At 46.1% G+C, this 72,089-nt stretch overlaps 2 protein-coding genes and 1 pseudogene across 3 annotated transcripts; 2 read left to right on the forward strand and 1 right to left on the reverse strand.

Annotated features, from left to right (window-relative positions):
• The first annotated feature begins 5,452 nt into the window (after positions 1-5,452).
• On the forward strand, positions 5,453-6,115 carry LOC103649169 (protein MIZU-KUSSEI 1-like; annotated as a pseudogene).
• Positions 6,116-37,104: 30,989 nt separating this feature from the next.
• On the forward strand, positions 37,105-38,175 carry LOC100274144 (uncharacterized). Its single transcript, NM_001359714.1, has 2 exons — positions 37,105-37,438; positions 37,558-38,175. Exons 1-2 carry the CDS (start codon positions 37,298-37,300, stop codon positions 38,059-38,061), a joined length of 645 nt encoding a protein of 214 aa, NP_001346643.1. The 5' UTR covers positions 37,105-37,297; the 3' UTR covers positions 38,062-38,175.
• Positions 38,176-38,187: 12 nt separating this feature from the next.
• On the reverse strand, positions 38,188-42,729 carry LOC100272439 (carbonic anhydrase). Of its 2 annotated transcripts, NM_001359716.1 has the most exons (9): positions 41,365-41,670; positions 41,214-41,266; positions 40,265-40,426; positions 40,129-40,177; positions 39,924-40,037; positions 39,771-39,824; positions 39,570-39,652; positions 39,363-39,468; positions 38,230-38,978 (listed from the first exon to the last, which is right to left on the reverse strand). In NM_001359716.1, exons 1-9 carry the CDS (start codon positions 41,458-41,460, stop codon positions 38,781-38,783), a joined length of 915 nt encoding a protein of 304 aa, NP_001346645.1. In that variant the 5' UTR covers positions 41,461-41,670; the 3' UTR covers positions 38,230-38,780. The 2 variants fall into 2 exon arrangements, with proteins under 2 accessions (XP_008667450.1, NP_001346645.1); XM_008669228.4 differs by lacking the exons at positions 41,214-41,266; positions 41,365-41,670 and adding an exon at positions 42,225-42,729 and having other exon boundaries at positions 38,188-38,978.
• Between the last annotated feature and the right edge of the window lie 29,360 nt (positions 42,730-72,089).

Here is a 72,089-nt window from a genome sequence, read left to right on the forward strand (position 1 = left end):
GACCTCCACCTATGGGAGGACGCCAGCACCGTGCCAGCAGATGTCTTGGCCAAGCTCCAGCGGCTGCTACCACATATTCCTCGGCCTGGGAAGCCGCCATCTCCCGGGCCGACGAAGTCTCTTTCCGAGCCGACTCCGCTTCTGTCCGCGCTAACACCGCTGCCTCCGGCTCCGGCTCATCGCAGAGCAGCCGAGGGTTCCAAAAACTGAGCAAGAGAGGCCTAGAGCGGCAAGGCCGACCGAGCTGAGGGACTCCTACGCCTCCAGGATACGGATACCTCACTCGTCACCTTCCGCAAAATGCAACTCACGCTCGGTTAAGTGGTTCGGCTAGCCAACAGGCAAGTCCCAGCGCTCGGAATGAGGAAGACACACAGCTTCATTCTCGAATACCCAAATGTTCTGGCCTCGACAGCCACAAAGAAAAAACACATATACTTGGGGGTAACTATGCTACACAGACTTAGACGTCGGTAGAACCCTCGGCGGTTCTACCGACCTACGACAAATGTCTAAGTACTTGAAGCGGTTACATTTTGCTCTGGCAAAAACCCGGTATATCTCCTTACAAACGGGACTCTGGTTCCACTCCCGCAGATATGAACAACCTCCACACCAGAAGGCTTGCGGGATAACAAACTCCTAGCGCCTTGCCGGCGACCCCTGACAGCAGCGACAATGACCTCCGCCTCGGGCGGCCAGACAGCTGCAGCAATGGCTCCAGGGCAAATGCTGCTGTGAAGAGGCCCTCGCCCACGTCCCCACACGAGGGGCGAGGACAAGCCATTAAGGCCGAAGAGTCGGAGGGCGCCGACCGTGGGTTTGAACCCACTGACACCGTGCCGGCAAACAACGGCTGCCCCAAAGCGCACTGGCAGGTCCTCACTCCCGTCCTCGCCGAGGCCGCCCTAGAACACGAGCACCGCCCTTGCGGCGTACGACGTGTTGGGCAACCCTCCGGCGCGGCTGACGGTGCGAGGAAGACCTAGACGTGGCTGGCCCGTGCGCGACACGAGCCGCCCGGACGAAGGACGGAAAGCTGCACCCTGTCCAGGGAGCAGCAGTTCGCCTTCCCCCGCATGGCTGGAGGACGCCTCCACAGGGCTGGAGGATGCCTTTCTCCCCCAAACGTTGGGGGAAGAAAAGGGTTACCGGCCCACATGGAGGCAACCCCCCATTCGGTGCGCTCCTCCGCCTCAGCCCGGATGACGAAGATCCTTGAAGCTGAGGGTGGGGCGGAGGCCGCAGCCCGACTTGCTTCTCCACACCAAACTACCCATTGGTGAGAGAATGCAGCTGGGCTGTACGACGAAAATCCTTGAAGCCGAGCGATGGTTGAAAGGTGCCGATCTCCACGAGGCCGCGCTCCTTCAACGACAGCAAGAGCAAGGCGACGCTGGAGCACCCCATCCGGGGGCTCAAAAGGTGGAAGGGCGCAATGCATGAGGGGAGAACGAAGGCATGACCACTGCCCAGGGGATCGATCCCCCTTTTATAGGCAGACCTCCTCACTTGCACCCCTTAGCGTCACGGGCGAAATCCCCACTGACATCCTCCAGTTTCTCTCCCTACAGCACGGGGGCTGGGACCCACACGTCATACGAGCTGATCCGAAGCACGAAGAAGGCTAACCACCGCACGCGAGGCATGTAACCGTCCCGCGGTTACAAGCGCTCTCCCATCTTCGTAGAAACTGGTGGTCGAAAGGGTGGACTGCCACGTGACAGGCATCCAACTGCACCGCAACTGTGTGCCCCTTCGGCTCCGTCCACATCCGACGGACTAGCGCAAAGGAAGCAGGCCCGCATGTCATGTAACCGGCGCGCCGGTTACGACGTGCGAGAAGTTACACCGCCACTCGCGCCAATGCTGCGCCTCCTCAACTGTGGAACCAGTACCACGACTCAAGGTAGCCCTGCGTAGGACCCAACAGTGTCAGTTAAAGGTGACGGCCACGGGCCGGTCAGCCGCGGGGTAGGCACGACGGTTGGCATGGTCAAAAGCAGGCCGGCAGTAACTACAGCGGCAGACGAGCGGAGGCAGCGGTCAAGTCGCCTACAGGCTCGCGTCCCCTCTTGAAGCGACGGGAGAGCCCTCTCCCACAGCGTGAAGACGACACGCCCGTGCCCCATTCCTCGAACGGCTCACGCGCGCAACGGGCGCCACGCGAATCGCCTGTCCCATCGCATTAACCCCCCGACGGAGCAGGCGACACCTCTGGCAGGCGAGGCAAGCGTCGCTTCGCCTTCGCCATAATGACCGCGTCAAAAAAGGTGTGCCACCTTATTTAAATTCATATCCTTCCCCTCCTCCTCTCTCTCTCTTGCTACAGGGACCGAGAAAGGGGATGTTGTGGAAAGGATCCTTCTCGGCGAAGGAAGCGGGCCCCGAGCCCTCCTACTGATCAGGGGTTCGAAGGCTGGCCCCTCGGGAGGGTTTCGACAGCCGCCCCAGAGCACTCGTACCTCAAGCCCATTACTGATCAGGGGTTCGAAGGCTGGCCCCCTCGGAAGGGTTCGATAGCCGCCCCAGAGCGCTCGGGCTCCGTGCCCACTACTGATCAGGGGTTCATAGGCTGGCCCCTCGGAAGGGTTCGACAGTCGCCCCAGAGCATGCAGAGTGAGGGATGACTCTGGGTACGTTCGATACATAGCCAAGGCTCGGGCTACGCTCCCGAGGTACCCTAGGACATTTCCGAGACCGGCGAGAACGATTTGTAACGGAATCCCACCGGAGGGAGGCATTGAGCCCTCGGACCCTGTCGAAGGGGTCTGGGTCCGGCAAATCACCCGTAGGTACTTTTGGAGCACGCCTCTGGGCCACCAGCCGACCCCTAACGAACGGGGCACGGGCGTCCACTTGGATCACCCGTTAGCAGCTCGCTGGAAACACCATGTTCGATGCCCTCCGAGGGCAACATGGCGCTTTCCCCCTCCTCCTTGCGGAAAGGCGACGCAGGGGCGTATAATAAAAGTCGAGAAAGTCCTTGATCGTCCTCTTGCTCCGTGCAGAGGCTCGGGGGCTGCTCTCGCACCCGGCTATGGCCAAAACTGTTGACAGTGTCAACAAACCAGCTTGATAACTTGGAACCCGACCACGCACCCGGGCTACGGCCGGGCCGCATGAGGGAACGATCAGACCGACTGAAACACCACGAAAAGCATTCAGACCTCAGAGGAGTTAAACCACTCCTCCGAGGCCTCGGGGGCTACACCCAGCGGGTGCGCTCGCGCGCACCCACCAGAACAAGGCAAAACCGAGAAAGGCCGGTCCCCTCACCGAAAACGCGGCAAAAGCCTCCAAGTGAGTACCAACACTCCCTTCAAGGCTCGGGGCTACTGCCGGGTACCATAATTAGGGGTACCCCCAACGCTCCTAATCACGGCTGGTAAACACCCTCAGACCAACTGACGGGTGTGGTTCAGGTCAAGACTTCGTCTACCCAAGGGATGCGATCTCACCCGAGCCCAGCCTCAGGTGAGAACAGTAGTCCCAGACGAATTCACGCCTCGCCCGAGGGCCTCCTCAGGCAGCGGGCGCTCCCTCGGCTCTCCCGAGGCCCGGCTCGGGCAGGCTTCGTTGTGAAGCAACCTTAGCCAGACCGCCTCACCAACCGACCGCTTCGCAGGCATATTAAATGCAGGGGATGCCTGACGCCGTATCCTGACACACGCGCCTCAGTTGGGCAGGCCAAAGTGACCACAGTCACTTCGTCCCTCTTCTTTACTGTCTGATATGACAGGAAAACAGCGCCGCTCGCTCCGCTCCGACTACCGTGTCAGCCACCCCGGCGACGACTCACAACAAGTCACGATCAACCACCGAGTTCAGCCTCGGGCACAATAGGAAGCTCCGCCTCGCTCGACCTCATGCTCCGGCCTCGGGAGGATGTTTCCGCCTCGCCCGACCTCAGGCTCCGGCCTCGGGAGGAGGTCTCCGCCTCGCCCGACCCCCGGACTCGGCCTCGACCCCGATCTCGGGAGGAATCGCGTCCTCACCCGATCCCGGCCTCGGCCTCAAGAGAAGTCTCCGCCTCGACCGACCCTGGGCTCGGACCGACCGCGCTAACAGGGGATACATCATTTCCCTATTCCTAGCTTGCTCAAGCTACAAGGAACAAGACCAGCGTCCCATCTGGCTTACCCCGGCGATGGGTAATGATGGTGCCCCGCGTGCACCATGACGCCGATGGCTCTCAGCCCCTTACGACAGCAAGGAGACGTCAGCAGGATCCTCGCCGTGCTGCCAGCTGTGCTCCTACAGGACTCAAGCGCTCCTCCGACGGCCACGCCATCACATGTACAGGGCCCAAGCTCTCCCCCAACGGCCACATTGGCATGTACACAGGGCTTAGGCACTCCACTGCCAGACACATTAGCGCATAGCTACGCCCCCCGTTGTACGTCTGGACCCTCTCCTTGCCTCTATAAAAGGGAGGTCCAGGGCCACCCTGAGGGGGGTTCGCGCGGGGGAAGCGGCGGACGAACTCTGTGTCTCTCTCTCCCCCACGCGGCGCGCTTGTAACCCCTACTACGAGCGACACCCCTGGTGCAGGATAATACAAGGCTTGTCCCACCTCTTGTGTTCTATCCCGCGCCAACCCATCTGGGCAGGGGCACGCAGCGATTTCACTGATCGGTCCAAGGGACCCCCCAGGTCCGAGATGCCGACAAGATTCATAGATGAATATATTGAGGATGATAGAGTATTTTTGAGAGACAATGTTGATTTTGCAATAACCGGAATTAGAAATGTTGTACAAATCAGTGGTCAAAATCTTGTTTAGGTGGCATCCATTTTAAAATAAGAATTATATTTATGAACAAAGAGGGTGAAGTCCTTAGCAAAAGCAAATAATGCAAATATGGATCAAAGATCGAACATGAGACACAATTTTATGTGAGAAAACCCTTAAGGGAAAAAAACCACAAACGCCAATTGCAATCTTTACTATATGAGGAGAGTTTAAGAACATATGGAATACAATGAGTTGTCTCTCTTTCTATGCGACTTACATGATGTACGTATATAGGACGGATGGACAACATTCTGATACGAAAACAAATCTGACCCACATTAGAGTCTGGATCACATTCCAACAAACTCCACTATGAGATGAATTCTACCTTATAGTAAATGAAGAATCATCAATCAGCTCACTTCAATAATAAATAATCATTGACACCTAAAGTCACTAACACTTGAACTACTATACCAACTAAGCCTGAGCTAGCTTAAACTTAGCTCTAGGAACATACTTTATCAACACATCAGCAGATTATCATGAGTGCTTCTCTTGCATGCCTTAACATCACCTTCGGTAGTAATACCTCGAATAAAGTGATAGCTCATATCAATGTGCTTTGTTTTCACAAAACATACGATCTTTAGTTAAACAAATAACACTTTGATTTAAACTACAATACCAACTAAGCCTGAGCATAGCTTAAATATGTTCAAGCTCATGCCCATGATCTCGTCCGGATGCAAGATGGTGGTGCTGCTGGGCGAGGACAACCATTAGGCACTGCTGGCCGACCACGCGATGACGGTGTCGCTGTTCGGGCACCATCGGGGCCGCGTGATCCTGGCCATCCACGAGGACACGCGCGTGTCGCCGCTGTTCCTCATCGAGCTGCCCATGCCGACGAGTGTGCTGCACCGGGAGATCTCGTCCAGGGTCGTCAAGTTGGCGCTGGAGAGCGACACTCGCCGCAGCGCGCACCGCCGCCTCGTAGAGGAGTACATCTGGGCCGTCTACTGCAACGGTCGCAAGGCCAGCTACGCCATCCGGAGGAAGGAGGCCTCCAACGATGAGCGCCAGAGGAAGGAGGCCTCCTACGATGAGTGCCACGTGCTGCGCCTGCTGCGCACCGTGTCCATGGGCGTCAGCGTGCTCCCACCGCCCGCCCCCGAGAAGGACGACGGACCCGACAGCGAGATCACGTATGTGCGCGCGCGCGTTGAGCGTGTCGTCGGGTCCAAGGACTCGGAGGTCTTCTACATGATCAACCCAGAGGAAGGTGGAAACAGCGGCGACAACAATGGTGGAGGAGGAGGAGGCGCACCGGAGTTAAGCATTTTCTTTAGTAAGGATGAAATGGGTAAACCATAATACTCCATTATTACTGCTGTACACATACACATTTATATAATAGGCCGGTACTATATTGTTTTCACTTTGTGAATCTGAACATATACGCACACTGGTTTTGCAATTGCACAGATGTGTTCTATGGAACTGTCAATAGATCGAGGGTGTGTGTAAACACCCCAAAATCCTAATTTTGGGTTAAGTAAATAAAAAAACAAGACATAAATTAAAAGGTCATTTGATGAGGAGACCCTTTGAGAGATTTAAACTTTAAAGTGTTTTCTTTATAAATTAGAACTAGTTTCTGAAAGGGAAATATGCTTACACCTTTTCCTAACTAATTTTGGTGGTTGAATTGTCCAACACAAATAATTGGACTAACTAGTTTGCTCTAGATTATAAGTTTTACAGGTGCCAAAGGTTCACAATAGACCAATAAAATGACCAAGAAAGGGTTCAAACAAAGTGAGCTAAAGAAATTCCAAAGGCACCCTGGTCTGGCGCACCGGACTGTCCGGTGCACCACCGGACAGTGTCCGGTGCACCAGGGAACCCGACGCTGAACTCGCTACCTTCGGGAAAATGGAGGCCGCTCCGCTATAATTCACCGGACCGTCCGGTGTGCCAGCGGAGCAACGACTACTTCGCGCGCAACGCATTTAATGCGCGCCTGCGCGCGCAGAGGCCAGAGCACGCGCAGCAGGCGCACCGGACAGTCTACAGGACTTGTCCGGTGCACCACCGGACAGCCCAGAGGCCCCACAAGTCAGAGCTCCAACGGTCGAACCCCAACGGCTGGCTGACGTGGCTGGCGCACCGGACTGTCCGGTGCGCCATGCGACAGCAGACTTCCAACGGCCACATTTTGGTGGGGCTATAAATACCCCAACCACCCCACATTCAATTGCATCCAAGTTTTCAGACTTCTACGCCTTACAAGAGCTATAGCATTCAATTCTAGACACAACCAAAGAGATCAAATCCTCTCTCAAGTCCGGAATCACTCCAAATCAAATAGTGATTAGAGAGAGCGACATTTGTGTTCAATTGAGCTCTTGCGCTTGGATTGCTTCTTTTCTTTCTCATTCTTTCTTGAGAAACACTCAATTGTAACCGAGGCAAGAGACACCAATTGTGCGGTGGTCCTTGAGGGGACTTAGTGTCTCGTGTGATTGAGAAGAGAAGCTCACTCGGTCTAAGTGACCGCTTGAGAGAGGGAAAGGGTTGAAAGAGACCCGATCTTTGTGACCACCTCAACGAGGAGTAGGTTTGCAAGAACCAAACCTCGGTAAAACAAATCCTTGTGTCTCACTCTTTATTTGCTTGCGATTTGTTTTTCACCCTCTCTCTCGGACTCGCTTATATTTCTAACGCTAATCCGGCTTGTAGTTGTGATTAACTTTGTGAATTTCAGTTTCGCCCTATTCACCCTCCCTCTAGGCGACTTTCAATTGGTATCAGAGCCCGGTGCTTCATTAGAGCCTAACCGCTCGACGTGATGTCGGGAGATCACGCCAAGAAGAAGATAGTGACCAGCGACAAGCCCGCTACAAGCCACGAGAAGGCTCCATCAGGAGAGTCCTGCAACAAAGGGAAGGAGAAGAAATTTTCTTCCCACAAGTCGCATCGGAGTGGCGACAAGAAAAAGAAGATGAGGAAGGTGGTCTACTACGAGACCGATTCTTCATCGCCATCCACCTCCGGCTCTGACACGCCGTCCATAACTTCTAAGCGCCATGAGTGCAAGAAGTATAGTAAGATTCCCCTACGCTACCCTTGTATTTCAAAGCGTACTCCTTTACTCTCCGTTCCATTAGGCAAACCACCGGTTTTTGATGGTGAAGATTATAATATGTGGAGTGACAAAATGAGGCATCATCTAACCTCACTCCACACAAGCATTTGGAATGTTGTTGAGTTTGGTGTACAGGTACCATCCGTAGGGAATGAAGACTATGATTCGGATGAAGTGGCCCAAATTCACCACTTCAATTCCCAAGCCACTACTATACTCCTCGCCTCTCTAAGTCGATAGGAGTATAATAAGGTGCAAGGGTTGAAAAGCTCAAAGGAAATTTGGGACGTGCTCAAGACCGCGCACGAAGGAGACGAGGTGACCAAGATCACCAAGCGGGAGACGATCGAGGGGGAGCTCGGTCGCTTCATGCTTCACCAAAGAGAGGATCCGCAAGCCATGTACAACCGCTTGAAGACCTTGGTGAACCAAGTGCGCAACCTCAGGAGTACCAAATGGGATGACCATGAGATGGTCAAGGTTATTCTAAGATCCCTCGTTTTTCTTAACCCTACACAAGTTCAATTAATTCGAGGTGATCCTAGATACAAGCTAATGTCTCCCGAGGAAGTCATAGGGAAATTTGTGAGCTTTGAGCTAATGATTAAAGGCTCAAAGAAAATCATCGAGCAAGGCACCTCCTCCACGCCCGAGGCACAATCCGTCGCATTCAAGGCAACGGAGGAGAAAAAGGAAGAGTCTACATCAAGTAGGCTTCCCATCGACGCCTCAAAGCTCGACAATGAGGAGATGGCTTTAATCATCAAAAGCTTTCGACAAATCCTCAAGCAAAGGAGGGGGAAGGACTAAAAACCCCGCTCTAAGAAGGTTTGCTACAGATGTGGTAAGCCCGGTCACTTTATAGCAAAATGTCCTATTTCTAGTGATAGTGACAGAGGCGATGACAAGAAGGGGAGAAGAAAGGAGAAGAAGATATACCACAAGAAGAAGGGCGGCGATGCCCATGTTTGCCGGGAGTGGGACTCCGACGAGAGCTCCACCGACTCCTCCTCCGACGAGGACGCCACCAACATCGCCGTCAACAAGGGACTTCTCTTCCCCAACGTCGGCCACAAGTGCCTCATGGCAAAGGACGGCAAAAGAAAGAAGGTTAAATCTAAATCCTCCACTAAATATGCATCCTCTAGTGATGAAGACAATTCTAGTAATGAGGATGATAATTTGTTTACTCTTTTTGCCAACCTTAACATGGAACAAAAAGAAAAGTTAAATGAATTGATTAGCGCTATTCATGATAAGGATGAACTCTTGGATAGCCAAGAGGACTTCCTAATTAAGGAAAATAAGAAGCATGTTAAGGTTAAGAATGCTTATGCTCTAGAAATGGAAAAATGTGAAAAATTAACTAGTGAGCTAAGCACTTGTCATGATTTGATTGCCAACCTTAGAAATGAAAATGCTAGATTAATTGCTAAGGTTGATTCAAATGCTTGTGATGATTCATATGCCAATCTTAGAAATGATCATGCTATTTCTATTGCTAAGATTGAAAAATTAAATGCCTCTCTTGCTAGCCTTAGAATTGAAAATGAAAAATTGATTGCTAAGGCTAAAGACTTAGATGTTTGCAATGCTTCCATTTCCAATCTTAGAAGTGAAAATGACATTTTACATGCTAAGATTGTTGAACTAAAAACTTGCAAACCCTCTACATCCACTATTGAGCATGTTTCTATTTGCACTAGATGTAGAGATGTTGACATTGATGCTATTCATGATCACATGATTTTAATTAAACAACAAAATGATCATATAACAAAATTAGATGCTAAAATTGCCGAGCATGAACTAGAAAATGAAAAATGTAAATTTGCTCGTAGTATGCTTTATAGTGGGAGACGCCCTGACATCAAGGATGGCATTGGCTTCCAAAAGGGAGACAATGTCAAACTTAATGCCCCTCCTAAAAAATTATCTAACTTTGTTAAGGGCAAGGCTCCCATGCCTCAGGATAACGAGGGTTACATTTTGTACCCTGCCGGTTATCCCGAGCATAAAATTAGGAGAATTCATTCTAGGAAGTCTCACTCTGGCCCTAATCATGCTTTTATATATAAGGGTGAGACATCTAGCTCTAAGCAATCAACTCGTGCTAAACTGCCTAGAAAGTAAACTCCTAGTGCATCAAATGAACCTAGCATTTCATTTAAAACTTTTTGATGCATCTTATGTTTTGACTAACAAATCCGACAAAGTAGTTGCCAAGTATGTTGGGGACAAACACAAGGGATCAAAGACTTGTGTTTGGATACCCAAAGTTCTTGTATCTAATGTCAAAGGACCCAAAACTGTTTGGGTACCTAAAAACAAGAACTAAATTTGTTTTGTAGGTTTATGCATCCGGGGGCTCAAGTTGGATCATCGATAGCGGGTGCACAAACCACATGACTAGGGAGAAAAGAATGTTCTCCTCCTACGAGAAAAACCAAGATCTCCAACGAGCTATCACATTCGGGGATGGAAATCAAGGTTTGGTCAAAGGTTTGGGTAAAATAGCTATATCTCCTGACCATTCTATTTCCAATGTTTTTCTTGTAGACTCTTTAGATTACAATTTGCTTTCCGTTTCTCAACTATGCAAAATGGGCTACAACTGTCTATTTACTGATGTAGGTGTCACTGTCTTTAGAAGAAGTGATGATTCAGTAGCATTTAAGGGAGTGTTAGAGGGTCAGCTATACTTAGTTGATTTCAATAGAGCTGAACTCGACACTTGCTTAATTGCTAAGACTAACATGGGCTGGCTCTGGCATCGACGACTAGCACATGTTGGGATGAAGAATCTTCACAAACTTCTAAAGGGAGAACACATTTTAGGACTAACCAATGTTCATTTTGAGAAAGACAGGATTTGTAGCGCATGCCAAGCCGAGAAGCAAGTTGGCGCTCATCATCCACATAAGAACATCTTGACGACTGGCAGGCCACTCGAGCTCCTCCACATGGACCTATTCAGCCCGATAGCTTACATAAGCATCGACGGGAGTAAGTACTGTCTTGTTATTGTGGATGACTATTCTCGCTTCACTTGGGTATTCTTTTTACAGGAAAAATCTCAAACCCAAGAGACTTTAAAGGGATTCTTGAGACGGGCTCAAAATGAGTTCGGCTTGAGGATCAAGAAAATAAGAAGCGATAATGGGACGAAGTTCAAGAATTCACAAATTGAAGGCTTCCTTGAGGAGGAGGGCATCAAGCATGAGTTCTCTTCTCCCTACACGCCACAATAATCGGTGTAGTGGAGAGGAAGAATAGAACTCTATTAGACATGGCAAGAACTATGCTTGATGAGTACAAGACTTCGGATCAGTTTTGGGCCGAGGCCGTCAACACCGCCTGCTACGCCATCAACCGGTTGTATCTACACCGAATCCTCAAGAAGACATCATACGAACTCCTCACCGGTAAAAAGCCCAAAGTTTCATATTTTAGAGTCTTTGGTAGAAAATGTTTTATTCTTGTTAAAAGAGGTAGAAAATCAAAATTTGCTCCTAAGGTTGTAGAAGGCTTTTTACTAGGATATGATTCAAACACAAGGGCATATAGAGTCTTTAACAAGTCCACTGGACTAGTTGAAGTTTCTTGTGACATTGTGTTTGATGAGACTAACGGCTCTCAAGTAGAGCAAGTTGATCTTGATGAATTAGATGATGAAGAGGCTCCGTGCGTCGTGCTAAGGAACATGTCCATTGGGGATGTGTGTCCTAAGGAATCCGAAGAGCCCATTCAAGCACAAGATCAACCATCCTCCTCCATGCAAGCATCTCCACCAACCCAAGATGAGGATGAGGCGCAAGATGATGAAGAAGAAGATCAAGAAGATGAGCCACCTCAAGACGACGACAATGATGAAGGGGGAGATGCAATTGATCAAGACAAGGAGGATGAGAAAGTTGCAAGACCGCCACACCCAAGAGTCCACCAAGCAATTCAACGAGATCACCCCGTCAACACCATCCTTGGCGACATTCATAAGGGGGTAACCACTAGATCTCATGTTGCACATTTTTGTGAGCATTACTCTTTTGTTTCCTCTATTGAGCTACACAGGGTAGAGGAAGCACTTCAAGATTCGGATTGGGTGATGGCGATGCAAGAGGAGCTCAACAACTTCACGAGGATTGAGGTATGGCATTTAGTTCCATGTCCTAACCAAAATGTTGTAGGAACCAAGTGGGACTTCCGCAACAAACAAGACGAGCATGGTGTGGTGACAAGGAACAAAGCCCGACTTGTGGCCAAGGGATACTCACAAGTCGAAGGTTTGGATTTCGGTGAAACCTATGCACCCGTAGCTAGGCTTGAATCAATTCGCATTTTACTTGCCTATGCTACTTACCATGGCTTTAAGCTTTACCAAATGGACGTGAAAAGTGCCTTCCTCAATGGACCAATCAAGGAAGAGGTCTATATTGAGCAACCTCCCGTCTTTGAAGACAGTGAGTATCCTAATCATGTTTATAGACTCTCTAAGGCGCTTTATGGGCTCAAGCAAGCCCAAAGAACATGGTATGAATGCCTAAGAGATTTTCTTATTGCTAATGGATTCAAAGTCGGAAAAGCCGATCCTACACTCTTTACTAAAACACTTGAAAATGATTTGTTTGTATGCCAAATTTATGTTGATGATATCATATTTGGGTCTACTAACGAATCTACATGTGAAGAGTTTAGTAGGATCATGACTCAGAAATTCGAGATGTCAATGATGGGGGAGTTGAAGTATTTTCTAGGATTCCAAGTCAAGCAACTCCAAGAGGGCACCTTCATTAGCCAAACGAAGTACATTCAAGACATTCTAACCAAGTTTAGGATGAAGGATGCCAAGCCCATCAAGACACCCATGGGAACAAATGGGCATCTCGACCTCGACACGGGAGGTAAATCCGTAGATCAAAAGGTATTACCGGTCGATGATAGGTTCTTTACTCTATTTATGTGCTTCACGACCGGATATTATGCTTTCCGTATGCATGTGTGCAAGATTCCAAGCCGATCCTAAAGAAGCTCACCTTAGGGCCGTAAAACGAATCTTGAGATATTTAGTTTATACTCCTAAGTTTGGCCTTTGGTACCCCAGGGGATCCACATTTGATTTAATTGGTTATTCCGATGCCGATTGGGCAGGGTGCAAAATTAATAGAAAGAGCACATCGGGGACTTGCCAGTTCTTGGGAAGATCTCTGGTGTCTTGGGCTTCAAAGAAGCAAAACTCTGTGGCTCTTTCAACCGCCGAAGCCGAGTATATTGCCGCAGGCCATTGTTGCGCGCAATTGCTTTGGATGAGGCAAACCCTTAGGGACTATGGTTACAAATTAACCAAAGTTCCTCTTCTATGTGATAATGAGAGTGCAATCCGCATGGCGGATAATCCCGTTGAGCATAGCCACACTAAACACATAGCCATTCGGTATCATTTTCTAAGGGATCACCAACAAAAGGGGGATATCGATATTGCATATGTTAGCACCAAAGAACAATTAGCCGATATCTTTACCAAGCCATTAGATGAAGAAACTTTTACCAAACTTAGGCATGAGCTAAATATTCTTGATTCTAGGAATTTTTATTGATGTTTTGCACTCGTAGCTCATATGTATACCTTTGATCATCTCTTTCATATGCTATGACTAATGTGTTCTTTCAAGTCCATTTCATGCTAAGTCATAGATTGAAAGGGAAAAGGAGTCTTCGGCGAAGACAAGGCTTCCACTGCGCCCCATCGAATCATTCATCCTTCGTCGTCGCTCTGCACAACTCTCCAACTTTAGTATAATCTTCACTTCTATAATTCTATCAGAAGGGGGAGAAAGTAGTCAAAAGGGCTTATATTTCACTCAAGCATCCGTTTTTGGCGATTCATGCCAAAGGGGGAGAGAGTATTAGCCCAAAGCAAAAGGACCGCACCACCACCAATTTCAAAAAATGTAGTCTTTTATTTGGTATTAAAAGAAGTTTTTCAATTGATGTCTTATTTTGATATAATTTCAAATTGGTATACCCTCTTCAAAATTAATATCTAAAACCCTCTTGAACACTAAGAGGAGGATTTCATTAAGGGGGAGTTTTGTTTTGTCAAAGGAAAAGCATTTGAAACAGGGGGAGAAAATTTCAAAACTTGAAAATGCTTCTCAAAAACCTTATTCATTTACCTTTGACTATTTGCAAAAGAACTTTGAAAATAATTTCCAAAACATTTTGCAAAACAAAACATGTGGTGCAAGCGTGGTCCAAAATGTTAACAAGAAGAAAAGCCATCCATGCGCATCTAGTAAGTAATATTTATTGGTTTCATTCCAAGCAACCTTTGCACTTACATTATGCAAACTAGTTCAATTCTGCACTTCCATATTTGCTTTGGTTTGTGTTGGCATCAATCACCAAAAAGGGGGAGATTTAAAGGGAAATGGGCTTACACCTTTTCCTAACTAATTTTGGTGGTTGAATTGTCCAACACAAATAATTGGACTAACTAGTTTGCTCTAGATTATAAGTTTTACAGGTGCCAAAGGTTCACAATAGACCAATAAAATGACCAAGAAAGGGTTCAAACAAAGTGAGCTAAAGAAATCCCAAAGGCACCCTGGTCTGGCGCACCGGACTGTCCAGTGTGCCACTGGACAATGTCCGGTGCACCAGGGAACCCGACGCTGAACTCGCTACCTTCGGGAAAATGGAAGTCGCTCTGCTATAATTCACCGGACCGTCCGGTGTATGCACCGGACAGTGTCCGGTGGCGCACCGGACTGTCCGGTGTGCCAGCGGAGCAACGGCTACTTCGCGCGCAACGGTCGACTGCAACGCATTTAATGCGCGCCTGCGCGCAGAGGCCAGAGCACGCGCAGCAGGCGCACCGGACAGTCTACAAGACTTGTCCGGTGCACCACCGGACAGCCCAGAGGCCCCACAAGTCAGAGCTCCAACGGTCGAACCCCAACGGCTGGCTGACGTGGCTGGCGCACCGGACAGTGTCCGGTGGCGCACCGGACTGTCCGGTGCGCCATGCGACAGCACACTTCCAACGGCCACATTTTGGTGGTTGGGGCTATAAATACCCTAACCACCCCCACATTCAATTGCATCCAAGTTTTCAGACTTCTACACCTTACAAGAGCTATAGCATTCAATTCTAGACATAACCAAAGAGATCAAATCATCTCTCAAGTCCGGAATCACTCCAAATCAAATAGTGACTAGAGAGAGCGACATTTGTGTTCATTTGAGCTCTTGTGCTTGGATTGTTTCTTTTCTTTCTCATTCTTTCTTGAGATACACTCAATTGTAACCGAGGCAAGAGACACCAATTGTGTAGTGGTCCTTGCGGGGACTTAGTGTCCCGTGTGATTGAGAAGAGAAGCTCACTCGGTCTAAGTGACCGTTTGAGAGAGGGAAAGGGTTGAAAGAGACCCGGTCTTTGTGACCACCTCAACGGGGAGTAGGTTTGCAAGAACCGAACCTCGGTAAAACAAATCCTTGTGTCTCACTCTTTATTTGCTTGCGATTTGTTTTTCACCCTCTCTCTCGGACTCGCTTATATTTCTAACGCTAACCCGGCTTGTAGTTGTGATTAACTTTGTGAATTTCAGTTTCGCCCTATTCACCCCCCCCCTCTAGGCGACTTTCAGTTTCCAAAGTGAGATAAATAGTAATATTATTTTTTTGTATTCAATTTTTTTATTGCATGGTGAAATATGTTACATGATTTTATTCATTTATACATATTTAGGAGCATTGATTTAAATAGAATACCTAAAATGAATCTCGCATATCATGTTCATATTTCTGAGTACTGCATTCATGTTTCAGTTCGAATTTGAAAACCCAATTTGGATTTGAAATAAAAAATCATATAGTAATAAGAAACATAAAAGAAAAAGGGAAGAAAATGCAGAATCACGCCTGGGCCGAATCTCCCCCACCTGCGGCCCATCTTCTACTTCGTTTCTCTTTCCCCGCCGGCCCAAAATTCTTTTCTCCTCGCGCGGCCCGCTTGCTCTTGGCGCCGTTTCACTGGTTGGTGGACCCCACTCACCAAAGTCATCATCTTCCTGGAACCAGCCGCCGGAGTATAGAGCAACAGAACCACATGTCGCGCGCGTGGAGCTCAACAACCGCGTGGATCTCGTGCCTACCTCGATTTCCCCCACACGGACTTCGGCCATGGTGCATAAATGTCGAAGCTATGTGGCCCCTCCTCCTGCAGCTCGGCGCGCTGGGCGCCATCTCTAGCGTGCGCCCCCTCTCTGCTCTCAGACCCGTCGCCCCGGGCGGTGCACCTCTTTGTGCGCGCTACCGATTCCAGGACCTCACGATGCACGCAGGGTGGAGAACTGACCACCATGGCCAATCGTGATCAAGCCCCTGACGTCCTCGATCCAGTTGTGTCGCTGTCGAAGCGCTATGATCCTCCATGGCCACCAGCAGAGGAATGAGCCACCGCCATAGTTGCTCGGTGCCTGGTGATTGCGCGGGTTTGGTCGCCGGGGGTGTGGGGGGCACACATTCGCTACCTAGGCCGTGTGGGCGAGCCTGCCGCCATGGTGGACCGAAGGTCCTGCCAAGACCGTGGCTATTGTGCGCCATTACCGCCATTGATTCAAGTATAGATGGTCGTTCGAGGCACAAAAGACAGATATGTGTGCTTGCTGGATGCCTTGGGTCCTGTTCGTTGCGGCACCGGGATCAATGATCGATGGGATGGCGAGGAATTGCTCGTTGTCATGCAGCCCCGCCGTGGTTCCGCTGCACGCCGTGGCGAAGCCCTCCGCGCTTCATTGCTGGTTGGGACCCTCCTATTGTGTTTGCCTGGTTCGCCTTTGTGCGTACGACAAGCGAGATGGGCGCTGGGGGCATCGGTGCACCGGTGGGGGGATCCATGTCGGTGAACTTCCGCTTTTGGGCACACGAGCGCCGTCGTGGTCGGCCCACCGGGGGAAGATGATCTGGGTACCGTTGATGGTAGGGTGAATGGCTATGATTCGATCAAGCTTGACTGGTTCAGGGATGGGATCTGGGTCGTCCGTCCGTTGTTCAACGGGTGTGGATCAGATCACGCCTAATAGAATCTGAGTCATTGACACTTGATCGTGTGGACCAAGTTGCGTACCGGTTTAGGCGCATGGCTGGTGAGATCTGTGCGGTTTGATGATGATCGGACGGCTAGGATTGACCGATACCTCTTCGGTGGGTAATTTTCATAAAGAGCCCCTACTCTTTTTCATATTTAACCCGCCGTCCACATAAGTAAATGTATCCTTGCATCTAAGTCCTTAGTTTTACGCTTTCAACCCTATCCTCTTGGAATTTTGTGCCTAGCGCCCCTAGACCTTAGTAATTCATTTAAATAAATTTGGAAAAGTGATTCTTAGTAGAAAAATAAACTCATAATCTTGCATAAATCATATCTTCTCTGTTTTTACGCCGATTTGAATCGTTCAAGTTGCGATAGTCTCATAATAAAAATATCTACGCATTGATAGCCTTAGTTTTGTCATATCACATTGAAAGTCGCCTAGAGGGGGGTGAATAGGGCGAATCTGAAATTTACAAAGTTTACGCACAACTACAAGTTGGGGTTAGCGTTAGAATTAAGATCGAGTCCAAGAGAGAGGGTGAAAACAAATCACAAGCAAATGGAGAGTGTGACATGGTGATTTGTTTTACCGAGGTTCGGTTCTTGCAAACCTACTCCTCGTTGAGGTGGTCACAAAGACCGGGTCTCTTTCAACCCTTTCCCTCTCTCAAACGGTCATTTAGACCGAGTGAGCTTCTCTTCTCAATCAAACGGGACACTAAGTCCCCGCAAGGACCACCAGACAATTGGTGTCTCTTGCCTCGGTTACAGTTGAGTTGATCACAAGAAAGAATGAGAAAGAAAAGAAGCAATCCAAGCGCAAGAGCTCAAATGAACACAAGTCACTCTCACACTAGTCACTAATTGATTTGGAATGATCTTTGGACTTGGGAGAGGATTTGATCTCTTTGGTGTGTCTTGTATTGAATGCTATAGCTCTTGTAAGGTGTAGGAAGTCTGAAAACTTGGATGCAATGAATGGTGGGGTGGTTGGGGTATTTATAGCCCCACCCACAAAAGTGGTCGTTGGGAGGCTGTCTGTCGCATGGCGCACCGGACAGTCCGGTGCGCCAGCCACGTCACCTGACCGTTAGGGTTCGACCGTTGGAGCTTCTGTCTTCTGGGTCACCGGACAGTCCGGTGTTGCACCGGACAGTCACTGTACACTGTCCGGTGCGCCTTCTGACGCTGCTCTGACTCTGGCACGCACTGTAGCGCATTGAAAGCGTTCTGCAGACGACCGTTGGCGCGAAGTAGCTATTGCTCCACTGGCACACCGGACAGTCCGGTGTTGCACCGGATAGTCCGGTGAATTATAGCGGAGCGGCTCTCAGAATTCCCGAGACTGGCAAGTTTGGAGTTGGATTCCCTGGTGCACCAGACACTGTCCGGTGGCACACCGGACAGTCCGGTGCGCCAGACCAGGGCTGCCTTCGGTTTAACTTTGCTCCCTTTGTTTGAACCCTTTCTTTTGACTTGTATTGGTTTGTTGTGAACCTTTGGCACTTGTAGAACATATTTTCTAGAGCAAACTAGTTAGTCCAATAATTTGTGTTGGGCAATTCAACCACCAAAATTCTTATTGGAAAAGGTTTGACCCTATTTCCCTTTCAATCTCCCCCTTTTTGGTGATTGATGCCAACACAAACCAAAGCAAATATAAAAGTGCAGAATTGAACTAGTTTGCATAATGTAAGTGCAAAGGTTGCTTGGAGTTGAAACCAATATACTTATCTCAATAGATGTGCTTGGATGGTTTTCTTCTTTATTAAAATTTTGGACCACATTTGCACCACGAGTTTTGTTTTTGCAAATCCTTTGTGAAATTCTTTTCAAAATCACTTTGCAAATAGTCAAAGGTATATGAATAAGATTGAAGAAAGCATTTTCAAGATTTGAAAATTTCTCCCCCTGTCTCAAAATGCTTTTCCTTTGACTAAAACAAAACTCCCCCTAAATAAAATTCTCCTCTTAGTGTTCAAGAGGGTTTTGCAATTTTTGAAGGTACTACTTTCTCCCCTTTCGAACACAATAAGATATCAATTTGAAATAAAATTCGGTGGTGGTGCGGTCCTTTTGCTTTGGGCTCATACTTTCTCCCCCTTTGGCATGAATCGCCAAAAACGGATACTTGTGAGTGAAATATAAGCCCTTTCAACAAATTTTCTCCCCTTTTGGCAAACACAAATATATGAGTGAAGATTATACCAAAGTGGAGAACGAAGCAGAGTATCGGCAAACACAATTGGAGTTGAGTGGAAGCGCCTTCTTTGCCGAATATTCCATTTCCCTTTCAATACCTATGACTAAGCATAAGATGATACTTGAAAACACATTAGTCATAGACATAAACAGATATGATCAAAGGTATATAAATGAGCTATGTGTGCAAGAAATCAATCAAAATTCCTAGAATCAAGAATATTTAGCTCATTCCTAAGTTTGGTAAAAGATTGCTCATCTAAAGGCTTGGTAAAGATATCGGCCAATTGATCTTTGGTGTTTATATAGGCTATCTCGATATCCCCCTTTTGTTGGTGATCTCTCAGAAAGTGATACCAAATGACTATATGCTTAGTGCGGCTGTGTTCAACGGGATTATCCGCCATACGGATTGCACTCTCATTGTCACATAGGAGAGGGACTTTGCTAAACTTGTAGCCATAGTCCCTAAGGGTTTGCCTCATCCAAAGCAATTGCGCGCAACAATGGCCTGCGGCAATGTACTCGACTTCGGCGGTAGAAAGAGCTACTGAGTTTTGTTTCTTTGAAGCCCAAGACACCAGGGATCTTCCCAGAAATTGACAAGTCCCTGATGTGCTCTTCCTATTAATCTTACACCCTGCCCAATCAGCATCGGAATATCCTAATAAATCAAATGAGGATCCCTTGGGGTACCAAAGACCAAACTTAGGTGTTTGAACTAGATATCTCAAGATTCTCTTCACGGCCCTAAGGTGAACTTCCTTAGGGTCGGCTTAGAACCTTGCACACATGCATACGGAAAGCATAATGTCCGGTCGAGATGCACATAAATAGAGTAAAGAACCTATCATCGACCGGTATACCTTTTGATCTACGGATTTACCTCCCGTGTCGAGGTCGAGATGCCCATTGGTTCCCATGGGTGTCTTGATGGGCTTGGCATCCTTCATTCCAAACTTGGTAAGAATATCTTGAACGTACTTCGTTTGGCTGATGAAGGTGCCCTCTTGGAGTTGCTTCACTTGAAAGCCTAGAAAATACTTCAACTCCCCCATCATAGACATCTCGAATTTTTGAATCATGATCCTACTAAACTCTTCACAAATAGATTTGTTAGTAGACCCAAATATAATATCATCAACATAAATTTGGCATCAAACAAATCATTTTCAATGGTTTTAGTGAATAAAGTAGGATCGGCCTTTCCGACTTTGAAGCCATTAGTGATGAGAAAGTCTCTTAGGCATTCATACCATGCTCTTGGGGCTTGCTTGAGCCCATAAAGCGCTTTAGAGAGTTTGTAAACATGGTTAGGATACTCACTATCTTCAAAGCCGTGAGGTTGCTCAACATAGACCTCTTCCTTGATAGGTCCGTTGAGAAAGGCACTCTTCACGTCCATTTGGTAGAGCTTAAAGTCATGGTGAGTAGCATAGGCAAGTAATATTCGAATTGACTCAAGCCTAGCTACGGGTGCATAGGTTTCACCGAAATCCAAACCTTCGACTTGTGAGTATCCCTTGGCCACAAGTCGGGCCTTGTTCCTTGTCACCACACCATGCTCGTCTTGTTTGTTGCGGAAGACTCACTTGGTTCCTACAACATTTTGGTTAGGACGTGGAACCAAATGCCACACCTCATTTCTTTTGAAATTGTTGAGCTCCTCTTGCATCGCCAGCACCCAATCCGAATCTTGAAGTGCTTCCTCTACCCTGTGTGGCTCAATAGAGGAAACAAACGAGTAATGTTCACAAAAATGAGCAACACGAGATCGAGTGGTTACCCCCTTATGAATATCTCCTAGGATGGTGTTCACGGGGTGATCTCGTTGGATTGCTTGGTGGACTCTTGGGTGTGGTGGCCTTGGATTTTGTTCATCCTCCTTGTCTTGATCATTTGCATCTCTCCCTTGATCCTTGTCCTCCTCTTGAGGTGGCTCATCTTCTTGATATTCTCCTTCATCATCTTGAGCCTCATCCTCATCTTGAGTTGGTGGAGATACTTGCATGGAGGAGGATGGTTGATCTTGTGCTTGAATGGGCTCTTCGGATTCCTTAGGACACACATCCCCAATGGACATGTTCCTTAGCGCGACGCATGGAGCCTCTTCATCATCTAGTTCATCAAGATCAACTTGCTCTACTTGAGAGCCGTTAGTCTCATCAAACACAATGTCACAAGAAACTTTAACTAGTCCAGTGGACTTGTTAAAGACTCTATATGCCCTTGTGTTTGAATCATATCCTAGTAAAAAGCCTTCTACAGCCTTAGGAGCAAATTTTGATTTTCTGCCTCTTTTAACAAGAATAAAACATTTGCTACCAAAGACTCTAAAATATGAAACATTAGGCTTTTTACCGGTGAGGGGTTCGTAAGATGTCTTCTTGAGGATTCGGTGTAGATACAACCGGTTGATGGCGTAGCAAGCGGTGTTGACCGCCTCGGCCCAAAACCGATCTGAAGTCTTGTACTCATCAAGCATGGTCCTTGCCATGTCCAATAGAGTCCTATTCTTCCTCTCCACTACACCATTTCGTTGTGGCGTGTAGGGAGAAGAGAACTCATGCTTGATTCCTTCCTCCTCAAGAAAACCTTCTATTTGAGAGTTCTTGAACTTCGTCCCATTATCGCTTCTAATTTTCTTGATCCTCAAGCCGAACTCATTTTGAGCCCGTCTCAAGAATCCCTTTAAGGTCTCTTGGGTATGAGATTTACCCTGTAAAAAGAATACCCAAGTGAAGCGAGAATAGTCATCCACAATAACTAGACAGTACTTACTCCCGCCGATGCTTATGTAAGCGATCGGGCCGAATAGGTCCATGTGGAGAAGCTCAAGTGGCTTGTCAGTCGTCATGATGTTCTTATGTGGATGATGAACACCAACTTACTTCCCTGCTTGGCATGCGCTACAAATCCTGTCTTTCTCAAAATGCACATTTGTTAGTCCCAAAATGTGCTCTCCCTTTAGAAGCTTGTGAAGATTCTTCATCCCAACATGGGCTAGTCGGCGATGCCAGAGCCAACCCATGTTAGTCTTAGCGATTAAGCAAGTATCGAGTTCAGCTCTATTGAAATCAACTAAGTATAGCTGACCCTCTAATACTCCCTTAAAAGCTACTGAATCATCACTTCTTCTAAAGACAGTGACACCTGTATCCGTAAAAAGACAGTTGTAGCCCATTTTACATAATTGAGAAACAGAAAGCAAGTTGTAATCTAAAGAATCTACAAGAAAAACATTGGAAATAGAATGGTCAGGTGATATAGATATTTTACCCAATCCTTTGACCAAACCTTGATTTCCATCCCCGAATGTGATAGCTCGTTGGGGATCTTGGTTTTTCTCGTAGGAGGAGAACATCTTTTTCTCCCCAGTCATATGGTTTGTGCACCCGCTGTCAATGATCCAACTTGAGCCCCCAGATGCATAAACCTACAAAACAAATTTAGTTCTTGATTTTAGGTACCCAAACGGTTTTGGGTTCTTTGACATTAGATACAAGAACTTTGGGTACCCAAACACAAGTTTTTGATCCCTTGTGCTTGCCCCCAACATACTTGGCAACTACCTTGCCGGATTTGTTAGTTAGCACATAAGAAGCATCAAAAGTTCTAAATGAAACATTATGATCATTTGATACTTTAGGAGTTTTCTTCTTAGGCAATTTAGCATGGGTTGATTGCCTAGAACTAGATGCCTCACTCTTATACATAAAAGCATGATTAGGACCAGAGTGAGACTTCCTAGAGTGAATTCTCCTAATTTTGTGTTCGGGATAACCGGCAGGGTATAAAATGTAACCCTCGTTATCCTGAACCATGGGAGCCTTGCCCTTAACAAAATTGGACAATCTTTTAGGTGGGGCATTAAGCTTGACATTGTCTCCCTGTTGGAAGCCAATGCCATCCTTAATGCCAGGGTGTCTCCCACTATAGAGCATGCTTCTAGCAAATTTAAATTTTTCATTTTCTAAGTCATGCTCATTAATTTTAGCAGTTAATGTAGCTATGTGATCATTTTGTTGTTTAATTAAAGCAAGGTGATAATGAATAACATCTATATTAACATCTCTACATCTAGTGCAAATAGTAACATGCTCAATGGAAGATGTAGAGGGTTTGCAAGTATTTAATTCAACAATCTTAGCATGCAATATATCATTCTCATCTCTAATATTGGAAATGGAAACATTGCAAACATCTAAATCCTTAGTCTTAGCAATTAGTTTTTCATTTTCAATTTTAAGGCTAGAAAGAGAAGCATTCAATTTGTCAATCTTAGCAATTAAGTTGGCATTATCATTTCTAAGACTAACAATTGAATCATCACAAATATCAAGCTTCCAAACCTTAGCAACTAGATTGACATTCTCATTTCTAAGGTTGGAAATAATATCATGGCAAGTGCTTAGCTCATTAGTTAATTTTTCACATTTTTCTACTTCTAGAGCATAAGCATTTTTAACTTTAACATGCCTTTTGTTTTCTTTAATTAGAAAGTCCTCTTGGCTATCCAAGAGTTCATCCTTATCATGAATAGTGCTAATCAATTCATTTCATTTTTCCTTTTATTGCATGTTCAAGTTGGCAAAGAGAGTAAATAAATCATTCTCATCATCACTAGAATTAGCTTCATCACTAGATGTTGCATATTTAGTGGAGGATTTGGATTTCACCTTCTTCTTTTTGTCGTCCCTTGCCATGAGGCATTTGTGGCCGACGTTGGGGAAGAGGAGTCCTTTGTTGATGGCGATGTTGGCGGCGTCCTCGTCGGAGGAGGAGTCGGTGGAGCTCTCGTCGGAGTCCCACTCCCGGCAAACATGGGCATCGCCGCCCTTCTTCTTGTAGTATCTCTTCTTTTCTCTCCTCTTTCCCTTCTTGTCGTCGCCCCTGTCACTATCACTAGATAATGGACATTTAGCAATGAAATGATTGGGCTTACCACACTTGTAGCACACCTTCTTGGACCGGGGCTTGTAATCTTTCCCCTTCCTTTGTTTGAGGATTTTACGGAAGCTCTTGATGATGAGCGCCATCTCCTCATTATCGAGCTTGGAGGCGTCGATGGGGATTCTACTTGGAGTAGAATCTTCTTTCTTCTCCTCTGTTGCTTTGAATGCAACGGGTTATGCTTCGGGTACGGAGGAGGATGCGCCTTGCTCGATGATCTTTTTGGAGCCTTTGATCATTAGTTCAAAGCTCACAAATTTACCTATTACTTCCTCAGGAGACATTATTTTGTATCTAGGATCACCACAAATTAATTGTACTTGAGTAGGATTAAGAAAAACTAGTGATCTTAGAATAACCTTGACCATCTCATGGTCATCCCATTTGGTGCTCCCGGGGTTGTGCACTTGGTTCACCAAGGTCTTGAGTCGGTTGTACATCGCTTGTGGCTCCTCCCCTTGGTGAAGCATGAATCGACCGAGCTCCCCCTCGATCGTCTCCCTTTTGGTGATCTTGGTCACCTCATCTCCTTCGTGTGCCGTTTTGAGTACATCCCAAATCTCCTTGGCGCTCTTCAATCCTTGCACCTTGTTATACTCCTCTTGACTTAGAGAGGCGAGGAGTATTGTGGTGGCTTGTGAGTTGAAGTGCCGGATTTGGGCAACTTCGTCCGAATCGTAGTCCTCATCCCCTACGGATGGTACCTGCACACCAAACTCAACAACGTTCCAAATACTTGTGTGGAGTGAGGTTAGGTGATGCCTCATTTTGTCACTCCACATGTTATAATCTTCACCGTAAAAAACCGGTGGTTTGCCTAATGGAACGGAAAGTAATGGAGTACGTTTAGAAATGCGAGGGTAGTGTAGGGGAATCTTACTAAACTTCTTGCGCTCATGGCGCTTAGAAGTTATGGACGGCGCGTCGGAGCCGGAGGTGGATGGCGATGAAGAGTCGGTCTCGTAGTAGACCACCTTCCTCATCTTCTTTTTCTTTTCGCCACTCCGATGCGACTTGAGAGAAGAGGATTCCTTCTCCTTCCCTTTGTTGCGGGACTCTCCCGATGGAGCCTTCCTGTGGCTTGTAGCGGGCTTGTCGCCGGTCACCATCTCCTTCTTGGCGTGATCTCCCGACATCACTTCGAGCGGTTAGGCTCTAATGAAGCACCGGGCTCTGATACCAATTGAAAGTCGCCTAGAGGGGGGTGAATAGGGCGAATCTGAAATTTACAAAGTTTACGCACAACTACAAGCCGGTGTTAGCGTTAGAATTAAGATCGAGTCCAAGAGAGAGGGTGAAAACAAATCACAAGCAAATGGAGAGTGACACGGTGATTTGTTTTACCGAGGTTCGGTTCTTGCAAACCTACTCCCCGTTGAGGTGGTCACAAAGACCGGGTCTCTTTCAACCCTTTCCCTCTCTCAAACGGTCACTTAGACCGAGTGAGCTTCTCTTCTCAATCAAACGGGACACTAAGTCCCCGTAAGGACCACCACACAATTGGTGTCTCTTGCCTCGGTTACAGTTGAGTTGATCACAAGAAAGAATGAGAAAGAAAAGAAGCAATCCAAGCGCAAGAGCTCAAATGAACACAAGTCACTCTCACACTAGTCACTAATTGATTTGAAATGATCTTTGGACTTGGGAGAGGATTTGATCTCTTTGGTGTGTCTTGTATTGAATGCTATAGCTCTTGTAAGGTGTAGGAAGTCTGAAAACTTGGATGTAATGAATGGTGGGGTGGTTGGGGTATTTATAGCCCCACCCACAAAAAGTGGTCGTTGGGAGGCTGTCTGTCGTATGGCGCACCGGACACTGTCCGGTGCGCCAGCCACGTCACCCGACCGTTAGGGTTCGACCGCTGGAGCTTCTGTCTTCTGGGTCACCGGACAGTCCGGTGTTGCACCGGACAGTCACTGTACACTGTCCGGTGCGCCTTCTTACGCTGCTCTGACTCTGGCACGCACTGTAGCGCATTGAATGCGTTCTGCAGACGACCGTTGGCGCGAAGTAGCCGTTGCTCCACTGGCACACCGGACAGTCCGGTGAATTATAGCGGAGCGGCTCCCAGAATTCCCGAGGCTGGCAAGTTTGGAGTTGGATTCCCTGGTGCACCGGACACTGTCCGGTGGCACACCGGATACTGTCCGGTGCGCCAGACCAGGGCTGCCTTCGGTTTAACTTTGCTCCCTTTGTTTGAACCCTTTATTTTGACTTGTATTGGTTTGTTGTGAACCTTTGGCACCTGTAGAACATATTTTCTAGAGCAAACTAGTTAGTCCAATAATTTGTGTTGGGTAATTCAACCACCAAAATTCTTATTGGAAAAGGTTTGACCCTATTTCCCTTTCACACATACTTTTATAATTAGAAAACTAGTTTGATTAATCTATGTTTATTGCATTAGCCTCTCTAACATTAATATAATATTCTAATCTTACAAATATAGTTTGACTAAAAGATAACCCATAATCTAATAACCTAGATTAAAGTTGAGCAAAGATAGTTATATATTTTCTCATATAACTTATACTAATGAAATATAGTTTTATTATTTAAGCGCATGAAACATCGGAAAAAGCATAACTTTATAACTGTAGCTCTAAATTTAATGATTCATGTTCCTGTGATCTCATTTTAATATGTAGATTATTAATACGTATTTTGTATACATGTTTGATGTGATGTTAATTTGTATTTTGTATACATGTTTGCTGTGATGTTAATTTTGCCTATACCATGTTTGTCAGTATTGCTACGTTTAGCAGTGAGGACACGTGTCATCTGAAGATCATCCTAGTACTTGGAATCTCAAGTCCCAGGCAAGTTGTGCCCTTGATCACTTCTTTTTACCCAGTCATGTTCTGATTAATCATAATGATCTGCATAGGTTAATTTTGATGAGATCCAATAGGTTACCCTAGTTTGTCTATCTTTATGCCTTGTTTACCACTGAACTTTTTGGGTAGTACTTGCTATTGCTATATGTGGTTTTGGGTATAGAGATACACATTATTTATTATCATACTTTTATTATCGGTTATTATTTACTGTTCATGATAAGATCATTATGTTAATTGGAACATAGAGCGATCACGCGGGAAAACAGTGCTACCACAAGGGTTTAGTGGGACGCTCTTGGCTGATTAATTAGGAAAGCTAGTGGAAGACTACCTTACCTAAAAGGGGCAAGGGCAGTAGGGGAGTGGTCAGTGTAGGGAGGTCCTACTCCTTGGGTTGATTTTGCTGCGATGGCGGTCAGGCGAGGGATCCCTGCATTGGAGCTTCCTATAAACTGTAGCGGGTTTTCTGAAGCTAGTGGAACTTTGTAAAGGCCTCGTAGTGTTACCCTGCCTCGCTTCCTTGGTAGAGGTGTATGGGGCCCATACAACCCCGTGGCAAATGGGTAACATGACTTGTGGGTAAAGATGTGCAACCTCTACAGAGTGTAAAACTGGTACACTAGCGGTGCTCACGGTCATGAGCAGCTCGGACCCTCACATGATTAATTTATAGAACTAAATTCAATTTGTCATATGCATTGCATCACATGTGATGTTGTTATTACTTTTGTTCTACTTCTTAATTGGGTTTGGTATTTACTTATACTTAGTAATTGCTAATAAAATTTTGACCAACTTTAAAAGCAATGCTCAGCTTCAATCATCCTCTTTGGTAAGCCTTACACTTCACATGCGCTCCCACCTTTGGCGAGTTCATGCACATTATTCCCCACAACTTGTTGAGCTATGAACGTATGTGAGCTCACTCTTGCTGTCTCACACCCCTCCTCAGGTCAAGAACAGGTACCACAGGATGAGGCGTATGGAGGATGCGAAGGTGTGTTCGTGAGAGGTCTAGGCCGTCGTCTCCCAGTCAACTTTGAGTTGCTGGACCGTTGTCTCCTTATAATGTAGTTGATTATTTATTTTGTACAGAACTCCTATTATATAGTAAAGATGTGACATTCGATCCTGTGTCATGATTCATCATATGTGTGAGACTTAGTCCCAGCACACCTAGTGATTATGTTCGCGCCCGGGCTTTAAACCCCTAAAACCCGGGTGTGACAGTGTGCATAATAGTCGTTTGTGATCCAACTGATGTATACCTCCTTGTTAGATAACTGATTATGTGAATCTTTTTGTTGCTAGCTATCTTTTGAATGCAAAAATAGATGAAAATTATGCTTAAGAATCTTAGAATTTTTTTTGGTTGAAAAACATGCAACTGCTAAACACTTTGACTTTGAGCATGTGTCTTTGCGCGCCGTCTTATCTTATCATCTATGCCGCCCAAAAACGAGAAGCAAGCAGTACGTAGTCGTTTCGCAAAAATAAACATGAATACAATCAGCGTGTTAACAGTGCATGTTTGGGTTTTTTTCAGACTGAGGACAGTCCTCATGAGAACAGTCCTTTCGTGTTAACGGCAAGTTTCTGAAACGGACAGGTCTACTTGTATCGGAGTATAATTATTCTTTGACCACTGGATAAAAAGTAAATCTGGTTCTCCTAGTCTTGCTTAAAATGGTTGGTGTATCCACAATCAGAGAAAGAGACAGAGACAGAGAGAAAGAGAAAGAGAGATCCGCTTAAAAACTGCGAAACAAAAATCTCCAACACTTGTGAAGACTTCTGTGTGAATGAATGATGATGTCTCACGCGCTCTTCTCTTGTTCAGTCTCGATAGCCACCATCCGTTTATAGTCATATAGTATTTGGATTTTCTTTCGGTAGAAAATGGTAGTACCTATCATCCAAGAAGACGACAGAATTCATATGAGCAGTGATGGAATAGCTACCGATCAGCCGCTGCATCAACACAGCGTGGCCGATCGATGCAGCCCCCCCCCCCCCCCCCCCCCCCCCCCCCCCCCCGGGGCGGGAATCGGGGACCGGAAAAATTAGGTTGATTCGTATTCAGTGGGGCGGCTTCCTCTTTCGATGAAGATGGGCAATGATCTGTTCGGGTGTAGTACTAGTGTAGTCCAGGCTAGGCCGCCGTGATCTGTCAGGGTCCAGGCTAGGCCGCCGTGATCTGTCAGGGTCGATATGAACAATTTGTCTCTGAATTAATGCGTTGATTCTCTCTTGATTTATTTTTTATTTCTCTTTGTGCTATAAGTGTTCTTGTAGAACAGTTTGTCTCTGAATTAGGGTCGATATGAACAAATAATTTGTCACTGTCAGGGTTCGTGAAGGTTTCCTGAACCCTCTTAATAATATGATAACTTAACTGGTGGTCTTTCTTGTTGGCAAAATGGTTTTGGAGACTAGAAAATTCTAGTGGTTTGTGGCAAACTATTGTTCATAACAAGTATGTCAAAAATAGACCTATCATTTCTGTGAAGAAGAGACCTTCTGATTCACACTTCTGGAAAGGTATTCTTTCAGTTCGGGACAAAATTTATAATTATTATAAAAAAAATATTGGTAATGGAAAGAATTCCAGTTTCTGGAAAAACATTTGGTGTGACAATGTAAAATTGGCTAACAAGTACCCTAACTTGTTCGAATTTGCTTATGACAAGGATATCACAGTTCATAATGTCATCTCCTCCAATTTTCAGTCGCTTACGTTCAGAAGGAGACTTATTGGTGATCTAGGGGAGGCTTATAATGACCTCGTTGACCGTTGTAGTTATGTCTTGCTGTCTGAAAGCGAGGATTCTTCGAAGTGGATTGTAACACCCGGTTTTAGCGGACAAAGCCAGGTGCATCTCATACATGCGCCAAAGAAGACAACATATATAATCACAGAGTGTATAGAGATAACAGGATCTTACATAGCGGAAGACTTACAAAATAAAAGATAAATATAACAGGATCTAAAAACTATCCTTGGCGCCAGAAAGTCAACTGGGAGACGCCACCTAGATCGAATCGAACTTCTCGTTGCGTGGCTCCTCTTGAACCACCTGTTCTTCTCCTATGGGGGGTGTGAGACAGCAAGAGTGAGCTCACACATGTTCATCGCTCAACAAGTTGTGGGGAATAATGTGGCATGAACTCACCAAAGGTGGGAGCTCATGAAGTGTAAGGCTTATCAGAGAAAATTGGTTAAAGCTGAGCATTGCTTTTAATGTTGGTCAAACTTTTATTAGCAATTACTAGATGTAAGTAAATACCAAACCATAATAAAAATAATAGAACAAAATTAATAACAAATCCCATGCAATGCATATGACCAATTGAGTTTAAGTTCCATAATTTAATCATGTGAGGGTCCGAGCCGCTCATGACCGTGAGCACGGCTAGTATACTAGTTTTACACTCTGCAGAGGTTGCGCATCTTTACCCACAAGCCGTGTTACCCATCTGCCAATGGGTCATGAGTCCCATACACCTCTACCAAGGAAGCGAGGCAGGGTAACACTACGAGGCCTTTACAAAGTTCCACTAGCTTCAGAAATCCCGCTACAGTTTATAGGAAGCTTCAATGCAGGGTTCTTGCCTGACCGCCATCGCAGCAAAGTCAACCCAAGGACCTCCCTACACTGACCACTCCCCTACTGCCCTTGCCCCTTTCGGGTAAGGAAGACCTCCACTAGCTTTCCTAGTTAATCAGCCAAGGGCGTCCCATTAAACCCTTGTGGTAGCACTGTTTTCCCGGGTGGTCGCTTCATGTTCCAATTAATATAATGATCTTATCATGAACATAAATAACATAACAGAATAATTGGAACATGGATGTAATGAAATATTAATCCCAAAACCATATAGAGCAATAGCATAACTACCCAAGTGAATCAGGGGTAAACAAGGTAAAAGGATAAACAGACTAGGGTGACCTATTGGGTCCCATCAAAATTAAACCTATGCATTGAATAGTGATAACTAAGAACATTATTGGGTAACAAAAGTGGATCAACGGCACAACTTGCCTGGTACTTGAGATTCCAGATACAAACTTGCTTTTCAGATGACATGTGTCCTCACGCTAGTCGTAGCAACACAAACAGACATGGTATAGACAAAATTAACATCACACCAAACATAAGAACATACTGCATAATAATGATCTACGCGTTGCTACGAGATCGTGGGAACGAGAACCACTAAATCGGAGTTACGATTAAGGAGTTATGATTTTATAGAAGATCTGTGTGATTGAAATATTAAACCATGCATATTATAAATTGGTTAATATGAATTATATGAGAGATTATTCTATAAATAATTACCTCAACTTTAATCTAAGTTATAAATTGACCATAGATCATAGTTTAGTAAATAATGGTTAACACATTAACAAGGATAACCAACATAAGTTAAATAAGGATCTAATCATAAAATAATGAGACATGGTATAATATATGTTGTTATTGCATAGGAAATATTTATACGAGACTAACGCAACTTGAACGGATCAAATCGGAGTTAAAACGGAGGAGTTATGAATTTCCGAAGATTTTATGTGTTTGAGACAAGATTAATTGAGTAATCAATTCTAGTATGGTTTGCATGTTAAAATAGTGACACTATATGATAAACAATAATACTACTAAATTATAGAAACTGAAATGGATTAATTTGGAGTCCATATGAATTTTTTAGGAATTATACAAGTTGCACAATTATTTTTATACTCAAAATCAATTTCTAACTCTATTTTTCCTGTTTTATTTAATTCCTGGACTGCGCCTCCATTTCTAGAAAAGTCAGGGGCTGACGCATAAGAAATCCTAAGACTCAGCCTAACCACGAGTTGTACTGCGGGTTTATTACGAACAACCCCGAGGGCTCTTTTATAAATCTACAGCGCCGAAGGGGTACGCTTCATCGTGGGTCGCTCGATAACTGTCCAACGGCCCGGATTAGGTCTGCGCTTTAAGAAATCCCACCCAGATCTGGACCACACAATTACGAACCAATCCTCTGGATCCCACGGCGCGAAGGGGGTACACGGAGTCAGATTATCGCGCCCCATGTGAATCCAACGGCCTAGACACGCCCAATCTCCACCGTCTATCTCTCACTCAACGGACCACCGGCAGTCTTCTCCCTCCCCGCGACACTAACCGGGTGACGACGCCTAAGCCCTACGGCGGAGACCATGGCTGGCGACAACGTACACCCGCCTCCCCGCTCCAACTTCGATTCGAGGTGTGCAGAACGTAGCGAAGACATAGGGGAACCCAATTAGGGACTTCTTACCGGCAGTCGAACTACGTAGCGCCCTTGCGACGGATGGTGGCGGACGGCGAGTTACGGTGAGCAATTCCGATCGCCGCCACGGTCGAAACACCACCACCCGGCCACGAGCACCCTCCCAGCAGCACCGTGAAGTACACCAAGGTGGCACGGAGCTCCCAGCAATGGCCATGGCGGGATCGGAGCCGGCGGGTGCTCCCTGCCGTGACCTGAGCACGAGAAGTGGGCTCCCACGGCGCGCACTGGTGCGGCAAACAGGCGGTGGCGACTGATGGTTGCGAGAGCAGAAACGAAGAGGAGATCGCGACCTACGCTCTCATATAATAGCCGAGTGAGTCAATTGTGGGCGGGGCTCACGGAATTGGGGAAAAGTCGCCCACGATCCCCGACGGAGACGGCGACCCGCGCGCGAGTTGTTGCAGAGATGGAGCACGTGCTGACGCATGGGCCCTACAATGCAGAGACAGCTCGCACACGAACTGAGGCAGGCACGCGAAGGTTGTTAGGGTCAATCCCCGGATTCTGCGCCTGAGCAACGGACCCGCCCGACGGCGCGCATGAGGTTGTTGAGCGAGATCGTCGACCAGGATGACAGGGGGTCCCACGTGCAAGTGTCCGATCGTGGGGGCTAGGAGAGGGAGACTGAGATGCGGGCCCCATGCGTTGGCATAGAGACGTGCCCACAGAGATGCTGGATGGTGGGGCCGGGATGTCAGCGCATTCCAGCCACTGGGCCACGCGAGGCTAATGGTGGAGTGGGCCGAGCGGATGCAGATAAGTGGATGTGGGCAGGGGAGAAGTCGGCCCGAGCGCAGGTTTGCTTTTCCTTTTTTTTATTCTATTTTTTCATATTTGCTTTCAAATTCAAGTTTCAAATCCAAACCATTATTAACTTCAAATATATATCAGCAACTCCAACATGTAAGCAATTATATAACTTTATTTATTATTATTATTTCCTTTGAAAAATTTTATAGAGCATAATATAAAAGAATAGTTAATTCTCCTATTTTTTTAACTTTTCAAATTCAAAGTTAAAGTTTGATTTGAATATCACAATTCAAATGCAGAAGACAAAATCCCAGCATGATGCAATATATACTTATTATTATTATTATTATATTTTTATGTTAATTATAGTATTGCAAATGTGTTATGCACACACACAAAGAACTTTTAATTTTCAAGAGATACAAGGTTTGCCCCATTAAAATCCTATTCAAAATTTAATGTTTTATGCTTACTTCTTTAGTATGATTGTTGTGGAGAGATCATTTACTTTGAATCTTAGGGAGAATATATTTTTTTTGAATATATGATTTAATGAAACTATTAACTTATATGCAGATCCTTTATTTAAATCTCTTATTTCAAATCGTAATTATTTAGACATTAAGATAAACTCTGCTAAATCCCAAAACCGACATTTGAGGTGTTACATGGATGTTGGGTTGCAAAGGTTTTTCAGTGAATTCCTTTTACAAAATGTTGAAAAATTCTCTGATTGAGGTTCCTTTGAATTTTTTGTGGAAAACTAGGATGCCCCAAAAAATTAAGGTGTTTCTGTGGCTGGTTAGAAATAAGAAGATTTTGACAAAAGATAATTTGTTTAAAAGACATTGGCATGGGAACCTTGACTGTATCTTTTGTGGACTTTTGGAGTCCATAGATCATTTGTTTTTCCACTGTCCTGTTGCCAGGTTTATTTGGAGAATCATCCAAATTGTATTTAATCTGTCCTCTACTCCCAAAGATACGGCCGACCTTTTTGGTCCTTGGATTAACAGTTTTTATAAAACTGAAAAGAAATTGGTTCTCTTTGGGTGTGGTGCTGTCCTGGGCAATCTGGCGAACTCGTAACGATTGTTGCTTCAATGCTAAGCTGATTGATGATCCATCTAATGTGATTTTTTCCTGTTGCTACAGGATTGATGCTTGGTCTATTCGGCAGACAAAGAGGGAAAAAACTGGTGGAACAAGGAAGCCGCAGAATCCGAAAGATAACAAGTGACATCTACAGTAAAGCCCATGGTTGGAAGCCGGTCGATAGGCGCCTCCAGTGACATTTTGGCTGCTGATGCATCGTTTTAAGTTTTGTCCTGTTTTGATGATATCAGTTTATCTTCTTCGTTAGATAAAAACCTAGCTTTTGTCGTCGCTGTTGGTGGCTGATCCAGACTGCTTTTGGACTTGTCTCTAGTTTGTCTCTTTCTGATACTTCTGGAATACTGCGTTCCCTTAGTTGGGCTTAACCCCTGCGTAGCTGATAGTTATGGTAGTCTTGTCGGCTTTTGGTGAATGGTTAAGACAGTGGTATTGTAAAAAAAAACTTGTTTAGGTTTCTATCTTAATGAAATAGGGGGTGTTCCCCTCTGTCAAAAAACTGGTGGTCTTTCGGATCCTCTGTGGACCTTCACGAGCTGGTGATAAATTTCAGGCGGATTCGGCGTTTCAATTTTGCACCCAAATTGCTCAGAATGATATACGTACGTACTTGTAGAACCGCTCTGCCGTGCTGCGATGCTCGAAGGACGACGCACGTTAACCCTTCTTCTTCCTCGTGTAATGCACTCCTCTGCTTCACGAAACCCCCCGCCTCCACGTCCCCGTCGATCCCGTCCTCTCCGAATCGCAGGGTAGCCGGCGCTCAGTTCGCCGCAACGTCCTCATGTCACCCCGTGGGCGGCGTCTCCGCCTCTTTGTCCTACAGCTAACTCGACAGCCACCACTATCGTGTCACTACAAGATCACCGTCCTTAAACCCTTTCCTACAGCCGCCGGTAGGGTGGGTATATATTATCTCCTAACTCCGGAACCCTAACTCTGACGAGCTTCTTGTCTCAGACGCCGACCAGGCTAATAGGCTCATGTGATGTGCCTTAATTAGGGGTGCTCCAAGACCTCCCGCCAGGACCAGGCCATCAGCAGCAGCCCGCAGTTCATGGCAAGCCGACGATCAATCGGCCGGACCCCCAACGACGTGGGACGCCGACAGCCGACTCGCCGATGATTCGTTGTGGCGGGACCCGACGTCCCCCAGAGGCTGTCTCCTCCGACGACCGACGGACGCGATCGATGCCTGCGACGACCGACGAACGAACGACGACGTACTCCGTACCCGCTAGCTACCACCCCGGGCCTGTCGGCAAGCAAGCAATGACGCGATGCCTCCTCCGCAGAGGACCCCCTGCACTGCACGCCATTGACGGCAGCAGCATTGCGGTGCCGCACACCCCCCTTGTTGCCTGTTGGTTACGTACACTGCATGCCAGCCCAAGACGGAGCAAAAGGGATTCAAGGGCCAGGCGTCCGTGTCCCCCTCACGTACGTGCACGATGTCCCTGCCAGCTTCCTGCCGGTTGCGTCTCGAGATGCGCGCACGATGCCGCCCGACGATGCCCCAAGGCCAAGACCGCCGGAGACGCGAGGCCACACTGTACACATCATCATCATCGTCATCATGTGGTGTGTTCTGCTGGCGTGGTGTAGTGCTAGCAAACTTTTCACCCCCACTTTCGTCACTCCACTCCACTCGCTTGGCCGCTCGCGCTTTCTGTAAACCTAAAGCGGCCGGGGCGCTCGATCGTTGTTACAGATACAGTGCGTCGGGGCGGGGGGGAGGAGGCATGGAGGACACGGTGAAAGCGAGTACTAGTGGTCGTCTCTTGTCGTCCGCACCGTTTTTTGCTCGTCGTTTTGCCGGCCGGGGGTGAAAAAGCTGGCCTCGACATTTTACTGGATCTTGGGAAGAAGCAACGGCAAAAAAAAAAAAAGCTAGCTCAAGGAGGTTTGACCACTGTTGGGGATTTACGCCAAGCAGTGCTCTTTGCCTCTTTGCACGGACGGGACCCGTTTTCGTGCAGCAGTACTTGCCTACTTGGCCTTCGCGGAGCGCACGCAAGCCAGGCCAGCAAGAACAGAGCTAACGTAGGAGTACGCTCGGTAGGTCATTTACTCATTGGCAACGACGGCCGCTGGACTCGTGGTGACAGAGCGTTTGATTCTAGGACTACAGTAAAGTTTATCATAGGATGTTTGAATGCTTATTATAAGTATTAAATGCAGTCTTTAATTACAGAACTAATTCTTGATGGCGTGAGTAAACGTCTATTAATTTTGAACACCACGCTGTCTACGACGCACAAGAGCGTTTGCACGCCCGTTTATCCGTACCGGCGAGCCAGCCTAACTGCCTTGTGCCGCACTAGCTAATGGACGGACAGACGGCAAATCACAGAGATACATCGCACAGAAAATGGCGCTGCTTGCATAAAGACCGGTCAATCGCACAGAAAACAGCACGGTGGCATGCTCCGAGAGCCGACAATCGCATCAGACGGTCGTTTACCACGATCAGGAAAAAAACAATGGAGCAACTGTCGCGGCGCAGCGCCGTGTCGGCCGACGTTTTTTTCGCTGCGCTGCTTCCGGCAAACCACGCTATGCAAAGGTCCGTGGCGAGACGAGAGCAGCGATCACAGCGGGAACTCGGGCTGCCACACACACACACACACACACCAGGGAGCTTTACTTGCCTCGGCGACAGACAGACGTGAAGCCGCTGCAGTCGCCGCTGCCGGCCGATCGCCTTTCGTCCAGCGAGGCGAGAAAAGTCGTGAAACCGACGGCGACCGCATGCAACTTTTCCTCCTCCCGACCCGACCGCGCCGCAGACCGATGCGCCAACGCTGCCGTGTGCCGGCGCCTCCGCCGCGGCTCGCAGTCGCAGCCAAGCCGTGTCGGCAGCCGCGGGGGGCCTCCCTTATTTAACAGCTCGATCGATCGGCAGTCCGGCACCCGGCCGGAAACGATCGAGAGCTAGCCAGACGTGTGAGCTAGCTAGCTTGTTGGCTGTTGCCGTGTTCGCAGCTTCGCACGTACTCGCGACTTCGCAAGCCATCGGCTTCCCGCCTCTCTTCCTTTCAAAAAAAAAGAAAGAAACAGCTAAAGGCTCAAGCAACACGGTGGTGCCTGTCGGGATTGACGAAGCAGCGGAGGTGGCGATGGACCGGGAGTGCTCACCGCTGGCAGCAACGACGCGGAGCGGGACGGGCAGAAGCCACAGCGAGGCGGAGCGGAAGCGGCGGCAGCGCATCAACGCCCACCTCGCCACGCTCCGCACCCTCCTCCCTGCGGCGTCGCGGGTACGTAAGACTGACGTCACGTCCTTGCTCTTCAGGAGCTGACCGTACGTGGCAGTTCATCATCGAACTCGATAGCGAACACGGTTACGTACGTGTGCGTGTACGAATTAATCATGCAGATGGACAAGGCGGCGCTGCTAGGGGAGGTGGTGCGGCACGTGCGGGAGCTGCGGGGCGAGGCGGACGCCGCGGCGGCGGGCGCGGCAGTGGCCGTCCCGGGGGAAGGCGACGAGGTCGGCGTCGAGGAGGGCCACCAGCACCGCTTCTGCCACGGCGGGGAGAGGGCCGCCAGGCGCGTCAGGGCGTGGGTGTGCTGCGCCGACCGCCCGGGGCTCATGTCCGAGCTGGGCCGCGCCGTGCGGTCCGTCAGCGCGAGGGCCGTGCGCGCGGAGATAGCCACCGTCGGCGGGAGGACGCGGAGCGTCCTGGAGCTGGACGTCGGCGGGCGGCACCACGATGGCGAGGGAACGTCGACGTCGTCACGGCCAGCGCTGCAGGCGGCGCTCCGGGCCGTGCTGCTCAGCCGGGAGGAGATGCTCGGCGCCGAGTGCTACAAGAGGCAGCGCTTCTCGGCGCACCTCGCTAGGGTTTACGACAGTGGCGCCGTAGAAGTGACTGACTGATGGAGTGATGGGAGACGGAAGGGAAGGGGTACTGTGTGACATGTCTCCCATGGTGCTACTCGTACTTTTTTAGTTGGAACATGTGGAATATCACAGAATTTGCATTGCCGACTCTTCCGAACGAACAACACTGTCATCAAGCAAATTTGCCGAGACCGTATAATATTTGTATTGTATCTCACAGTTATAATGATACAACAAATGGTACAAATGTTACAATTACAATAACAAGGTAACGCCAAATGTGGCGACAATTACATGCACTATGACTGATCCTGTAACTTATTCGTATTTTCTCAATGGTATCAACCGGAAAACGACACACAAATAGTTGCACAAAATCCACTTTGCCCCCCGGTAGTTCCACAGACTTTCACTTTGCCACCATATTGTTCATTGCGTCGCACCTCACTCCATTGTGGCTTTGTGCTTCCACAGTGGAGAGTTCCTGTACGTATCAAACAATAGCTGCTACAACTACAATGCCGATGCACCTGCCCGTGAGTATGCAATACTACAGCAAGCTGACATGCTAGTGCCATAGTGCCATGCATCGCAATGGACACAGTTATTTGATACAGGGACTCGCTTCTGCAGGACATCAATACCACAATGGAGCAAAGGTGCGACGGAAATGCACAGCGTAGTGGCAAAGCAAAACCATGCTTAACTGCAGGGCGCAGAGTGAAATTTACCCAAGTAAATGAGGCCTTCATTGGTCAAGACCAGGTGGACCTATTCTTTATAGCGTACTTGCTTCCACCTTCCAACCCTTCACGGTACAATAATGTCCATTTCTCAAATGTGCAATCAACGAAGTTGTAGTAGCCTCCGTGGAGATTCAAAGTACCTTCATTCACCCTCTTCTCTATCCATGGGTATGTTAACAAGTTCAACAGAGAGCTATTTATTGATTCCTGTAACAAAAGGAAGAAATCAATACATGTCAGACACCGAGCTATTTATTGACTCCTGTAACAAAAAAAAGAAATCAATACATGTCAGACACCGTGAGTGGTTGTGCTTAGTAATATCATACTATGACTACATAAACCTTGAACAAAAGAAAACCAACATATTTGCCAAGATAAATTTGAATTGTATAACTAGTACGAGACATCCATATCTAACCCTAGTATAGATAAAGACTATGAACAGGGAAGAACAATAGGATGAGCAGGCAAGATCTTGAGATGAATCTGAATTAGTGAAAGCCATGGAATTGATTGATCCTGTGCACTACATTAGGCAATATTTTTGTAAAAGTTAAGGCTCGTGATCACACATCACCCAAGAATCACCTTTTCACAATGTTTGCACTGCATGTCAAAACTCAAATTTCCAGCTGCAGCTCTTGTGCTTAACCTTGCGCTCTTCCCAATTGAAACCCAGTTTTTAATGAAGCTTCTGTGTCGATAAAATAAATGAAATCAGAAATTCAGAGACTAGTCTAAAGTCTAAACGGACAACAAAAGAACATGTAATGAAGAAATGGCTAGAACTTTTACCCGGACGTTGAATCATCTTTCATGCTCATTAGTGCCTGGATGCCCCCACACCTACTGTGGCCTACCACCAGTACATTCTCTACCTGAGCAAATGAAGGCAAATGTGCCAGTCTCAAGAATGCTTTTATGTTACTTCAGCAAAAAAGGAATAAATAGGATAAAAGAAACAAATCATTAATGAAACACACAGTAAACTTATACCTCGAGTGTATTGATAGCAAACTCTAGTGCTGCACTAGTCTCTGATCCCTCATGCTGGTATTGCAACATTTTGTTTACTGTCAGTACTTCCACAAAGGAATGCATTGCTTGAGAGTTCAATCACAGCCTAAAGATGCAAAAAAATTGTAATACCTCATATGGTGGTACCAAATTCGCCACATTACGAACCGTAAATGCTTCGCCAGGCTGAAACCCCAAAACAGCGGTAGGGCAGACTCTGGAGTCAGCACAAGCAATCACCATGAACTGCACACAAGAACAGAAAACCAAAAGTAATCCCGTAAGGCTCATAATGCCAATATTAAAATTATTTTGTATCAAAGTCATTATCGTGTACCTTTGGTGTTTGCTGTTCAGCAAGATTTTGGTAATTTGAAAAATTCTCCCTGTCCATAGTTCCAGATACAGCAATGTCAAAAAAACTGTGAAACGTTAAGGTGAATGATATGTGTTGTACTTCATGATCCACTTACACATAGTTTCTCTGTTTGAAGTCCATGAATCTCGCTTTCAAATCCATGAATGGACCGTGTTCTGCACCTACCTCATCTATTGTATCATGTTGAAAATCCAAAAGTTGTCGGGTCAAGCCAGTGTGGTCTCTGGAGGCCATTGTGACAGATAATAACTCTCTCCTGCAGAAGACGATCTTATTAAATAATTTTCTGCCCAAACATATTAAGAACTGGGTGGATTGGAGGCCAGGGTGATCTCTGAAGGATCACAACGATGTTTTTGTGGTACAAGAAAATGCAAAATCCTGGCTGGCAAAATTCATGTGAGTTTATGTAATGTCCGGAGATCACAACACTATATAGGTCTACAGATAATTGGTGTAAATTGGATGCGACCCCCCCCCCCCCCCCCCCAAAAAAAAAAACTTATCTGAAAACCACTAATTAGCTGATAATAATAAATATAGAGTTATCTGAAAGCGATGTTTTAGGATAGGCTTAAATTGGAACCGTTCGTGAGTACATTAAAGCACTTACAATATGTCAATCCACACAGAGGAAAACAAATATATCCATCTACCATTAGTGTTTCCATCCGACAACAGTGTACTACAGGCTACTGCAAATTCAAATCGCAAGAAAGTGGAACGTTGATCTAAACTGTTGAACCAAGTAGTTGACTAAGCTAAACGGCCCCCAGAAATACAAATTCTCAAATCTCAATTTGGATCTCATTTCTTGCGCTGCAGAATTCACCAAGCTAAGGTACATAGTAAGCCACCGAGGAGGCAATTGGAGTTATTGCACGGAGAAGCTAGATAAGTAGTTTAGATACTCAAGGAACCAGGGGAGGTTGCGCCGGACACGATGGAAGCAAGGGAATCGTGAAGACAGACAGTTGCGCGACCTGATCGCTGATCCAAACTTAGAAGCTGCAGAAATTACAGAGGAGATCGACTCGACTCACCGGCTAGATCCTCCCAGCCGCAGAGCAACACCGCGCGTCCCCGAATCACCGATCTGCGGCACCCGAGAAAACCCAGAGATAAGCAAAGAGGGAGTCCCAGCGAGTCGGAAACCCCAAGAGACGGCGAAAGCGAGCGCGGATAGAAGCTCACCATAACCGCGCCGTGGCCCCTGCCGGAGTCGGGGGTTGGCGCGGCGGCAGGGCGGAGACATCGGGAGGCGGAGCGGTGGAGGACGCCGCTAGCCATGTGAGCACGGGGCAGGGCGTCGTGGTGTCCGGGCCTGGGGCATTCGAGGAAGGGGAGCTTGGTGCGGCAATGGCCGGGGGTGCCTCCTTTTAGGGGAGGTGAGCAGCGGACAGACAGCAAGGCGGAGGAGACGGGGACGACGGCGATGGGGCGGAGGAGTCGAGGTCGAGGTGGCGGTGGCGGTGGTTTTATTGTTTTAATCTGTTTTCGTGCAAAGTGATTAGTTACCGTGATTGGACTGTTTGGGGCTGAAATTTCATTGACGCTCCAGTGTGGGTGTGGGCCGGGGCGACCGACCCGCGCGAGAGTCGTGCCGTCGGATTGGATGTGCGGTGGAGCGACCCTCACCGTTCAATTCCCTACTTGTTGGAGCGGTTGCAGTGGGTGGGACACCTGGCAGGCAGGACCGTATTTATTAGGCCCGCAATGATCAATGAATGGTCTACAAACGTCCATACGGATACGGTAGAGTGATTGGAGTTGCCTGTGTCCAATCCATACGCATGTGTCGTTTTACGACGCACGACGACGTATCATGATTAGAAGAAGAATACTCCAGACGTCCTGCTGGTAGTTTTTGAGGAAAAAAATAGAAAAAGAATGCAGACCCGCCATTGAATAATGAGCGTGATCGACGGAAACGAAGATGACCGCAGCGGGGACAGGAAAAACAAGAAACACACACACACGAGGTATTCGCGCGAGCAGAGAAGTGCTCGAATGCACGCTTTTACTACTATATCTATCCATGGCTCCATGCTCACCGATGCTCTCCACGCCGAGACAGCCGCCGCTCGTCGGGGCGCGGCGTGCGGGGCGGCGGGAGGAGCTCATCCTTCCGGGCGGCCGCGTGCCGCTCGCCGCCGTCGTCTGACTCTGAGGACGGGCACAGTCGCCGCGCCGCCGCGGAAGCCGAGGACGCGCGCGTCGTCGAAGCAGCGGCGAGGCGGAGCAGTGCCGTGCGCGGCATGGCCTGGAGAATGGACGGGCGGTTGTGGTGGATCACTGGATTCTGGACGGCCACGTGCTCCTCTCCCAACCTCCATGACAGCACCGCGCTTTGCGATTGGCTCTATAGAAGAGAGAGAGAGAAGACAACTGCTCCACCTCCAGATATGACACGGACAATGAGTGGCAGGCCTATCCTCTTCGCCGACTGCGCACGACACTTCGAACCCGTCACCGGCACGGAAGTGAGCACCGGAAACAGGGCCACAAAATTGAGCAGAAAGACGTCCGCGTCGCGTCGCGGCACCCTCGTGTCCGCATGCGCGCTTTAATTTGATTAAAGAAATTTGGCTCTTAAAATATAAAATATAGTAAGATAACTGAACATTTAGGTAGTGTTTGGTTTGGTGTCAACGAGGGATGGGACGGGATCAACCTTGGGCTGATCCCGTCCCTTATTTTTTGAGGGATGACCTCATCCACCATTTTTGAAGAATATTCCTTGACCCTGACTCTGGACCTCCAAACCAAACGCGGGTCAAGTTAGAATGATCTCATCCCATCCCTCTTCATCCTTCCTCGTCCCTCCATCCAAACACTACCTTAACTATTTTAGTTTCGTTCCCGTTATGACCGAACTAATGGAACTTTTTTTTTTCCAAAAGAAGCTAATATAACATTAAATACACATGTTACAAAGTAATTACACAAACACTGTATTAGTTATAAATTTATAAGGGAACAAACAGTAATATAATAACACAAATATATAGAGGTTCAAACACAAAACATCACAAAAAAACAAATGTGGACATTCGGGTACCCCAGTATTTTAGATCGGGTAGATCAGTAATAAAAACCGCTACTCGATGTTTAGCTTGAAAACATTATCAAATTTGGGAACATATCGGTGCACATGTGCATTTGGTACGCACCTGAAATAACAAAGTTCACAAAAAAAGTTTAAAAATCACAAATATTCTTTCTATCTTACTTTAATTATATATAAAATTTTAAGTTCAAATTTATTATACTTTAGCTGTAATAAAAAATAAGATTTCTGATGGGTTTAAATTAGAAAATTGGCTAAATGTTCTATTCTTTATTATAGCTAAAATATAATGAATTTGACCTTGAATTTTTGTATATAATAGAAGTAGGATGAGAAGAATATGTAAGGGTTTTTTTTGGATTTTTTTGTGAACTTTGTTAGTTCATGTGCACTAAATACTTCCATTCGGACAATTCCATTCAGACAACTCCGGCAAAACATAAAATTTGCACATAAATTCAGCAATGATATATAGTACATAACTTTATCGGCAACTTGCATAGAATTTGACAGCAATTTACACAAAAACATATTGCATGCTCAAACGAACAAAACTAAAGATTGTTTATCACAAGCGTGTGTATTTCGAGTACGGGTTGAAATAATTTAGATACGGATAATATAATGGAGAACGGGTATTTTGCTCGAAGCCTAGTTGGTAGTTGGCGTCCACTTGATTCTGGACCCATAACGCTATACCAGAGTCTACAAATGGCTATGGTGCAGCGGCTGGGGATCTGGACACGTGAGGTGACTTCGAGAGGACGGGCATCCATTCCGTTGTGCGGACTGCGGACCACGGGAAGAAGCTGCTAGGGCAGATGAACTGGCCTGGTTTTACTGGTCGCGCGCCCCAGAACTTGGGATGGGAGGAGCCGGCAGCCACACGGGTCCACCGGAAGGTCTAGTAGATCCAGCCGTGGACCGTGGTACTGTGGTAGTGTGCTACTCCGGGCTGAGTAGAGATGGCAACGGGTACAAACCCGCTGGGTTTTGCCGTCCTAAACCCGTACCCGTGAAAAATATCTATGCCCATTAAAAAACCCATACCCATGACGGGTTTGAGATTTTGCCCAAACCCGTACCCATCGGGTTTGCGGGTACCCATGAGTTATCCGCGGGTTTCATCTCCAATATACTTGTTCTTCTCATAATCAATAAGTATCATAATGATTAATAATATCATGATCCAAAATTTATGTAATGAACAACGAGTTCATGATTTGGTATAAAATTTATTAGTAGAGAGAATGAAATACAAATAATAAGTTGTATAATTAAGTGACCTTGCACTAAGTTATCCATCCACCATATATATAACGCTAGTAAAAACTATAATAGCAAGCAAGCAACACTCTCACCGACTACTAATACATTCACCAATTGATAAAAATTATGAAGTAAATAAGGAATAACAAGTTTGTTGTTCGTTTATAAAATAAAATGATAATATGCACTAGGTTTGGTCGGGTTTAAAAAACTCACGGGTTCACGGGTTTGGGTACTATAGGAACAAACTCGTACTCATAAACCCGCCGGGTATAGATTTATGCCCATTAACAAACCCATGGGTATGAAAATTGACTCAAACCCGTACCCTAATGGGGTAAAAACCCATCGGGTTTCGGGTTTCGGGTACCCATTGCCGGCTGAGGCAGCAGCTCGGTCTCGTGATGGGCCTACCGCGAAACTGAACTGTTGGGCTAACTGTTACGGGTATTGAGTAGGCCTGGTCCAATAGGAGGAAGCTGTACGTCCGGGGTTACCACTGGGTTTAGCTGCGGTGTGGACTGTCAACTGTGGACGTTTCTGGCCCAGCATAACGACCGGCAGATGGTGATCCAAGAATTAACAGTGCTTCTCAAGCCATACATCCAAGGAATGGGTAGTTTGATGCTGTGGCTACGCTTTGAGGAGATTGCGGTGGATCGATTGATTAGAAACAATATAGTTCAAGAAAGACGACGATGAAAAGCAAATCGACGAAATGGATTTTATTTGTTATATCATATCATTATGTATTAAAGAATGAATCAATAATGCATAAGCGACGAAATGTTAAGAAAAGGTAAAATGGCAAAGGAGACAATGTACGGTAGATATAAGATGGTCTCTACATTGTTTGCTTATATAGGTAAAGATTTGGAAAATCACTATACATTGATACGATCAAGCTACAAATATGAAGATAGAGATTAAAGTAACGTTAGGAAGTGTCAGGCCAAAAGGAGGAGGATATAAGAAATCCTGAATTGGTTTGACCATATTGATGTTGGGTCATATATGTCTCTATGTGGATCAAACAGAAGCTTGATTATTGGTCTCAACATTTATACCTAGAAGACATTCGAGCAAGGTTCACAATATTGAAAAAATAGTTGTTCAATGGATGCTTAATACGATGAGACTTGAGGATGGCTTGATATGGTGATGATAGCAAGGAAAGGGGTTCGAGTGACTAAGCGAGGATGAAGGTCAAGCGAAGACTTGAGGACCGAGGTACCATAGCTAATTAAGGTGAAAAGAGAGTACTTGCATTGAGTCAAAATAGTAATCAAGCTATGAGGAGTTATATTGTGTTGAGGATCAAATCGCTAGTGGAAGTGACTTGAAGCCATGATTTCAACTCATGTGTTGTGGAATGGTTTTAAGTCAAATGATAAAGTAATATTTGCTTGAAGAGATGAGACAAATATGATTGCAACCCCCTTATGATTCCATGATATTGAGAAGAAATGGTATATACACATATTGAAGTCTCTAATAATAGTGGATCGACGCAATTGTGTTCTATGATTAGTTGTGGCATTTAATAGTTTGTAACTTTCTCTGACCCTATGATGATTAATAATATATTCCATGTGCAACCAGTCACCTAACATGTGCATGCAGTTCATTCATTAAAATCATGTAAATGGAAATATTGTTCAAAGAAATTCAGAGCTTTTTTTTGGGCGTAGGACAGCTCAAATACGATTTATTTTGACTTGTATTGTATCACTTAAAAATAATTAACTAAAAGAATTACGGTTTCTATACATAGGAGGGGAGGAGGTAATAATTAAGCATTAGAATCGCGCGAAACCAGGTACGTAATTGTCGTTTGTTCTTGCAAGGCATAAAAAAGCTAACACGTTTGACGTTTCTAGTAATTCTCGTGGCTCAGCTAACTCATTCGGCAGTGACCAGTGAGTCTACCTATTATCAAGAGAATCTAAAACGTATTGAGAGCCATTGAGAATGTGTTTGCCATGTTCTTTTTTCTTTTCTTTTTTTTCTTTCTTTTCTAGGTTGTGTGCATCTTATTGTTGTAGAGGCTGTGAGATGATTTATATCAGACTTTTAAATGCAATGAAAATCTTCCTTATCGAAAGAAGATATGAAGAGGTGAAAACCTTTCTCGCATGCACGCGTACACAGATATAGTAGTACATGAAGCACGTGCGCGTTAACCCGGCCCAAGGCCCATTTTTTGAGCCCGGTTCACGCTCGGTCCGGCACGTGAGGGATGGGCCCGGGCTGGCACAGCCCAGTGGAGCAGGTCGTGCCTGGGCCGCAAGCCAGGCACGTGGGCCGGCACGGCACGACCTACTCCCATATGGCAAGCCCGGTAGAGCCCGGCGTCCCTCACCGCCTAATCCCCTCGCCCCCTGGCCCTAGCGCTCAGCCTCTCACTCGCACTCGCACTCGACATCCCTGCTCCCTCTCTCTCCCCGACTCGGCGATTCGGCGATTCCCCTTTGGCGATTGGCGACTCGGCTCCTCCGTCGCGGCGCCGCCCCGATCCAACGACCTCGGCGCCCTTGGCTCCCGTCCCCGATGTCGGTGACCTCGATCCACCAGCTCCTCTCTAACCCTAACCCCTCTCCCCTATCCAATCCCCTCTCTCTCGGTGAACTATGTGAGTTCGTGTTGTCGTCTAGTCCTCCCCTCCGGCCCTCCCCCGCTCGCCATCGTCTCTAATTGGTGTCTGTCTGTCGTGTGTCATCTGGGTGGCCCCCGTATTCTCCAGCATCGGGCTCCGGTAGCACAGGTAAACCCTAACCCTAGATCGCACTTGCGTCTTTCCTAAACCCTAACCTAGATTGTTTTGCTCTTTTGTAGGTCAGTTGTTGATGCCTCGTCTTCCTCCTCTGGGGTAGATCGGGCACGACGACTACGTGCACCGTTGAGGGACGGTGCTGGAGATCGGTCGTCCGCGGTGAAGGTCGCCATGGCGGATGATGACAATGTCAATCCGGTCACCGGCAACGACGACCTTCGCGCGACAGGGCTTGTCCCAGATGATGAAGACGACATCCAGGCTGATGCTGCTGCTTTGCTCGGTATCGATCTAACCTCGGCTCCTGTCGATCTAAGTTCTAATCCGACTGAAAGGGAAATAGGCTTACACCTTTTCCTAAATGATTTTGGTGGTTGAATTGCCCAACACAAATAGTTGGACTAACTAGTTTGCTCTAGATTATAAGTTTTACAGGTGCCAAAGGTTCACAACAAACCAATAAAAAGACCAAGAAAGGGTTCAAATAAAGAGAGCAAAAGACAACCCAAAGGCAGCCCTGGTCTGGCGCACCGGACTGTCCGGTGTGCCACCGGACAGTGTCCGGTGCACCAGGGAGTTCCACTCCGAACTTGCCACCTTCGGAAATTCGGGAGGCCGCTCCGCTATAATTCACCGGACTGTCCGGTGTAGCATCGGACTGTCTGGTGTGCCAAGCGGAGCAACGGTCGTCCGCGCCAACGATCGTCTGCAAAGAAACAGTGAAACGCTACAGTGCGTGTCTGCGCGCATAGAGTCAGAGCAGGCGCCAGAAGGTGCACCGGACAGTGAACAGAACATGTCCGGTGCACCACCGGACTGTCCGATGGCCCCACTTGTTAGAGCTCCAATGGTCCGAACCCAACGGCCTGGTGACGTGGCTGGCGCACCGGACAATGTCCGGTGCGCCATACGACAGAAGCCTTCACCAACGGTCATTTTGGTGGTTGGGGCTATAAATACCCCCAACCACCACACTTCAATGCATCCAAGTTTTCAGCCATCAAACCTCATACAAGAGCTCTAGACTTCACTTCAAGACACAAACAAAGAGATCAAATCCTCTCCCAAGTCCGGAATCACTCCAAACAAATTATTGACTAGAGAGAGACATTTGTGTTCTTTTGAGCTCTTGCGCTTGGATTGCTTTTCTTCTTCCTCTATTCTTGTTTCCAACTCAATTGTAATCAAAGCAAGAGACACCAATTGTGTGGTGGTCCTTGTGGGGACTTAGTGTCCCGTTTGATTGAGAAGAGAAGCTCACTCGGTCTAGGTGACCGTTTGAGAGAGGGAAAGGGTTGAAAGACCCGGTCTTTGTGACCACCTCAACGGGGAGTAGGTTTGCAAGAACCGAACCTTAGTAAAACAAATCACCGTGTCATCCGTTCTTATTTGCTTGTGATTTGTTTTCGCCCTCGCTTTCGGGCTCGTTTATATTTCTAACGCTAACCCCGGCTTGTAGTTGTGCTTAAACTTTATAAATTTCAGATTTGCCTATTCACCTCCCCTCTTGGCGACTTTCAATTGGTATTAAAGCCAGTACTTCATTAAGAGCCTAACCGCTCGAAGTGATGTCGGGAGCTCACGCCAAGAAGGAGATGGTGACCGACGAGAAGCCCGCCACAAGCCACGGGAAGGCTCCATCGGGGGAGTCCGCAAACAAGAAGAGGGAGGAATCACCTCCCCGCGTCAAGTCACACCGGAGTGGCGACAAGAAGAAGAAAATGAAGAAGGTGGTCTACTACGAGAACGATTCTTCGTCGCCTCCATCTCCGGCTCTGACACGCCTTCCGTCACTTCTAAGCGCCATGAGCGCAAGAAGTTTAGTAAGATCCCTTTACGCTATCCTCGCATTTCCAAATGCACCCTTTACTTTCCGTCCCACTAGGCAAACCACCGATTTTTAACGGTGAAGATTATTGTATGTGGAGTGATAAAATGAGGCACCATCTAACCTCACTCCACGCTAGCATTTGGGACATTGTTGAGTTTGGTGCACAGGAACCATCCGTAGGGGATGAAGGCTATGACTCGGACGAGGTAGTCCAAATCCGGCACTTCAACTCCCAAGCCACCACTATACTCCTCACCTCTCTAAGTCGAGAGGAGTATAACAAGGTGCAAGGGTTGAAGAGCGCCAAAGAGATTTGGGATGTACTTAAGATCGCACACGAAGGAGATGAGGTGACCAAGATCACCAAGAGGGAAACGATCGAGGGGGAGCTCGGTCGCTTCATGCTTCATCAAGGGGAGGAGCCACAAGCCATGTACAACCGGCTCAAGACCTTGGTGAACCAAGTGCGCAACCTCGGGAGCACCAAATGGGATGACCATGAAATGGTCAAGGTTATTCTAAGATCACTTGTATTTCTTAACCCTACACGAGTTCAATTAATTCGTGGTGATCCTAGATACAAGCTAATGTCTCCCGAGGAAGTTATAGGAAAATTTGTGAGCTTTGAATTGATGATCAAAGGCTCCATGAAAATCATCGAGCAAGGTGTCTCCTCCACAACCAATGTGCAACCCGTTGCATTCAAAGCAGCGGTAGAAAGAGCTACGGAATTTTGCTTCTTTGAAGCCCAAGACACCAGAGACCTTCCCAAGAACTGGCAAGTCCCCGATGTGCTCTTTCTATTAATTTTACACCCCACCCAATCGGCATCCGAATAACCAATTAAATCAAATGTGGATCCCCGAGGGTACCAAAGGGCAAACTTAGGAGTATAAACTAAATATCTCAAGATTCGTTTTACGGCCCTAAGGTGAGCTTCCTTAGGATCGGCTTGGAATCTTGCACACATGCATACGGAAAGCATTATATCCGGTTGTGAAGCACATAAATAGAGTAAAGAACCTATTATCGACCGGTATACCTTTTGATCTACGGATTTACCTCCCGTGTCGAGGTCAAGATGCCCATTGGTTCCCATGGGTGTCTTGATGGGCTTGACATCCTTCATCCCAAACTTGTTTAGAATGTCTTGAATATACTTCGTTTGTCTAATGAAGGTGCCTTCTTGGAGTTGCTTCACTTGAAATCCTAAGAAGTACTTCAACTCCCCCATCATAGACATCTCGAATTTTTGTGTCATGATCCTACTAAATTCCTCACATGTAGATTCGTTAGAAGACCCAAATATAATATCATCAACATAAATTTGGCATACAAACAAATCATTTGCAAGTGTTTTAGTAAATAAAGTAGGATCGGTCTTTTCGACTTTGAAGCCATTAGTGATAAGGAAATCTCTTAGGCATTCATACCATGCCCTTGGGGCTTGCTTGAGCCCATAAAGCGCCTTAGAGAGTTTATACACATAGTTAGGATACTCACTATCTTCAAAGCCGGGAGGTTGCTCAACATAGACTTCTTCCTTGATTGGTCCATTGAGGAAGGCACTTTTCACGTCCATTTGATAAAGCTTAAATCCATGGTAAGTAGCATAGGCAAGTAAAATGCGAATTGATTCTAGCTTAGCTATGGGTGCATAGGTTTCACCGAAATCCAAACCTTCAACTTGTGAATATCCTTTGGCCACAAGTCGGGCTTTGTTCCTTGTCACCACACCATGCTCATCTTGCTTGTTGTGGAAAACCCACTTGGTTCCTACAACATTTTGGTTAGGACGTGGAACTAAATGCCATACCTCATTCCTAGTGAAGTTGTTGAGCTCCTCTTGCATTGCCACCACCCAATCCGAATCTTGAAGTGCTTCCTTTACTTTGTGTGGCTCAATAGAGGAAACTGAAAGGGAATTAGGCTTACACCTAGTCCCTAATTAATTTTGGTGGTTGAATTGCTCAACACAAATAATTGGACTAACTAGTTTGCTCTAGTGTATAAGTTATACAGGTGCAAAAGGTTCACACTTAGCCAATAAAAAGACCAAGTATTGGGTTCAACAAAAGAGCAAAGGGACAACCGAAGGCACCTCTGGTCTGGCGCACCGGACTCTCCGGTGTGCCACCGGACATGTCCGGTGCACCAGGGGACTCCAACTCAAACTCGTCACCTTCGGGAAAATCCAGAGGCAACTCCACTATAATTCACCGGACTGTCCGGTGTACACCGGACTGTCCGGTGTACACCGGACAGTGTCCTGTGCTCCAAGGAAGAGCGGCCTCCGGAACTCGCCAGTCTCGGGAATTCGCTTCGACTGCTCCGCTATAATTCACCGGACATGTCCGGTGTACACCGGACTGTCCGGTGTAACTGCGGGGCAACGACTACTTCTGGCGCCAACGGCTACCTGCGGCGCATTAAATGCGCGCCAGCGCGCGCAGAGGTCAGGCACGCCCATGCTGGCGCACCGGACACTCTACAGTACATGTCCGGTGCGCCACCGGACTTCCAGGCGGGCCCAGAAGACAGAGCTCCAACGGTCGGAACCCAACGGCTTTGGTGACGTGGCTGGCGCACTGGACTGTCCGGTGTGCACCGGACTGTCCGGTGCACCATTCGACAAACAGCTCCACCAAACGGCTAGTTTGGTGGTTGGGGCTATAAATACCCCCAACCACCCACCATTCATTGCATCCAAGTTTTCCACTTCTCAACTACTTACAAGAGCTCTAGCATTCAATTCTAGACACACCAAAGTGATCAAATCCTCTCCAAACTCCACACAACGTCCTAGTGATTAGTGAGAGAGATTTGCTTATGTTCTTTCGAGCTCTTGCGCTTGGATTGCTTTCTTCTTTCTTTGATTCTTCATTGTGATCAAACTCACTTGTAATTGAGGCAAGAGACACCAATCTTGTGGTGGTCCTTGTGGGAACTTCGTGTTCCCAGTGATTGAGAAGAAAAGCTCACTCGGTCGAAGGGACCGTTTGAGAGAGGGTAAGGGTTGAAAGAGACCCGGCCTTTGTGGCCTCCTCAACGGGGAGTAGGTTTGAGAGAACCGAACCTCGGTAAAACAAATCCATGTGTCTCACTTCATTATTCGCTTGCGATTTGTTTTGCACCCTCTCTCGCGGACTCTATTATATTTCTAACGCTAACCCGGCTTGTAGTTGTGATTATTTTTGAGAATTTCAGTTTCGCCCTATTCATCCCCCCTCTAGGCGACTTTCAATTGGTATCAGAGCCCGGTGCTTCATTAGAGCCTAACCGCTCGAAGTGATGTCGGGAGATCACACCAAGAGGGAGATGGAGACCGGCGACAAGCCCACTACGAGCCACGGGAGCACTTCATCGGAAGAGTCCCGCACCAAGAGGAAGGAGAAGAAGAAGGACTCCTCCAAACGGAAGGAGAAAAGGTCTTCTTCTTCACACCACAAAGAGAAGAAGGAAAAATCTTCTTCCCACAAGTCGCATCGGAAAGGCGACAAGCACAAGAGGATGAGGAAAGTGGTCTACTACGAGACCGACACTTCATCAACATCGACCTCCGACTCCGATGCGTCGTCCGTAACTTATAAGCGCCAAGAGCGCAAGAAGTTTAGTAAGATCCCCTTACACTATCCTTGTACATCTAGACATACTCCATTACTTTCTGTTCCATTAGGCAAACCGCCAACCTTTGATGGCGAAGATTATGCTAGGTGGAGTGATTTAATGAAATTTCATCTAACCTCACTCCACAAAAGTATATGGAATGTTGTTGAGTTTGGAGCACAGGTACCATCCATAGGGGATGAAGACTATGATACGGACGAAGCGGCCCAAATCGAGCACTTCAACTCCCAAGCCACAACCATACTCCTCGCCTCTCTAAGTAGAGAGGAATATAACAAGGTGCAAGGGTTGAAGAGTGCAAAGGAGATTTGGGACCTTCTCAAGACCGCGCACGAGGGTGATGAACTCACCAAGATCACCAAGCGGGAAACGATCGAGGGGGAGCTCGGTCGCTTTCGTCTTCGCCAAGGGGAGGAGCCACAAGATATGTACAACCGGCTCAAAACCTTGGTGAACCAAGTGCGCAACCTCGGGAGCAAGAAATGGGATGACCACGAGGTGGTTAAGGTTATTTTAAGATCACTTATTTTCCTTAACCCTACTCAAGTACAATTAATTCGTGGCAACCCAAGATATACACTAATGACTCCCGAGGAAGTAATCGGGAATTTTGTGAGCTTTGAATGTATGATTAAAGGCTCAAAGAAGATCAACGAGCTTGATGAACCCTCCACGTCCGAAGCACAACCGGTGGCATTTAAGGCGACGGAGGAGAAGAAGGAGGAGTCTACATCGAATAGACAACCAATTGACGCCTCCAAGCTCGATAATGAGGAGATGGCTTTAATCATCAAAAGCTTTCGCCAAATCCTCAAGCAACGGAAGGGGAAGGATTACAAATCCCGTTCCAAGAAGGTTTGCTACAAGTGTGGTAAGCCCGGTCACTTTATTGCTAAATGTCCATTATCAAGTGATAGTGACAGGGATAACGACAAGAAAGGCAAGAGGAGAGAAAAGAAGAGGTACCACAAGAAGAAGGGCGGTGATGCCCATGTGTGCCGCGAGTGGGACTCCGACGAGAGCTCCACCGACTCCTCCTCCGACGACGAGGACGCCGCCAACATCGCCGTCACCAAGGGACTCCTCTTCCCAAACGTCGGCCACAAGTGCCTCATGGCAAAGGACGGCAAAAGGAAGAAGGTTAAATCTAAATCCTCCACTAAATATTAATCCTCTAGTGATGATAATGCTAGTGATGAGGAGAATAATTTGCGTACCCTTGTTGCCAACCTTAACATAGAACAAAAGGAAAAATTAAATGAGCTAATTAGTGCCATCCATGAAAAGGATGATCTCTTGGACTCCCAAGAGGACTTCCTAATCAAGGAAAATAAAAAGCATGTTAAGGTTAAGAATGCTTATGCTCTTGAGGTAGAAAAATGTGAGAAATTATCTAGTGAGCTAAGCACATGCCATGACACTATAGCCAACCTTAGAAATGAAAATGCTAAATTAATTGCTAAGGTTGATTCTCATGTTTGTATTGATTCAACTTCCAATCCTAGAAATGATAATGTTGATTTACTTGCTAGGATTGATGAGTTGAATGTCTCTATTGCTAGCCTTAGAAATGAGAATGAGAAATTGATTGCTAAGGCTAAAGAATTAGATGTTTGCAATGTTACAATTTCCAATCTTAGAGATAACAATGATATTTTGCATGCTAAGATTGTTGAACTTAATTCTTGCAAACCCTCTACATCTACTATTGAACATGTGTCTATTTGTACTAGATGTAGAGATATTGATGTTGATGCTATTCAAGATCACATGGTCTTAATTAAACAACAAAATGATCATATAGCAAAATTAGATGCTAAAATTGCCGAGCATAACTTAGAAAATGAAAAGTTTAAATTTGCTAGAAGTATGCTCTATAATGGGAGACGCCCTGGCATCAAGGATGGCATTGGCTTCCAAAGGGGAGACAATGTCAAACTTAATGCCCCTCCTAAAAATTTGTCTAACTTTGTTAAGGGCAAGGCTCCCATGCCTCAGGATAACGAGGGTTACATTTTGTACCCTGCCGGTTATCCCGAGAGCAAAATTAGGAGAATTCATTCTAGGAAGTCTCACTCTGGCCCTAACCATGCTTTTGTGTATAAGGGTGAGACATCTAGCTCTAGGCAACCAACCCGTGCCAAGTTGCCTAAAAAGAAAACTCCTAATGCATCAAATGATCATGACATTTCATTCAAAACTTTTGATGCATCCTATGTTTTGACTAACAAATCCGACAAGTTGGTTGCCAAGTTTGTTGGGGGCAAACACAAGGGTTCTAAGACTTGTGTTTGGGTACCCAAAGTTCTTGTTTCTAATGCCAAAGGACCCAAAACCGTTTGGGTACCTAAAATCAAGAACTAAACTTGTTTTGTAGGTTTATGCATCCGGAGGCTCAAGTTGGATCATCGATAGCGGGTGCACAAACCACATGACTGGGGAGAAGAAAATGTTCTCCTCCTACGAGAAAAACCAAGATCCCCAATGAGCTATCACATTCGGGGATGGAAACCAAGGTTTGGTCAAAGGTTTGGGTAAAATAGCTATATCTCCTGACCATTCCATTTCCAATGTTATTCTTGTAGATTCCTTAGATTACAATTTGCTTTCCGTTTCGCAATTATGTCAAATGGGCTACAACTGTCTATTTACTGATGTAGGTGTCACTGTCTTTAGAAGAAGTGATGATTCAATAGCATTTAAGGGAGTGTTAGAGGGTCAGCTATACTTGGTAGATTTTGATAGAGCTGAACTCGACACTTGCTTAATTGCTAAGACTAACATGGGTTGGCTCTAGCACCGCCGACTAGCCCATGTTGGAATGAAGAATCTTCATAAGCTTCTAAAGAGAGAACACATTTTAGGACTAACAAATGTTCATTTTGAGAAAGACAGGATTTGTAGCGCATGCCAAGCCGGGAAGCAAGTTGGCACTCATCATCCACACAAGAACATCATGACAAGTGACAGGCCACTGGAGCTCCTTCACATGGATTTATTCGGCCCGATCGCTTACATAAGCATCGGCGGGAGTAAGTACTGTCTAGTTATTGTGGATGATTATTCTCGCTTCACTTGGGTGTTCTTTTTGCAGGAAAAATCCCATACCCAAGAGACCCTAAAGGGATTCTTAAGACGGGCTCAAAATGAATTCGGCTTAAGGATCAAGAAAATTAGAAGCGACAACGGGACGGAGTTCAAGAACTCACAAATAGAAGGCTTTCTTGAGGAGGAGGGCATCAAGCATGAGTTCTCTCCCTACACGCCACAACAAAATGGTGTAGTAGAGAGGAAGAATCGAACTCTATTGGACATGGCAAGAACCATGCTTGATGAGTACAAGACACCGGATCGGTTTTGGGTCGAGGCGGTCAACACCGCCTGCTACGCCATCAACCGGTTATATCTACACCGAATCCTCAAGAAGACATCCTATGAACTCCTAACCGGTAAAAAGCCCAATATTTCATATTTTAGAGTTTTTGGTAGCAAATGCTTTATTCTTGTTAAGAGAGGTAGAAAATCTAAATTTGCTCCTAAAACTGTAGAAGGCTTTTTACTAGGATATGACTCAAACACAAGGGCATATAGAGTCTTTAACAAGTCCTCAGGGCTTGTTGAAGTTTCTTGTGACGTTGTGTTTGATGAGACTAACGGCTCTCAAGTAGAGCAAGTTGATCTTGATGAAATAGGAGAAGAACAGGCTCCGTGCATCGCGCTAAGGAACATGTCCATTGGGGATGTGTGCCCTAAGGAACCCGAAGAGCCTCCACAAGCACAAGATCAACCATCCTCCTCTACGCAAGCATCTCCACCAACCCAAAATGAGGACGAGGCTCAAAATGATGAAGGAGAAGATCAAAGAGATGAGCCACCTCAAGATGACGGCAATGATCAAGGGGGAGATGCAAATGGTCAAGACAAGGAGGATGAAGAACCAAGGCCGCCACACCCAAGAGTCCACCAAGCAATCCAACGAGATCACCCCGTCGACACCATTCTCGGCGACATACATAAGGGGGTAACCACTCGATCTCGTGTTGCACATTTTTGTGAGCATTACTCTTTTGTTTCCTCTATTGAGCCACACAGGGTAGAGGAAGCACTTCAAGATTCGGATTGGGTGATGGCGATGCAAGAGGAGCTCAACAACTTCACGAGGAACGAGGTATGACATTTAGTTCCACGTCCTAATCAAAATGTTGTACGAACCAAGTGGGTCTTCCGCAACAAGCAAGACGAGCATGGTGTGGTGACAAGGAACAAAGCTCGACTCGTGGCCAAGGGGTATTCACAAGTCGAAGGTTTGGATTTTGGTGAAACCTATGCACCCGTAGCTAGGCTTGAGTCCATTCGCATATTATTAGCCTATGCTACTTACCATGGCTTCAAGCTTTATCAAATGGACGTGAAGAGTGCCTTCCTCAATGGACCAATCAAGGAGGAGGTCTATGTTGAGCAACCTCCCGGCTTTGAAGATAGTGAGTACCCTAACCATGTCTATAGGCTCTCTAAGGCGCTTTATGGGCTCAAGCAAGCCCCAAGAGCATGGTATGAATGCCTTAGAGATTTCCTTATTGCTAATGGCTTCAAAGTCGGCAAGGCCGATCCTACTTTATTCACTAAAACTCTTGACAATGATTTGTTTGTATGCCAAATTTATGTTGATGATATCATATTTGGGTCTACTAACGAATCTACATGTGAAGAATTTAGTAGGATCATGACACAGAAATTCGAGATGTCTATGATGGGGGAGTTGAAGTATTTTCTAGGATTCCAAGTCAAGCAACTCCAAGAGGGCACCTTCATTAGCCAAACGAAGTACACTCAAGACATTCTAACCAAGTTAGGAATGAAGGATGCCAAGCCCATCAAGACACCCATGGGAACCAATGGGCATCTCGACCTCGACACGGGAGGTAATTCCGTGGATCAAAAGGTATACCGGTTGATGATTGGTTCATTGCTTTATTTATGTGCATCTCGACTGGACATTATGCCTTCCGTATGCATGTGTGCAAGATTCCAAGCCGACCCTAAGGAATCACACCTTACGGCCGTAAAATGAATCTTGAGATATTTGGCTTATACTCCTAAGTTTGGGCTTTGGTACCCTCGGGGATCCACATTTGATTTGATTGGTTATTCGAATGCCGATTGGGCGGGGTGTAAGATTAATAGGAAGAGCACATCGGGGACTTGCCAGTTCTTGGGAAGATCCTTGGTGTCTTGGGCTTCAAAGAAGCAAAATTCGGTCGCTCTTTCTACCGCCGAAGCCGAGTATATTGCCGCAGGCCATTGTTGCGCGCAATTGCTTTGGATGAGGCAAACCCTGCGGGACTATGGTTACAAATTGACCAAAGTTCATCTTCTATGTGATAATGAGAGTGCAATCCGCATGGCGGATAATCCCGTTGAGCATAGCCGCACTAAACACATAGCCATTCAGTATCATTTTCTTCGGGATCACCAACAAAAGGGGGATATCGAGATTGCATACATTAACACTAAAAATCAATTAGCCGATATCTTTACCAAGCCTCTTGATGAACAATCTTTTACCAAACTTAGGCATGAGCTCAATATTCTTGATTCTAGGAATTTCTTTTGCTAATTTGCACACATAGCTCATAAATATACCTTTGATCATGTCTCTTTGATATATGCTATGACTAATGTGTTTTCAAGTGTATTTCAAACCAAGTCATAGGTATATTGAAAGGGAATTGGAGTCTTCGGCGAAGACAAAGACTTCCACTCTACTCTACTACTCATCCTTCGCCATCACTCCGCATCACTCTCCGTCTTTGGTATAATTTTCACTCATATGTTTTATTTGCCAAATGGGAGAAAGTAGTTAGAAAAAGGGCCTATATTTCATTCCAAGTATCCGTTTTTGGCGATTCATGCCAAAGGGGGAGAAAGTATTGGCCCAAAGCAAAAGGACCGCACCACCACCCTATTTTTAAAATGATTTTCAAATTGATAAATTTCAAATTAGTATCTCTTTGTGTTCTAAAGGGGGAGAAAGTAGTACTTTCAAAATTAATATCTTAAAACCCTCTTGAACACTAAGAGGAGAATTTATTTGAGGGGGAGTTTTGTTTAGTCAAAGGAAAAGCATTTGAAACAAGGGGAGAAAATATTCGAATCTTATAAATGCTTCTCAAAATCTTATTCATTTACCTTTGACTATTTGCAAAAGAATTTTGAAAAGGATTTACAAAAGAATTTGCAAAAACAAAACATGTGGTGCAAGCGTGGTCCAAAATGTTAAAAATGAAGAAACAATCCACGCCTATCTTGTAAGTATTTATATTGGCTCAACTACAAGCAACCTTTGCACTTAAATTTTGCAAACTAGTTCAATTATGCACTTTTATATTTGCTTTGGTTTGTGTTGGCATCAATCACCAAAAAGGGGGAGATTGAAAGGGAATTAGGCTTACGCCTAGTCCCTAATTAATTTTGGTGGTTGAATTGCTCAACACAAATAATTGGACTAACTAGTTTGCTCTAGTGTATAAGTTATACAGGTGCAAAAGGTTCACACTTAGCCAATAAAAGACCAAGTATTGGGTTCAACAAAAGAGCAAAGGGACAACCGAAGGCACCTCTGGTCTGGCGCACCGGAGTGTCCGGTGTGCCACCGGACATGTCCGGTGCACCAGGGGACTCCAACTCAAACTCGTCACCTTCGGGAAAATCCAGAGGCAACTCCACTATAATTCACCGGACTGTCCGGTGTACACCGGGCAGTGTCCGGTGCTCCAAGGAAGAGCGGCCTCCGGAACTCGCCAGTTTCGGGAATTCGCTTCGACTGCTCCGCTATAATTCACCGCACATGTCCGGTGTACACCGGACTGTCCGGTGTAACTGCGGGGCAACGACTACTTCTGGCGCCAACGGCTACCTGCGGCGCATTAAATGCGCGCCAGCGCGCAGAGGCCAGGCACGCCCATGTTGGCGCACCGGACACTCTACAGTATATGTCCGGTGCGCCACCGGACTTCCAGGCGGGCCCAGAAGACAGAGCTCCAACGGTCGGAACCCAACGGCTTTGGTGACGTGGCTGGTGCACCGGACTGTCCGGTGTGCACCGGACTGTCCGGTGCACCATTCGACAGACAGCTCCACCAAACGGCTAGTTTGGTGGTTGGGGCTATAAATACCCCCAACCACCCACCATTCATTGCATCCAAGTTTTCCACTTCTCAACTACTTACAAGAGCTCTAGCATTCAATTCTAGACACACCAAAGTGATCAAATCCTCTCCAAACTCCACACAACGTCCTAGTGATTAGTGAGAGAGATTTGCTTGTGTTCTTTCGAGCTCTTGTGCTTGGATTGCTTTCTTCTTTCTTTGATTCTTCATTGCGATCAAACTCACTTGTAATTGAGGCAAGAGACACCAATCTTGTGGTGGTCCTTGTGGGAACTTCATGTTCCAAGTGATTGAGAAGAAAAGCTCACTCGGTCGGAGGGACCGTTTGAGAGAGGGTAAGGGTTGAAAGAGACCCGGCCTTTGTGGCCTCCTCAACGGGGAGTAGGTTTGAGAGAACCGAACCTCGGTAAAACAAATCTGTGTGTCTCACTTCATTATTCGCTTGCGATTTGTTTTGCATCCTCTCTCGCGGACTCTATTATATTTCTAACGCTAACCCGGCTTGTAGTTGTGATTATTTTTGAGAATTTTAGTTTCGCCCTATTCACCCCCCTCTAGGCGACTTTCAGAAACAAAAGAGTAATGTTCACAAAAATGAGCAACACGAGATTGAGTAGTTACCCCCTTATGAATGTTGCCGAGAATGGTGTTCACGGGGTGATCTCGTTGGATTGCTTGGTGGACTCTTGGGTGTGGCGGCCTTGTAACTTGTTCATCTTCCACATCTTGATCATGGGCATCTGCCCCTTGATCATTGTCCTCCTCTTGAGGTGGCTCATCTTCTTGATCTTCTCCTTCATCATCTTGAGTCTCATCCTCATTTTGAGTCGGTGGAGATGCTTGCATGGAGGAAGATGGTTGATCTTGTGCTTGTGGAGGCTCTTCAGATTCCTTAGGACACACATCCCCAATGGACATGTTCCTTAGCGCGACGCACGGAGCTTCTTCATCATCTAGCTCATCAAGATCAACTTGCTCTACTTGAGAGCCGTTAGTCTCATCAAACACAATGTCACAAGAAACTTCAACTAGACCAGAGGACTTGTTAAAGACTCTATATGCCCTTGTGTTTGAATCATATCCTAGTAAAAAGCCTTCTACAGCCTTAGGAGCAAATTTGGATTTTCTACCTCTTTTGACAAGAATAAAGCATTTGCTACCAGCCTCTAAAATATGAAACATTGGGCTTTTTACTGGTGAGGAGTTCATAAGATGTCTTCTTGAGGATTCAGTGAAGATATAACCGGTTGATGGCGTAGCAGGCGGTGTTGACCGTCTCGGCCCAAAACCAATCCGAAGTCTTGTACTTGAAAAGGAATTAGGCTTACACCTATTTCCTAATTGATTTTGGTGGTTGAATTGCCCAACACAAATAATTGGACTAACTAGGTTGCTCTAGTCTATAAGTTTTATAGGTGCCAAAGGTTCACAATAAGCCAATAAAAAGACCAAGAAAGGGTTCAAACAAAGAGAGCAAAAGACAACCCAAAGGCACCCTGGTCTGGCGCACCGGACTGTCCGGTGTGCCACCGGACTGTGTCCGATGCACCAGGGCACTCGATGCTGAACTCCTCACCTTCGGGAAAATGGGAAGCCGCTCCGCTATAATTCACCGGACTGTCCGGTGAAGCACCGGACAGTGTCCGGTGCCACACCGGACTGTCCGGTGTGCCAGTGGAGCAACGGCTACTTCGCGCGCAACGGTCGACTGCAACTCATTTAATGCGTGCCTGCGCGCACAGAGGACAGAGCACGCGCAGTTGGCGCACCGGACAGTCTACAGGATCTGTCCGGTGCACCACCGGACAGCGCAGAGGCCCCACCTGTTAGAGCTCCAACGGTCGAACCCCAACGACCTGCTGACGTGGCTGGCGCACTGGACAGTGTTCGGTGGCGCACCGGACTGTCCGGTGCGCCATGCGACAGCAGCCCTCCAACAACCATATTTTGGTGGTTGGGGCTATAAATACCCCAACCACCCCACATTCAATGGCATCCAAGTTTTCCACCTTCAACACATTACAAGAGCTATAGCATTCAATTATAGACACTCCAAAGAGATCAAATCCTCTCCCAAGTCCGGAATCACTCCAAATCAAATAGTGACTAGAGAGAGCGACATTCGTGTTCATTTGAGCTCTTGCGCTTGGATCGCTTCTTTTCTTTCTCATTCTTTCTTGTGATCAAACTCAATTGTAACCAAGGCAAGAGACACCAATTGTGTGGTGGTCCTTGCGGGAACTTTGTGTTCCGTTTGATTGAGAAGAGAAGCTCACTCGGTCTAAGTGACCGTTTGAGAGAGGGAAAGGGTTGAAAGAGACCCGGTCTTTGTGACCACCTCAACGGGGAGTAGGTTTGCAAGAACCGAACCTCGGTAAAACAAATCATCGTGTCTCATTCTTTATTTGCCCACGATTTGTTTTCACCCCCTCTTTCGGACTCGTTCATATTTCTAACGCTAACCCGACTTGTAGTTGTGCTTAAGTTTATAAATTTCAGATTCGCCCTATTCACCCCCCTCTAGGCGACTTTCAATTGGTATCAGAGCCCGGTGCTTCATTAGAGCCTAAACGCTCGAAGTGATGTCGGGAGCATCCGCCAAGAGGGATTTCGGGACCGGCGAGAAGCCCGCTACAAGCCATGGGAAGGCTCCATCCGGGGAGTCCGCCAACAAGGTGAAGGGATCCCCTTCACACAACAAGTCGGGGCGGAATAGTGACAAGAAGAAGAAGATGAGGAAGGTGGTCTACTACGAGACCGACTCTTCGTCGCCATCCACCTCCGGCTCCGACACGCCGTCCGTAACTTCTAAGCGCCATGAGCGCAAGAAGTTTAGTAATATTCCCCTACGCTATCCTCGCATTTTCAAACGTACTTCATTACTTTCTGTCCCATTAGGCAAACCACCTATGTTTGATGGTGAAGATTATAATATGTGGAGTGATAAAATGAGGCATCATCTAACCTCACTCCACACTAGCATTTGGGATGTTGTTGAGATTGGAGTACATGTACCATCACCGAGGGATGAAGACTATGATTCGGACGAGGTCGCCCAAATCCGACACTTCAACTCTCAAGCCACCACTATACTCCTCGCCTCTCTAAGTCGAGAGGAGTATAACAAGGTGCAAGGGTTAAAGAGCGCCAAGGATATTTGGGACGTACTCAAGACCACGCACGAAGGAGATGAGGTGACCAAAATCACCAAGCGGGAGACGATCGAGGGGGAGCTCGGTCGGTTCCGACTCAACCAAGGCGAGGACCCTCAAGCCATGTACAACCGCTTGAAGACCTTGGTGAACCAAGTGCGCAACCTCGGGAGCACAAAATGGGATGACCATGAAATGGTTAAGGTTATTCTTAGATCACTTGTTTTTCTTAACCCTACGCAAGTTCAATTAATTCGTGGTAATCCTAGATATACACTAATGACTCCCGAGGAAGTGATAGGAAATTTTGTGAGCTTTGAGTTGATGATCAAAGGCTCAAAGAAAATCATCGAGCTAGATGGCCCCTCCACGTCCGAAGCACAACCGATTGCATTCAAGGCAACAGAAGAGAAAAAGGAAGACTCTACATCAAGTAGACAACCCATCGACGCCTCTAAGCTCGACAATGAGGAGATGGCGCTCATCATCAAGAGCTTCCGCCAAATCCTCAAGCAAAGGAGGGGGAAGGATTACAAGCCCCGCTCCAAGAAAGTTTGCTACAAGTGTGGTAAGCCCGGTCATTTTATTGCAAAATGTCCACTATCTAGTGACAGTGACAGGGGCGACGACAAGAAGGGCAAGAGGAGAGAAAAGAAGAGATATCACAAGAAGAAGGGCGGCGATGCCCATGTGTGCCGCGAGTGGGACTCCGACGAGAGCTCCACCGACTCCTCCTCCGACGAGGACGCCGCCAACATCGCCGTCACCAAGGGACTCCTCTTCCCCAACGTCGGCCACAAGTGCCTCAAGGCCAAGGACGACAAAAAAGAAGAAGGTAAAATCAAAATCCTCCACTAAATATGCAACCTCTAGTGATGAGGATAATTGTAGTGATGAGGAGGATAATTTACGTACCCTTTTTGCCAACCTAAACATGCAACAAAAGGAGAAATTAAATAAATTAATTAGTGCTATTCATGAGAAGGATGAACTCTTGGACTCCCAAGAGAACTTCCTAATTAAGGAAAATAAGAAGCATGTTAAGGTTAAAAATGCTTATGCTCTAGAAGTAGAAAAATGTGAAAAATTATCTAGTGAGCTAAGCACTTGTAATGATATTATTGCCAACCTTAGAGATGAAAATGCTAAACTAAATGCTAAGGTTGATTCTAATGTTAGTGATGTTTCAATTCCCAATCTTAAAGATGATAATGTTAAATTACTTGCTAAGATTGAAGAATTAAATGTTTCTCTTGCTAGCCTTAGAAGTGATAATGAAAAACTAGTTGCTAAAGCTAAGGACTTAGATGTTTGCAATGCTTCCATTTCTGATCTTAGAGATAAGAATGATATTTTACGTGCTAAGATTGTTGAACTTAATTCTTGCAAACCCTCTACATCTACCATTGAGCATGTTACTATTTGTACTAGATGTAGAGACATTAATGTTGATGCTATCCATGATCACCTAGCTTTAATTAAGAAACAAAATGATCACATAGCTCAACTTAATGCTAAAATTAATGAGCATGACTTACAAAATGAAAATTTTAAATTTGCTAGAAGCATGCTCTATAATGGGAGACGCCCTGGCATCAAGGATGACATTGGCTTCCAAAAGGGGGACAATGTCAAACTTAATGCCCCTCCTAAGAGATTGTCTAACTTTGTAAAGGGCAAGGCTCCCATGCCTCAGGATAACGAGGGTTACATTTTGTACCCTGTCGGTTATCCCGAGAGCAAAATTAGGAGAATTCACTCTGGAAGTCTCACTCTGGCCCTAATCATGCTTTTATGTATAAGGGTGAGACATCTAGTTCTAGGCAATCAACCCGTGCTAAATTGCCTAAGAAGAAAACTCCTAGTGCATCAAATGATTCCAACATTGCATTTAAGACTTTTGATGCATCCTATGTTTTAACTAACAAATCCGGCAAGGTAGTTGCCAAGTATGTTGGGGGCAAACACAAGGGGTCAAGGACTTGTGTTTGGGTACCCAAAGTTCTTGTATCTAATGTCAAAGGACCCAAAACTGTTTGGGTACCTAAAATCAAGAACTAAACTTGTTTTGTAGGTTTATGCATCCGGGGGCTCAAGCTGGATCATCGATCGCGGGTGCACAAACCACATGACAGGGGAGAAGAAGATGTTCTCCTCCTACGAGAAAAACCAAGATCCCCAACGAGCTATCACATTCGGGGATGGAAATCAAGGTTTGGTCAAAGGATTGGGTAAAATTGCTATATCTCCTGACCACTCCATTTCCAATGTTTTTCTTGTAGATTCTTTAGATTACAACTTGCTTTTAGTTTCACAATTGTGTAAAATGGGCTATAACTGTCTTTTTACGGATATAGGTGTCACTGTCTTTAGAAGAAGTGATGATTCAATAGCATTTAAGGGAGTGTTAGAGGGTCAGCTATACTTAGTAGATTTTGATAGAACTGAACTCGACACTCGCTTAATTGCTAAGACTAACATGGGCTGGCTCTGGCATCGCCGACTAGCACATGTTGGGATGAAGAATCTTCAGAAGCTTCTAAAGGGAGAACACATTTTGGGACTAACAAATGTTCATTTTGAGAAAGACAGGATTTGTAGCGCATGTCAGGCAGGGAAGCAAGTTGGTGTTCATCATCCACACAAGAACATCATGACGACCGACAGGCCACTCGAGCTCCTACACATGGACCTATTCGGCCCGATAGCTTTCATAAGCATCGGCGGGAGTAAGTACTGTCTAGTTATTGTGGATGACTATTCTCGCTTCACTTGGGTGTTCTTTTTGCAGGAAAAATCTCATACCCAAGAGACCCTAAAGGGATTCTTGAGACGGGCTCAAAATGAGTTCGGCTTAAGGATAAAAAACATTAGAAGCGACAACGGGACGGAGTTCAAGAACTCTCAAATTGAAGGCTTCCTTGAGGAGGAGGGCATCAAGCATGAGTTCTCTTCTCCCTACACGCCACAACAAAATGGTGTAGTGGAGAGAAAGAATAAAACTCTATTGGACATGGCGAGAACCATGCTTGATGAATACAAGACTTCGGATCGGTTTTGGGCCGAGGCGGTCAACACCGTCTGTTACGCCATCAACCGGTTATATCTACACCGAATCCTCAAGAAGACATCGTATGAACTCCTAACCGGTAAAAAGCCCAATGTTTCATATTTTAGAGTCTTTGGTAGCAAATGCTTTATTCTTGTTAAAAGAGGTAGAAAATCTAAATTTGCTCCTAAGACTGTAGAAGGCTTTTTACTAGGTTATGATTCAAACACAAGGGCATATAAAGTCTTTAACAAGTCCTCTGGATTAGTTGAAGTCTCTTGTGACATTGTGTTTGATGAGACTAACGGCTCTCAAGTAGAGCAAGTTGATCTTGATGAACTAGATGATGAAGAGGCTCCGTGCGTCGCGCTAAGGAACATGTCCATTGGGGATGTGTGTCCTAAGGAATCCGAAGAGCCTCCACAAGCATAAGATCAACCATCTTCCTCCACACGAGCATCTCCACCGACTCAAGATGAGGATAAGGCTCAAAATGATGAAGGAGAAGATCAAGAAGTTGAGCCACCTCAAGAGGAAAGCAATGATCAAGGGGGAGATGCCCATGATCAAGATGAAGATGAACAAGTTCCAAGACCGCCACACCCAAGAGTCCACCAAGCAATCCAACGAGATCACCCCGTGAACACCATCCTCGGTGATATTCAAAGGGGGGTAACTACTCGATCTCGTGTTGCTCATTTTTGTGAACATTACTCTTTTGTTTCCTCTATTGAGCCACACAGGGTAGAGGAAGCACTACAAGATTCAGATTGGGTAATGGCGATGCAAGAGGAGCACAACAACTTCACTAGGAATGAGGTATGGCATTTAGTTCCACATCCTAACCAAAATTTTGTAGGAACCAAATGGGTTTTCCGCAACAAGCAAGACGAGCATGGTGTGGTGACAAGGAACAAAGCTCGACTAGTGGCCAAGGGGTATTCACAAGTTGAAGGTTTGGATTTCGGTGAAACCTATGCACTCGTAGCTAGGCTAGAATCAATTCGTATTTTACTTGCCTATGCTACTTACCATGGTTTCAAGCTTTATCAAATGGACGTGAAAAGTGCCTTCCTCAATGGACCAATCAAGGAAGAGGTCTATGTTGAGCAACCTCCCGGCTTTGAAGATAGTGAGTATCCTAACCATGTGTATAAACTCTCTAAGTCGCTTTATGGGCTCAAGCAAGCCCCAAGAGCATGGTATGAATGCCTAAGAGATTTTCTTATCACTAATGGCTTCAAAGTCGGAAAGGCCGATCCTACTCTATTCACTAAAACTCTTGACAATGATTTGTTTATATGCCAAATTTATGTTGATGATATTATATTTGGGTCTACTAACGAATCTACATGTGAGGAATTTAGTAGGATCATGACACAGAAATTCGAGATGTCTATGATGGGGGAGTTGAAGTACTTCTTGGGATTTCAAGTGAAGCAACTCCAAGAGGGCACATTCATTAGCCAAACGAAGTATATTCAAGACATTCTAAACAAGTTTGGGATGAAGGATGCCAAGCCCATCAAGACACCCATGGGAACCAATGGGCATCTCGACCTCGACACGGGAGGTAAATCCGTCGATCCAAAGGTATACCGGTCGATGATAGGTTCTTTACTCTATTTATGTGCTTCACGACCGGACATAATGCTTTCCGTATGCATGTGTGCAAAATTCCAAGCCGACCTTAAGGAAGCTCACCTTACGGCCGTAAAAGGAATCTTGAGATATTTAGTTCATACTCCTAAGTTTGGGCTTTGGTATCCTAGGGGATCCACTTTTGATTTGATTGGTTATTCGGATGCCGATTGGGCGGGGTGTAAAATTAATAGAAAGAGCACATCGGGGACTTGGCAGTTCTTAGGAAGATCACTGGTGTCTTGGGCTTCAAAGAAGCAAAACTCGGTAGCTCTTTCTACCGCCGAAGTCGAGTATATTGCCGCAGGCCATTGTTGCACGCAATTACTTTGGATGAGGCAAACCCTTAGGGACTATGGTTACAAATTAACCAAAGTTCCTCTTCTATGTGATAATGAGAGTGCAATCCGCATGGCGGATAATCCCGTTGAGCATAGCCACACTAAACACATAGCCATTCGGTATCATTTTCTAAGGGATCACCAGCAAAAGGGGGATATCGAGATTGCATATATTAACACCAAGGAACAATTAGCCGATATCTTTACCAAGCCACTAGATAAACAAACTTAGGCATGAGCTAAATATTCTTGATTCTCGGAACTTCTTTTGATGTTTTGCACACATAGCTCGTCAATATACCTTTGATCATGTCTCTTTCATGTGCTATGACTAATGTGTTTTCAAGTGTATTTTCAAACCTAGTCATAGAATGAAACGGAATTCGAGTCTTCGGCGAAGACAAAGGCTTCCACTCCACTCCATCAAATTATTCATCCTTCACCGTCGCTCCGAGCCACTCTCCAACTTTGGTATAATCTTCACTCATATTTTGTTCGCCAAAGGGAGAGAAAGTGGTTAAGAAGGGCTTATATTTCACTCAAGTATCCGTTTTTGGCGATTAATGCCAAAGGGGGAGAAAGTATTAGCCCAAAGCAAAAGGACCGCACCACCACCAATTTTCAAAATTTGAGTTAAGAAAAAGTCTTGAAATGATGAATTTTTCAATTGATATCTTATTGTATTCAAAGGGGGAGAAAGTAGTATTTTCAAAATTGGTATCTTAAAACCCTCTTGAACACTAAGAGGAGGATTTTATTGAGGGGGAGTTTTGTTTAGTCAAAGGAAAAGCATTTGAAACAGGGGGAGAAAATTTCAAATCTTAAAAATGCTTCTCAAAATCTTATTCATTTACCTTTGACTATTTGCAAAAGAACTTTAAAAGGAATTTACAAAAGAATTTGCAAAAACAAAACATGTGGTGCAAGCGTGGTCTAAAATGTTAAAAATATAAAGAAACAATCCATGCATATCTTATGAAAATATTTATTGGTTCAACTCTAAGAAATCTTTGCACTTACATTATGCAAACTAGTTCAATTATGCACTTCTATACTTTCTTTGATTTGTGTTGGCATCAATCACCAAAAAGGGGGAGATTGAAAGGGAATTAGGCTTACACCTATTTCCTAATTGATTTTGGTGGTTGAATTGCCCAACACAAATAATTGGACTAACTAGTTTGCTCTAGTCTATAAGTTTTATAGGTGCCAAAGGTTCACAATAAGCCAATAAAAAACCAAGAAAGGGTTCAAACAAAGAGAGCAAAAGACAACCCAAAGGCACCCTGGTCTGGCGCACCGGACTGTCCGGTGTGCCACCGGACAATGTCCGGTGCACCAGGGCACTCGACGCTGAACTCCTCACCTTCGGGAAAATGGGAAGCCGCTCCGCTATAATTCACCGGACTGTCCGGTGAAGCACCGGACAGTGTCCGGTGCCACACCGGACTGTCCGGTGTGCCAGTGGAGCAACGGCTACTTCGCGCGCAACGGTCAACTGCAACGCATTTAATGCGTGCCTGCGCGCGCAGAGGACAGAGCACGCGCAGTTTGCGCACCGGACAGTCTACAGGACCTGTCCGGTGCACCACCGGACAACCCAGAGGCCCCACCTGTCAGAGCTCCAACGGTCGAACCCCAACGGCCTGCTGACGTGGCTGGCGCACCGGACTGTCCAGTGCGCCATGCGACAGCAGCCCTCCAACGGCCATATTTTGGCGGTTGGGGCTATAAATACCCCAACCACCCCACATTCAATGGCATCCAAGTTTTCCACCTTCAACACATTACAAGAGCTATAGCATTCAATTCTAGACACTCCAAAGAGATCAAATCCTCTCCCAAGTCCGGAATCACTCCAAATCAAATAGTGACTAGAGAGAGCGACATTCGTGTTCATTTGAGCTCTTGCGCTTGGATCGCTTCTTTTCTTTCTCATTCTTTCTTGTGATCAAACTCAATTGTAACCAAGGCAAGAGACACCAATTGTGTGGTGGTCCTTGCGGGAACTTTGTGTTCTGTTTGATTGAGAAGAGAAGCTCACTCGGTCTAAGTGACCGTTTGAGAGAGGGAAAGGGTTGAAAGAGACCCGGTCTTTGTGACCACCTTAACGGGGAGTAGGTTTGCAAGAACCGAACCTCGGTAAAACAAATCATCGTGTCTCATTCTTTATTTGCCCACGATTTGTTTTCACCCCCTCTCTCAGACTCGTTCATATTTCTAACACTAACCTGGCTTATAGTTGTGCTTAAGTTTATAAATTTCAGATTCGCCCTATTCACCCCCCCTCTAGGCGACTTTCAGTACTCATCAAGCATGGTCCTTGCCATGTCCAATAGAGTTCTATTCTTCCTCTCCACTACACCATTTTGTTGTGGCGTGTAGGGAGAAGAGAACTCATGCTTGATGCCCTCCTCCTCAAGAAAGCCTTCGATTTGGGAGTTCTTGAACTCCGTCCCGTTGTCGCTTCTTATTTTCTTGATCCTTAAGCCGAACTCGTTTTTAGCCCGTCTCAAGAATCCCTTTAAGGTCTCTTGGGTATGCGATTTTTCCTGCAAAAAGAACACCCAAGTGAAGCGAGAATAGTCATCCACAATAACTAGACAGTACTTACTCCCGCCGATGCTTATGTAAGCAACGGGCCGAATAGATCCATGTGTAGGAGCTCGAGTGGCCTATCAGTCGTCATGATGTTCTTGTGTGGATGATGAACACCAACTTGCTTCCCTGCCTGACATGCGCTACAAACCCTGTCTTTCTCAAAATGAACATTTGTTAGTCCCAAAATGTGTTCTCCCTTTAGAAGCTTGTGAAGATTCTTCATTCCAACATGTGCTAGTCGGCGATGCCAGAGCCATCCCATGTTAGTCTTAGCAATTAAGCAAGTGTCGAGTTCAGCTCTATCAAAATCTAGTAAATATAGCTGACCCTCTAACACTCCCTTAAATGCTATTGAATCATCACTTCTTCTAAAGACAGTAACACCTATATCTGTAAAAAGTCTGTTGTAGCCCATTTTACATAATTGCAAAACTGAAAGCAAGTTATAATCTAAAGAATCTACAAGAAAAACATTGGAAATGGAATGGTTAGGTGATATAGCTATTTTACCCAATCCTTTGACCAAACCTTGATTCCCATCCCCGAATGTGATAGCTCGTTGGGGATCTTGGTTTTTCTCGTAGGAGAACATCTTCTTCTCCCCTGTCATATGGTTTGTGCACCCGCTGTCGATGATCCAACTTGAGCCCCCGAATGCATAAACCTATAAAACAAATTTAGTTCTTGATTTTAGGTACCCAAACGGTTTTGGGTCCTTTGACATTAGATACAAGAACTTTGGGTACCCAAACACAAGTCTTTGACCCCTTGTGCTTGCCCCCAACATACTTGGCAACTACTTTGCCGGATTTGTTAGTCAAAACATAAGATGCATCAAAAGTTTTAAATGAAATGTTAAAATCATTTGATGCAATAGGAGTTTCTTCTTAGGCAATTTTGCACGGGTTGATTGCCTAGAACTAGATGTCTCACCCTTATACATAAAAGCATGATTAGTGCCGGAGTGAGACTTCCTAGAGTGAGTTCTCCTAATTTTGTGCTCGGTATAACCGGCAGGGTACAAAATGTAACCCTCGTTATCCTGAGCCATAGGAGCCTTGCCCTTAACAAAGTTAGACAATCTTTTAGGAGGGGCATTAAGTTTGACATTGTCTCCCTTTTGGAAGCCAATGCCATCCTTGATGCCAGGGCGTCTCCCACTATAGAGCATGCTTCTAGCAAATTTAAATTTTTCATTTTCTAAGTCATGCTCATTAATTTTGGCATTAAGTTGAGCTATGTGATCATTTTGTTTCTTAATTAAAGCTAGGTGATCATGAATAGCATCAACATTAATGCCTCTACATCTAGTGCAAATGGAAACATGCTCAACGGTAGATGTAGAGGGTTTGCAAGATTTTAGTTCAACAATCTTAGCATGTAAAATGTCATTTTC

Source organism: Zea mays, chromosome 2 (assembly GCF_902167145.1).
Source record: "Zea mays cultivar B73 chromosome 2, Zm-B73-REFERENCE-NAM-5.0, whole genome shotgun sequence".
NCBI classification, from domain to species: Eukaryota; Viridiplantae; Streptophyta; class Magnoliopsida; order Poales; family Poaceae; genus Zea; species Zea mays.

What these genes read in the sequence shown, in the direction of transcription:
- LOC100274144 (NM_001359714.1), top strand. Translation starts at nt 37,298, where the DNA reads ATGGACCGGGAGTGCTCACCGCTGGCAGCAACGACGCGGAGCGGGACG. An exon ending in TCCTCCCTGCGGCGTCGCGG is followed by an intron (nt 37,439 to 37,557) that starts GTACGTAAGACT and finishes TTAATCATGCAG; the next exon opens with ATGGACAAGGCGGCGCTGCT.
- LOC100272439 (XM_008669228.4), bottom strand. Translation starts at nt 42,430, where the DNA reads ATGCCGCGCACGGCACTGCTCCGCCTCGCCGCTGCTTCGACGACGCGC. An exon ending in TCTCGGCGTGGAGAGCATCG is followed by an intron (nt 40,427 to 42,224) that starts GTGAGCATGGAG and finishes CGTCTTCTGCAG; the next exon opens with GAGAGAGTTATTATCTGTCA. An exon ending in ATTTGGTACCACCATATGAG is followed by an intron (nt 39,825 to 39,923) that starts GTATTACAATTT and finishes TTGCAATACCAG; the next exon opens with CATGAGGGATCAGAGACTAG.